This window comes from Triplophysa rosa, linkage group LG20, assembly GCF_024868665.1.
Source record: "Triplophysa rosa linkage group LG20, Trosa_1v2, whole genome shotgun sequence".
Lineage (NCBI taxonomy): Eukaryota > Metazoa > Chordata > Actinopteri > Cypriniformes > Nemacheilidae > Triplophysa > Triplophysa rosa.
This window is the reverse complement of record NC_079909.1, coordinates 19,624,318-19,696,406: the sequence shown is the minus strand read 5'-3', so window position 1 is coordinate 19,696,406 and position 72,089 is coordinate 19,624,318. Positions and strand designations below refer to the sequence as shown.

Sequence of the window (72,089 nt, the reverse complement as noted above, 5' to 3'; positions counted from 1 at the left end):
AGTATACACCAACTTTGGCTTCATACCTAAAACATTGTCAATATCAACCAGTAATCTCTTTTTAAACTGTGAAAGTTTTGAGCGTGTGTGTGATTTTACTTTTGAAGATCTAACACAGAGCAGACCCGGGGCATCATTTATAGAATGTTGCGTAGAAACCGTCCTAAATTTGATTTTACGATCATTTCTCAAAGTGCGTAGGGGGAGAGTGGGGTAAAATGAGCCACTTTTTACTTATGTGGTCCTCAAGATGAATGAGAATGAGGCAATAAAGGTATTTAATCTAATTTCAGGATGTTTCCTATCAATCTAAATTATAAGAACACATCTATGACATAAGGTTTTAAAAATATTTAAAGTGCTCCTGTGGCTCAGTTTGCCCCATGATAGGGTTAAGTTGATCCGAGTTTCAATATCTTTAATCTGCAACATCTTTCGGTTTGCATTTCTGAAATAACTTGTCTTGTGAAACACCAAAGTTGTAACCTTCCAAAAACAGACTAAACAGAGAGTTTGTTGATTAAAAATAAATGAATTTCTGTTTTTGTAGATTCTTGGCATTATACAGTGCTTTTTAATGCCAAACATGTTAGACCATTAGTGACTTAAGTGTCATTGAAATCATACAGGTTTAAAAGATATAAATTGAAGTTAACTTAAGTGTCGACACTGGCTCAATTTAACCCACAGCATTTGGTTCACTTTGCCCCATAGCTGACACTTTGGAAAAAACTAGCTAGATCACAAATTCAGGCTACTATTTAGCCAAATTATTTGCATGGTTTTATATGTTGGTAAATCACCAATAAATATTCATAAATATTTTTAGACCTGAATACATTTGCTTTGATGTACTACCCAGTACAACTGATATGCAAAAATGTTACTTTTACTTTTACAGTTTCAGATTTCCGCCTTTTAATGATGTCTAATTAATGTCATTGATATATGAAAGAGCGCCTGTCAACGTTCAAATCCTCTACGAGCGGCAAGAATGACTTATATTTCCAAAAACCTGCAGCACCCGGACACGTCAAAGACCGTTTTTATAAATATGAACATCGCCGTGAATTTTTGCCGCTTTACGATCAGATCTGTGTGTATGCACATTCATAAATGAGGCCCCTGATTGACTGAATCTGCTGATTATTCTGAACTTAATTTCAAAGTCAAATGCTAAATAACTATGACTTTATCCCGTCTAAGATAAAAACCACGAATGACTTATTAATTGAAACTTTTTGTCTTGCAGCTGTTCCTCAGACCACAGATGATCCTCAGACCACTGATGATGCTGTGACAATTTCTGATGGTTCTTAATCGTTCCGAAACACTTTATTTAGTTAAACGCAAACAAATTTAAATCCTGAGAAATTCACAGTTTTATATACATAGAAAAAATGGGGCAACACTCCCTCTTTCTAGAAAACAAGACGTTATTAGTTACAAGTCGGTTTCATCAGACCTCATGAGAATAACAAGATAACATAATGACTGCATTTTAAAATCAATTTGTTTGTGTTCAACTGAATATGCATCTAGGATGGTAATGGTATGTGGAGTATATTGGAGACTTCAGTAACTATTCCTTTATCATCTCTGTAAAACATGCACGCACACAAGAAAACTAACAAGTGTAAAAACATGTTTCTGCACAATGTCTGTTGCTACTTTCATTTTGATGACTTATTTACAATTTAAGAATTATACTTACTGTAGGAATATACTGTAGCTATATATTGAACTCATAAAGCGTACACATGATGTAAAACATGCTTTTCTTTCGACACAGGCATGTGGATAACACTAGTGTTAGCAGCGGTGTTCTCTGCTTTTGTGCTCACAGGACTCATGTGTTACTGTATGGGTCGATATACATGTAAGTCAAGTTTTCACATTACGGTTGCATAAAAACTGAGCTTCATGTTATTCAACATAGAGTTGAATCGAACAAATAAAGCTCGACATCTTTGTTTTCCAGGCAGAGAAACTAAACGGTAAGTTTTCCAAATGTACAATATGTTTAGAAAAATTCTAATATTTATAATAAATACCCATATAAGCAGAATAGGGTTGCATAACGATTAATCTTGATTAATCGTTTGCAGAATAAAAGTTTTTGTTCAAATAATATATGTTGGTGTACTGTGTATAATATTTATGTATATATACACACACACACATGCATGTATAATTTTAAGAATTTTTTTTTTTTAAATGTTTATTTATATATATAATAGCATAAATTATATATAAATATAAAAATGTATATACACGTCACGTGTAAATATTTCTCAAACATGCATGTGTGTGTATTTATACATAATTATAACATATACAGTATTATGTGAACAAAAACGTTGATTCTGCAAACGATTAGTCACGATTTATCGTTATGCAGCCACAGTAAAGAATATCTGATTAAAAAAAAACAATTACTGTGTAATGTACTTAAATTGCTCTGTATTATTGTCAGTCAAGGAACTGCAGAAGATAAAGTGAGTATCATCCATTTGTTTGATCTCGAAGTAATTTAACATAATTACATTGTTAATACACCAGAAAAAGGAAGGAGATATGATCCTAACACTTTACTGTTATTTAGCGTGCTTCTGGCCCCCCAGAGACTTACTCTCAGAACGCTTCTGAACCAGACACATCTCATCACACAGGTAACAGAACATCACTGACATCATAACACAACCCAAGGCTTAGTGTCAGATATTCTCATGTGAGCGTCACATCATTTAATCATTTACATTTACTCAAGCGACTTTAAATGGAGGGGGCATTCTAAGATTTTGCCATCGAAGTTATAGATTTTACCATAACATTCTCCTTGGCACGATCTGAGCCCTCGGGTAAGAAAATACATGAATTGTAAAATCTGATGTGAAAAAAATGAACTATAGTATATAAATACTAGGAAAACTACATCAGGCAACATCTTTGAAAGAATCTGAGAGCTTTAAAAGCGTTTGTATTGCATTCCAGATGCTTTGGTCAATACACAACACAAGAAGGAACGTACTGAAGAGAAAGAGGTATAAACACAACACATTTAGAGGTGAAGTGTGTCATTTAAAGCGTTTTTCTCCCGTCTCAGCTTAACACCCCAAGAGAGAAAAAGGCCAAACACTGTGGAAAATTGTACAAGTTTTTACTGCTTAGTGAAAACAGGGGAAGAATTGACACACTTCACCATAAAGTGGAACAAAGTGAAAGTTCCATCATTAACAGAGATCTTACTTGTCTTTCACTCTTCTTTCTTCCATCATGAAGAAGAATGTTCATCACGTGTACTGCACCATCCCTGATAAACCAGGAAACACTGTTGCTGAAGATCACATCTACAGTTTGGCTTAATGACTTTCACTCAAGACCTGTTTCATTATCTCAATGTTTCATTTGCATATTTGCTCATGCTCAGATAATAAGGTATCTTTATCTATTGACTAAGACTAACATTGCATATGAAAAACACTTTTTTCATTGATGAGGAGGTTGTTTTGATTCCTCATATCGTTACCTCTTTAAGAACTGTGATCCATCATCATTAAAACCTTGTCAGATGGATTCAAGATGTGATGTAACGTAATGTTGCAGGCAGTATATAAATAGCCATTTCTGTTATTTTTGCACAAGTATAATGTGTGCGATAATGATATTGATCTTATTTGTTAATATCCTAACTGGTTGACTGACTTGTTTATCATCACTCTTGTGTACTTGTGGATGGAAGTGATGGCAGGACCACGTCTGCGGTCCTTCAGAAACGGTTCAGAGAGATATTTCAGAGTTTCATTATGTGGTCAAGGGTCGAGGCTGACGTTTACAAAAATACTTGAGCGTTAAAATGTTCTGTGTTTCTTCACACTTACAGATCTATAAGCTGTCAGTCATTCTATATCTGTTTTATATCTATACGAGTTAACAATGACTAACAAAAAAATTAACATTTAATAATGCATATTTAAATATATCAAATACGTGTGCTACCATTAGTTATTGCACAATTAACAATAAATCCTCCAATGATGTATTGCCTATTGCTTGTTAATAACCTTTAAAGACATCTTATGCAGTATGTAAAAAAAAGTAAAAATGCATCCTTCTTTCTTTGTGAATCATTTCTATGTAAAGCACTTTGAATTACCTTGTGTATGAAATGTGCTATACACTGTAAATAAACCTGCCTTCCCTAATAACTTATAACGTGTCACCATTAGATGCAAAAAACAACACTCGTTTATATCAGGAACCCAAGTGTCATAGATGCAAGTGTAGATTTATATTCAATAAAGTCGGAGGATTCAATAATCACAATCTCGCCTCAATGATCCCATTGCACATGAAAAGCAGGGGGTGCTCACCCTGTGGTCTGTGTGGGTCCTAATGCCCCAGTATAGTGACGGGGACAATACTGTCAAGAAGCACCATCCTTCGGATGAGACGTTAAACCGAGGTCCTGACTCTCTGCGGTCATTAAAAATCCCAGGATGTCCTTCGAATAAGAGTAGGGGTGTAACCCCGGCACCCTGGCCAAAATTCGCCCATTCGCCTCTATACATCATGGCCTCCTAATCATCCCCATGTGAACTAATTGGCTTCATCATTCTGTCTCCTCTCCACCAATAAACTGGTGTGTGGTGGGCGTTCTGGCGCAATATGGCTGCCGTCGCATCATCCAGGTGGATGCTGCACATTGGTGGTGGTTGAGGAGATTCCCCCCTTCCATGTAAAGCGCATTTTATTTGCCTGTGACATTTAATGTAAATTCAGTGTTGATGTGGTTTAGCTATAGTGGCGTAAGTGTCATGGCGCCAATGGTCCAACAAAATGGTCAATAAAATGGAATATTAATTTCGGCGGACGCTTTTATCCAAAGCATTGCATTTTGCTGCACATTTGTTTCGGAGTATGTGCAATCCCTGGGATCAAACCCATGACCTCGGCGTTTCTAGCACCATGCTCTAACCACTGAGCTACAGGAAATCAGAACAGCACATTGATGCATTCTCTATTCACATGGACACAGTTTCCTTGTTTAACTTAAGATTCATTTCCGATTTCTAGTGCCAGTTTGGAGTGTATTTATGACATTCATGAGAGCCACCATCAAGCTGCTGGCCACAAAAATAGAATAGATCTTCATACCTTGGAATCGTATAACCATGCAAAGTCATGTCATCAAAATGCATAAAAATACTAAACTGTAAAAACTTGCAAAATGTTCTCCCTACAAAGATAAATAAGTAACTTGAACATATCATTTTTAGTTAAAGGAGTCAAATGATTGTTTTGCACATACTTCACAAAATGAGTCTAAACATGTTTCAAACAAAGATTATTTTGTTGACTGGACTTAGATTCTCAAATTTTGGGCCAAAATGCTCAGAAAGTTTGCCCAACTTACAAAACTGAGTATTCTGAACAACCAATATTGCAAGAGTTTGAAAGATCCCAAGATGCATTGCAGCATGTTCAATTCTGTGTTTCTTCTGTTTTTCTTTTAAAGATTAGTGTTTTAGTTCTTGCTGGCTTAATATCTGTGTTAATATCGTGGTTACTGTTAGTCATCTGTTGTGTTTAGAGTTTTTTACTGAATGGTGGTTTTTGATTGTTACCATGGTTGAGGTTTGTGTGTTCAATGTTGAGGTGTAAGTGCATGACACAATGGAACAGTTGGTCTAAATGCACTCAACTCAAACTGTTCCACGGTTATTTGGTCAAAGTTTTGGTCTATTTGAGGGAGAAAACATGTACAATTGTAGTAAAAGAGAAAAGACAAATAAATGTGTTTATTTTCAAATAACCAATCTATATTCTCTATTTATGTTCAGCCAAAAAACACATTTTGTTCTGTTGTTCATTAAGTAAACTTGACTGTTGTGACAACTCATTTTTTAAGTTGGGTGGACTTCAGTCTCAGTCTTGCACACACTGCAGATGTGACTTCATGATCTTCTTTAGCATATCTGAGAGGTTTTGGTGCCACCTATTGGTGAGCAGTTGGGCTCTGATTAAATCCACTTTAAACCACGACACAAGAACTTAATAAAATGATATCACTTGATTTAAAATATATATACACTCTTAAACATCTTTGGTTATGAATTGTGATCCATTATCATGGAAACCTAGAGAGATTTTATTCAAATCAGATCTGTTATAACACACACAATACCCGTTTCCATCTGAGACTCAAGAGTTAAGGCTGATGTTTATAAAAATACTTCTATGCTCAAATATTCTGTATTGATTCACATCTACAGATCTGTAAGCAGGCACAGAAGTGTCTTTTTATATCCATTTGAACCGCTTATAAGAAAATATATAAATGTTCCAAATGAGGTTCAACGTGATGGAAGGGGCGGAGCTACAGTCTGAAAACCATCACAAACAGGTTACTACTGGGAATCTCTATTACAATTGTGCCAGATAAGATATAGATCAAATATAGGCCTAGAAGTGATTTGAATACAAATATTAAATACATCTTCAGACCGGGTGATCAGGACATCGACAGTACCTCCTGTTAACATTAGTTTATTCATTCACAATGAGCAAATGTATTCGTATTTACTCACTTAAATATATACAAAGTTTAATAAATGCTGCAAAAATATGTTGCTTATTGTTTGTTTACGTAGCTTATGTAAGTTATGACTAAGTGTCAACATTATGTCATCCTGACTGATGACAGGAACCAAAATGTGATAAATGCGGGAGTGGCTTTATATGACATCAGAGGTATATTCAGACTCTGAGCTATATGAAGTCATTGGATGCAAAACGACCACGGACAAAAACAACTGGCTTCTAAAGAAAGGTGTGAATGATACGAGTGAATTTACAGAAATGTAAATTGATCATCAAAAATGTTTTTAATTCTGTTACAAAACACGAAGTATCTTGTTTCATGACACATACGTTTAATTTATAAAAACTTAATTCACAACTGCCTTTCAGATTATTACTTTTATACTTTTGATGATAATCATTTCTCGTTCGGTTTAATACCTCCGTCTATTAATCTAGCTTCTCTTATTGTTCAATTAATAAGTCAATTGTTATGTCTATAGATGTTCAACTGGTCGTTCAAACTTGACACCACAATGAAAGTTGTTTCCTGTGGGCCGATCGTCTTCTTCCTAATTCAGACACTTTGAGTCTCGCTGCGTCTCATTCTTTTCTTACGTTTGCTCTAATGGAGCTGTTCATAATCATTGTTTTGCAGCTTTTAATGGAGGTTCAGTCATATGGTAAGTGATCTATATTTATCATGTCATTTACATTATTGAGCAGATGCTTTCATCCGAAGCCACTAACGGATAAGAAACATTACAATAAACTAATTTCACATTTTTTATAAGCACCTTATTTTCTGTGAGACTGCATGAAAACATATAATACAACTACTGTATGCCATACATTTGAATAAATGACTGCAGAGAGTAACTGACATGCTACTGTATGTTTGTGCATATAAACATGATCAATGAAAGATTTAATTAGAACAAGGTCTCTGTTTTTTAAGACGTACATTATATAAGTGCAAATAAGAGAGAGTCAAACTCTGTACATCTGATCTGTGAGTCCAGCAGATATTACATTGAGTCTGTGGTCTTTGGTGGTTTATAAACATAACACCATACTTACAATACTAAGTAGTTATTTAATGTCTTTCAATGACTTCAATTGGCTTTCTGTTTTATAAACCTTGAGCTTTTCTAAACATGTATAGATTTTTTGTTACAAATGTTTTACAGATAAACCCATCATGAGTGTTGATGACCGCACTGACCCGCTCACTATATCATGTAGAATCCCAGAGTCAGTCACAACTGATGTCACCTGTAATCTCTACACTGAAGATGGACCTCTCAAAAACATGTCTGGAAAACATATTTGTCAGTTCTTTATAAATCATGGTGAAATATTCCCACACAAGCAAACAGTGAGCAGTCGACAGCTGAGTTGTGATTATTCCATTAAAACAGATCTCAGATCTCCACGCAGTGATGTGTACACTATCAGAGGTGAGTATACGCCGTTTACTTTTTATCATGTTAAAGATTGATCAGGATATTCTGAAGGATAATCTAAATTCACCTGTTGGGTTGGTTGTATAGAATGAAACAACATGATGGATGTTAAATGATGACAAAATTGTCATTTTTGGATGATCCAGTGTTATTTGTAAAACAAACACTACTAAAAAATAAGATACAAAAGAGTTGGATTGACAGACAAATGTTTATCTAAATTGTCTAAACTGCTATTAGATTATTAATGATAATCTTAAAACTATAATTTAACTTATTAGTAAGTTTATTTATTTTTATTTAGCCTTGTTGTGCAAGCACTGTCGAGTTTGTGCAGAGGCAGCAGCTTTTGCCAGAGGGGAACTGGAATCCCCTGGTTGGGCCTGGGTTCTCCTGAGGTTTTTTTTCTCCATTAGAGTTTTGGGTTCCTCGCCACCGTTTGCAAACTGTTTTTTGCACTATTTGCCTGGCCGGGGGGGCTGCTTTAGAATTTTAAAGTTTTACTTAATTAATATTGCATATAGAATATAGCATATAGCGCCGTTTTGACAGTTTTAAACACTTCATGAGGTCTTCGCGAGTTACCAGCTTGCTAAAAATACTCTCATATGCGCAGTCATACACTGAGCATGTATAACCCAGCACACAGCATTGTTTTGGATATCCGGTAAATTCCGTTTTAAAATATAAATCATAAAAGCTGTCCAATCACGTTGCGACTTTACACGTAAGAAGCTGTTAGGTTAAAAATATTTAGGTTCGCTTTTAAAATGCCAGTGTGAACGCTAAGCGAACCAGGACTAAATTAATTTTTTTATTTTTTGGTCCGGACCAAAAGAACCAAACGAACCGAACTCCAAGTATGAACACACCCTAACAGTCGCATTTTATAAACAGTGTAAACTTTATGCAACAACAAGAGACTACAACTATAATATCTGCCGAGTTTTAATTAAATGTACGCTCTAAACATGCTGGGTTGTTATAACCAGTTGTTGGGTCAAATATAAACCATCTGCTATGTTAATTTAACAAAAACTGTTGGGTTTGTTCCTTTTTGACCCAATGCTGGTTTAAAAAATGTTTTTTTTGTTTTCTAATGATTCAGGTCTTCCTCAGGCCGTGTTGAGAGCGTCTTCATCAGTGATCACAGACACAGACACAGTTCAGATGGACTGTATGAACAGAGAGAATCAGAAGATGGACACGTGTTTCTTCACTGTAGATGGAATGGAAAGTAACATGAAAGAGAGCAGATCGTGTCATCTGTCACTCACTGGATATGACATCATTCATTGGTCAGGAGGTCAGAGGTCATCTGTCATCATAACCTGCTTCTACAGTGTGTCACCAGATCTCATGTCATCTCCATATTCTGAACCAGTAACAGTGACAGTCCGGAGTAAGTGATTGTCTCCAGACAGGGTTTTAATTAAGCCAGCACTAAGCCTTACTTTGCTAAACATGCAAAAAAACATTACTGGTGTGTATCTTATGGCACAACAATGTCGCTGATATATTCTGAGACATTAGTTTGAGTTGTTTTCAGTTAAAACAGCTCAAACACACATTTCAGTGCGGGACTAGACTTAAAGGAGCAATACGAGGTTTTTAGGAGGATCTATTGACAGAAATGCAATATAATATACACAACTATTTCTTCAGAGGTGTATAAAGACCTTACGTAATGAAGCGTTGTGTTTGTAATACATTAGAATAAGCGGTTTATATCTGCTGTACATACATTGAATTCACCGCCATGTTTTGTACAGCAGCCCTAAACAGACAAACGACTCAACAACACGCGTTTAACGGATCGCGGATGATCCTGACTTTTATCCTTCTGTTTATACTTAAAATCCACAGACCCTTCATTTTATGTAACAGGGCTCCAGACAAAAAAATCTGTGAAGGAGCCATTGGATCCTATAGGGGAAAAAGCAGACGCCAAGTTACTTTTTTAAGAGCCATATAACATGAAATTACATGTTTTAATCACATACTTTTAATTATCCTGTTGTGTGTAAATCTTCCCTCTCATAGGTTTTGCTCAAATAAAGTTTTTCTTTCAAGTAGTTTTCCCTCATAAGCAGGGTCAGACGGAATCTGCAGACTTTTTTGTAATTCCACCTTAAAATCTGGGAAAAATCTGCAGAATTCCACAGAATAGTTTTAAATGTGTTTCCATTTGTACACAAACATAAACATGTGTAAATGTGCTCAAACAGTCTTCGATGCTCCCTGTCTATGCATTTAAAGGCAGATGAGAGCAGATTTGGTTCTGCTCATTTAAAAAGAGGCAGAGAAGTGTTATTGATTCTTGCTAAAGACTGATTCAACTCTGAATACACCAGACCAGACCTAATTCCTCTGAATTCATTTGAACCAACAGAAAAGGTGCAAGTCAAGACCGTATTTATATATTATACTGTGGCTATATATTTTATTTTATTTTATTATTACGAAAGGGCTTGTTACCTTATAACGCTGATGTTAGTTTGTAATGATGACACTTTTCCACGTAAAGTTAACTTCAAATAAACCTTAACAAGAGAATTCGCCTGAGGTTCATTCTTGCTGTGAAGGGATTTGATACAGCGGTGTCTTAGAACAGGTGCGTTCCCTGAACTTCTCTGCGATTAGTTTCGTTTTAAACGTCTCAAATATCACATAGTTCATCTTCAGGCTCATTAAAATACGCCACAGCGAACAGCGCATACTACTAACACGCTCACATTGTGTGTGTCTACTGTCAATAACAAGAGCTAAATCCACAGTGTTTTCTGCGGAGATCTGCGAGCGCTTATCCCGTGCTGCCTCATCGAGCATCGCTACGCTGAGTGTGGATTTAACGGAGAGCGTTTCAGGCGCAGTCTGGGCCCTGTGTAATAAATAAGACATCGCTCTTCCTACAGTCCTCTCTCCTGTGTCAACATGCGAAGACACGCTGTCACAGCCGACGACATCTTGTACTGTGGTGGCCACCGTCGTGTTTGGACTGAGAGATTCGTTGCAGATCTATAATACAACGCTAGTGGCCGCTGTAAATCACAAACTGCGCCTTTAAGCCCTGTGCAGGAAACAGAGATGAATTATAATCATATTAATATATATTATTATATATCATATTTCTTGTTTCAGGTCTTCCTCAGGCCGTGTTGAGAGCGTCTTCATCAGTGATCACAGACACAGACACAGTTCAGATGGACTGTATGAACAGAGAGAATCAGAAGATGGACACGTGTTTCTTCACTGTAGATGGAATGGAAAGTAACATGAAAGAGAGCAGATCATGTCATCTGTCACTCACTGGATCTGACATCATTCATTGGTCAGGAGGTCAGAGGTCATCTGTCATCATAACCTGCTTCTACAGTGTGTATGAGTCACCAGTTCTCATGTCATCTCCACAGTCTGATCCAGTAACAGTGACAGTTGAGAGTAAGTGATTGTTTCATTATTTATAAGAATTTGACAACATGTGCCTTTAACCCACATACACAAAAGTATGTAAAGATCATGTTTTGAACAGAGATAGAGACAAACGTTATGGATTGCAGCTCTAAAGGAACTGTACTTTTGTGTGTAGTACATTTGACAAATATTGTACTTTCACTCTCTACAGTTTCAACATCAACTACCACTGCACAAACAATAATTGTCATGACAACCTGTGAGTAATCAAGATGCTAAATTAAATCTGAAGACAAAAAGACATTTACATTCTTTCAGTGTCCTCAAACCAACTGAACATTTTGTTACTCATTTCTGTAGTATCTGTTGTGTCCACTACTGTAACCAAAACCAACAAGACATCTGGTAAGTGACACAACAACGTCTCACATTATTCTGAAATAAAACTAAAAAATAGCTTCCTGCTAAAAACTTTTGACAGTTTCAACATCAATCAGTCATTTTACGATTTTAATCATTTTACATTTAAGGCTTTTTCTATCAGTTACAGTAACTCACAATGCACAGTTTATCAAGAAATGTGATATTAAGAAACAAAAAAAATCATTTTTTTATTATTTTATTGTTAAGTATATCACTCTTTATATTCACCAGAAGACAAGATTTGCAATCCACTGTCATATCAATAATTATAGAAATGGATTAAATTCATTATTTTCCTCAACATTCTACAAACAATATAAGCACAATGTGAAAGAAGTTTGTTTGAAATCTTTGCAAAGACTGTTTGTAGATTTTTGAGGAAAATAATGAATACTTCTGTGAATACTCTCCGGATGCACTGCATCATGATGCCATAACAAACTTGTACCTGTGAACAACAACAAAAATGCATTTTCTGTCTTCAGTGATCTCCGTAACAGTTCTGTCATGTCATCATAACATGGTAGTGTCAATCTCTCTCCATAGTCGCAGAAGCAAACTCGTTCTTAAATTCCTAGTTTCTTACATGTAAGTGAGCTTCTTTAAGGTCTGCTATTAATATTAATTGAAGGTCTTTACTATTGCAGATGCTCCACAGACCACTCTCACATCAGCTGAAGGTTCTTAATTCCCACACAACACAAAGCACGACACAGCACAACACTGCTAATCTACATTCTTTCACTTTTTTTAGTAGCAGCATCAATGAAATGTTTTCTGTAATATCTTTATAAAACACAGGATTTTCATGCAAAGAAACGTAACATTCAGTAAATGCATATATTTACCCATGTGGTGATTGTCAAGTATCAGAATCGATATTTTCCTCTGAATCTAACTTGACTTAAAGCATTGGATTTCTTTTGATACAGGTACGGGGCTGACAGCACCGCTGCTTTCTACTGTTATAGGCATATTAATGTCTGTGATTCTTGGAGTCGTCTGTCTGTGCCGATTGAACTGTGAGTAAAACTGGCAAGTGTAGTTGTGTATGAGCTCTAATGCATGCTTCTAACTGTAGAACAGGGCGAGGCAATGTCACCGGGCGAGGTCAGTGATGCTGTTCAGCAGATTTCAGCTCCAGCCCTGATGAAAAACACCTGCAGGTCATTTCCAGAATACTTTCCAGGTGTTTGATTAGAGCTCAAATCTGCAGGACAGCAGCACTCCAGGACTGATGTTGGATACTCTTGCCATGTACAGTCAAACCCACATTTATTCAGGCACCTTCAACATTTCTCACATTATCACAGTTTATTAGTTAGAAAACGATAATAAAATATGACAAGAACTTTGTCAGAACAAATTCATCTCGATAATGTCAGAAAACTTTGAATAATTTCTTATTAACATGCCATCAGACAACTGTTAGTATGACAGTATTACTTTATTTTGCTATCCTCACTTACATAAATGAACTACAGTGTCCTGCACTCAAAAATATCAAAAATTACATCTGAAGTATGTCTGAATAATTTTTGGTTTGACTGTTTATTGTTGCAAGGTGTTCAGGAATCAGAAATGGAATCGATGTGATTGATATTTAATGTACAGTATTCTTCCCGAAATTTGATCATAGAAAAAAAATCCAGCAGGGCACAACCTCACACTTCTTGGTTTTCGCTCAGTTATTCAAAAACAAGTTAGATAAATCACATATTTACACAACATACACATGTTTGCTATATAACAATTCATGTAAAGTTTGCTTCTGTAAAGTTTATACTTCTCTTGTACAATTACAGCATAAGTGCCAGAAATGCGAATGTTACTTACCACATGGGTGGAGTTTATTCAAACAGACTTTTCAGGATTTGTTGTAATTTGCCAGATTATTCTGTTTGAAACAAATGATTTAAAAGGTTATTATAAGTAATTAAAGTTTGTTTATTTGTCTAATCTAACAGATAGATATCCACACATCTATCATCAGCCATCCCTGCACAATGATGTATGTTGTACTGTAGTTTCTTACATTATGATGTGATTTGTCATCTGCACACAGGCACAGAGAAACGTTTCCATTGCTGTTCAATGATGGAAAATACCTCTAAAGATTCAGGTACACTTTTATGTTTCTGTTCGGTTACATTTAGTGTGATGTTTAAAGCGTAATGTTACTTATATGGCATCTTACAGAAGCTGATGATGTTCTCACAGTGGTGATCTACAGCACATCAACCTGACAGCTTCATCTGATGTGACCAAAACATCATACACAGAATACAAACATCTCATCTTCTTTAGAGACAATATTAACCTTGTGGCTTCGTGTATATTGTATAAATACAACAAAGCATTTTTTTTCTTCTTTTTGTAATGATTATATGGATATAATAAAAATAAAGCAAAGGGCAACTAACATGTTTTGCATTATTTGTGTTTTTAAAATGTGTGATGTGTTCTAACCACGTGAAGCTACACACAAAAAACACAAAAGCTAGATGATAACACATTTTCTTTATTCATTTATTTATTTATTGCAGCTAAAATATTCTTTACTGTATAAATATTCTGCAACAAAAGAAGTTTTAGAGCCACCATTTATTTTTTAAGGACTGAAAATGGAAAAAAGTAAATGCATCTCATGCTGAAGATGGAAGGTCTGGCACGCTTACAGATGAATGCTTTACTCATCCACATAGAAGAATCAGACCGCACAAAACATGAGGTGATTTCCTGTGGGCCGATCTTCTACTTCCTAATTTAAACACTTATCTGCCCCAAGTCTCATTCTGCCGTATTCTCACACTTTTGCTGTAATGGAGGTGTTGTTCATCATCTTTACTTTGCAGCTTCTTATAAAAGCTCAGTCGTACGGTAAGTGATCTACACATAAGGAACAATACACACAATTTGTCAAACAAGAATTACAATATTTAGGCTATTAGTAAGCTACAGGTAGAGTCGTAAGTATGCTTTAAGTCATTAAATGAACAAGAACAGTTTTGAAATAAAAAGGAAGTCCTACAACTACTGTAGCCATACATAAGAATATATGACTGCAGAGAGTACCGTGACAAGTGAGAATCTCTGATGTCTCCACAAGAGCGGAGAGAAAGAGAGAGAGAATGTATGCAGTCTTGACACCAGTCTTGTGCCTCATATATAATGTAATAACTTCACATCATGTAATAAGTATTACATTATAACTGTAATGAAATGCTCATAATGTAATAATTCTCAAACCGTAATAAAATCTTGAGCTCATAATGTAATAATAATTATATAATGTAGTAAAAAATGTTCTCATAATGTTATAAGTTATTATGTCATTATGTGAAGTTATTACATTATGAAGACACTGTGGCAACTTACAATGCAATCACAGTTCATAAGGTAATACCAGCCCATAATTTAAAACAATATTTACAATATATTCATTAGTTTTCAATATAATAAACAAATGTTACATCGCGACCATGCTTTTGGATTTATGCCGTTCAAGACCATACATTTAAAGCCATACGCGGCTTTGTGTTCTGTTTTGGTGGTTGGTCACGAATTTCCACAAACTTAATTATACTTATAGTTTCTTTTCCCAAATCTTCACAGTCTCAACTTTTATTTCGCAGTTGTTATCCCAACTGCTCGTGTCCGGCAGCTATGTCAAAGCGCTGTACTATATGAATAAAATATCTGGGGAAATTATAATTAACCATGACTTACGTTACAAAAATTCTATTACTTTCCATGTTGAATGACATGGTATTGTTTCTGTTTCAATGTACTTTTAAAGTTTGGATCATTTCAAAAGTGTATTAAAATTCCTCATATTAAAATTGCTTAATCGACCATTGATAGCTTTAATCGATTACATCTGTGATCAACAGTTAATCGATCATCCTTGCCTGAGGTAGATAACACGATCTATCCCAGAGTAGACTTTGGAAACTTTTATTTGTGTTTTCCAAATTTGTTCATAACAAATGCCTTCAATTCAAGGACATAGAGTTTAGTAGGTGCGCAACTGAATTGTTCCTAGCAATAATTTTGATCAAACAATTAAAATATCTTGACATGTAACCAACCACTGTCGTTGTCATCATACCACTGACATTACCTGAGAAGTTAGCAAACTGCACCTATTCAAGAACATGCATTAAATGCTGATGTCTCAGTAAGAACATTATCTAAGTGTTTAAAACATGTCAAGTAGGATTGTCAACTATTCCTGTATCTAGTATTAGTTTTAAACTGGTTTTAAAAACTTAAATTCCTTTGCTATATCCGAGTTATTTTTACAACATAGGCCATACCAAAGATATTAATATTAACAAGATGTGCCACTGCCGTTACAATGAATGGCGAGGAATGCAACGCTCAATATGGCCGCTCTAGCGAAGGAAGTCCCGCCTTCCAGTAAAACGATGAGATAAGACTGATGACTCTCTGGGGCGGGGCTCTCATGAGGCGCTTGCCAGCTTATGCGCAGGCGCAGTAGATGAGGCGACATCAAAAAAGGAGATTTTAGTGCAATTTAAGCTTAGCTCGCCAAAGTTATGATACAGTTCGTGTCATGTTTAATTATTTATCGGAAATATGCTATTCAATTGTGATTTTTGCTAGCGATTTTAGAAATATCTGCTTTCCCCCATTCAAGTAGATAGGATGTGGACTTGCTATGACTTAAACAGCTGCCCAGAGGTGTTGCAAACATGGCCGCCGAGTTCTGATCTTCCGTAAAAGATGTTTTCTATTCTTAACTGAAGTCTAACTTTCTTTGGCTTATTAACAGTATATAAAAAGTAATGTACCATGATAATAATAATAATATTATGAATATTTACTGTAAGTCTGGTGCATTTCGTAGTTAGTTTTAACCAATGTTTTTATGTTAAAAAGTCTATTACAGATATGACAATATGACACGTTTATAATGTAATACATTTCTCATAATGTAATGATGATTATTACATTATAAGCTCAGGATTTTATTACGTTTTGAGAAACTTATTACATTATGTGCAGTTATTACATTATGAATTGCTACAAGCATGCTAACGTGTGCTAATGCTAACTAGTATTTTTGATTTCTGCATATGAACATGATCAATGAAAGATCTAACTAGAACAAGATCTTTGTTTTTTATCTTGTAAAAGAGTTTCAAACTCTGTACATCTGATCTGTGAGAGACCAGCAGTTATTACATTGAGTCTGTGTCATTTCTATACTGTAAACATAGTCTTCTGTGCTTTGTGAGCATCACACCATACTTACAATACTTAGTCGATATTTCAATAGTGTCTTTGTTTTATAAACCTTGAGTACCGTAAACAGCTTTTCTAAACATGTATAGATTTTTTGTTACAAATGTTTTACAGATAAACCCACCATGAGTGTTGATGACCGCACTGACCCGCTCACTATATCATGTAGAATCCCAGAGTCAGTCACAACTGATGTCACCTGTAATCTCTACACTGAAGATGGACCTCTCAGATACATGTCTGGAAAACATATTTGTCAGTTCTTTATAAATCATGGTGAAATATTCCCACACAAGCAAACAGTGAGCAGTCGACAGCTGAGTTGTGATTATTCCATTAAAACAGATCTCAGATCTCCACGCAGTGATGTGTACACTATCAGAGGTGAGTATACGCCGTTTACTTTTTATCATGTTAAAGATTGATCAGGATATTCTTTATGCTACAACAGAGGCTTAAAACTATAATATCTGCCGAGTTTTAAATGGGTCAAACATACTGCCGAAGGAAAACAGGTTATTGTCCTGAAGAAAGTTTTAACATTGAACAATTTATATTGTGTATCATTAAATGTACGCTCTAAACATGCTGGGTCGTTATAACCAGTTGTTGGGTCAAATATAAACCATCTGCTGTGTTAATTTAACAAAAACTGTTGGGTTTGTTCCTTTTTGACCCAATGCTGGTTTAAAAAATGTTTTTTTGTTTTCTAATGTTTCAGGTCTTCCTCAGGCCGTGTTGAGAGCGTCTTCATCAGTGATCACAGACACAGACACAGTTCAGATGGACTGTATGAACAGAGAGAATCAGAAGATGGACACGTGTTTCTTCACTGTAGATGGAATGGAAAGTAACATGAAAGAGAGCAGATCGTGTCATCTGTCACTCACTGGATCTGACATCATTCATTGGTCAGGAGGTCAGAGGTCATCTGTCATCATAACCTGCTTCTACAGTGTGTATGAGTCACCAGTTCTCATGTCATCTCCACAGTCTGATCCAGTAACAGTGACAGTTGAGAGTAAGATATTCCTTTATAATCTTGAGACTATCATCTCACTGTTGTTATCTGAGGGATATATTTACAAAACCGACATCAACTTAAACATGTTCCACTGGTTCTTTACTTTAAATGTTTTTCCTGAATATAAATCAGCACAGACATTAATACGGTCATATTTTATTAAATAAACACCATCGTTAAAAACTGTCTCTTTACTCCAACTCACAAAAGTAAGCTTATAATGATTTATAATTTGAGTTGTTGGGTAGAAAATGTCAGTTTGATGTCATTTGACTTGACACACCATTTAAAGAGACGTATGGATTATAACTTGTGATGTCATGTCTCAAACAAATATAGCAATGGAGGCAAACGCTACAGATCACAGCTCTACAGGATCTGCACTTGTGTGTAGTAAATTTGACAAATATTGTGCTAACTCTCTGTAATACAGCTACAATCTCTCTACAGGTTCAACATCAACTATCACAGCACAAACTACACCAACAACACTCATGACAACCTGTGAGTAATCACAATGCTAAATCAAACCTGAAGACAACAAAAACATTGTTTTTAATCCTCAATGATCTCAGAGTGTTTTCAGTGTCATCATAACAACTGAACATTTTATTATTCATTTCTGCAGTAGCTGTTGTGTCCACTACTGTGACCTTAAGCTACCATACAGCTGGTAAGTGACGGAACAACACCATCTTACTTTGTCTGCTAAAACACTTTCAACATCAATCAGTAATACTGAAAATGACTGAAATTGTACATTTCATAGACTTACGTGGACCTTTAAATTTTAAGAAAGTTTTAACAGTTTATAAAGAAATCTTTGTCTTGTTTATTTTTAGATCTTTCCTGCACTGTTTTTATAGTTATTGCTATAATGTTTAAAGTTCTACATATTAAGTGAAATCTTCACTTCATTTTGAACAAAAACGTGTGACACTGTTGAATACTCAGGTACAGCTACAACACCAAATCCAACTCACAAGACTACAGAAACAGACACAAAAACATGTGAGTAAAGTTCAGTTTTTAATAAACTGTTCTGTATCCAACAAGCATAGAAAATAACTTCAAAGAGTACTGTACTTAAATGAATGTTTCATTGTAACTCCACATGCATATTACGATGTTTTCAACCTTTGCGTGTATAATTCTATACTTTTGAAGACCTAACATATTACAGACCCGTTTACTGAATCTTCTTATTCTGAACTAGACATGAACTCAAATGCTTTACAACTATGCTTTTTATGCTGTCTAAGACCGTGATGCAGTGACGATTTCTAAAAGTTAATAATAAATCATTTGTTTGCATTCAACTAGTACAATATGAGAGATATTTTCATTACAGTATTTAAAAGCCACTAGCATAGTGTGTAATTTTTTCACATACTTTTCCCAATGTTTACATCCTGAGGAATTCACAATTTTATACTACATAGACAAAAATGTGTAAAACTTTATAAGTTAAAAGTAAGTGACTTTTTCTTACCTTACTTAAGAACCCATTATCAGACCTGATGATGATAACAACATAACGACTGCATTTTAATATAAAACTTTTTGTTTCTGTTCAACTGAATATACATCCGGAATGCTAATGGTATGTGGATGAAGACAGAGAGAGAATTTTCATATTCAGTAAACTATTACCATAAATCTGCAAAAACATTCTTAGGCCAGATTCACATTTCGCGTCTTTTCTGCGCGCATATTTGTTATTTTAAATGTAGATGAGCGGCAGGAGCGCACAAATAGGGGGTTTAGACTCGAAATGTGAATCGAGCCTTATGCATTTATGCATGCATATGTTTGTCTGTTACTACTTCAATTTTTATGACAATTTAAGAAACATACTTCTTCGAAGAATATAGCTAATCCTACTAAACTATCACTAAGCACACATGATATGAAAGATGTTTTTTTTTACACACAGACATGTGGATAACACCACTGTCAGCAGCGGGGTGCTCTGTTCTCACAGGACTCATGTGTTACTGTATGGGTCGATATATATGTAAGTCAACATTTGTGAGTTTACACATGGTTGTATAAAAACTGAGCTTCACGCTGTTCAATATAAAATTTAACATGCGAGTTGAAGTGAACAAATGAAGCTCTGCATCTCTGTTTTCTAGACAAAGAAAGACCTAAACGGTAAGTTTTCAATATGTACAATATGTTTATGCAAAGACACAGTAGACCAAGCATATTTGATTTATTTAAAAAAACAAGTATAACGTACTTAAATTGCTCTGTATTATTGTCAGTCAAGGAACTGCAGGAGAAACAGTGAGTATCATCAGTGTGTTTATGATTTTTTTCATCTCAAAGTATTTACATTTTTAATACAGGAAAGAGATTATGATCTTAATACTTTATTCTGTTATTTAGCGTGCTTCTGGACCCACGGAGACTTACTCTATGATCACTTCTGTGCCAGACACATCTCAACCCACTGGTATGAGAGTATCACAGATGAAACCTACATCAAGCTAAATCTTTGAAACAATCTGGGAATTTTAAAAGCTTTTGTATTGCATTGCAGACGGTTTGGTTAATACACAACACAAGGAACGAACTGAAGAGGATGAGGTATGAACACATGAAGCGTGTCTTTTATGGCATTTCATTCTCCCGTCTCAGCTTAACAACACCCACATAGAGATACAGTATATGCAGCCAATTATAGGCTGATTTCAACAAAAATATCTAAAATTGCATAACTTTTTAATGTTTGGTGAGAACAGCAGAAACAACACTCTTCACCTTAAAGTGAAACAACATGAAATTTCCATCATTAACAGAGACCTAACATGTCTTTTGTCTTTCACTCTTCTTTCTTCCATCATGAAGAATGTTCATCACGTGTACTGCACCATCCCTGATAGTGAACACTGATGCTGAAGATCACTTCTACAGTTTGACTAAATGATAACTCAAGACCTGTTTCATTATCTGCCATGATCCTGCCTCACCTTGTCATGCTTTTCTAGTCTTGTTGCAGGGTCATGACAGCCCCACGTGTTTTGTGTGAGTCACATGTCATTGTTTGTTTTGGCGTGCCATGTGTGCTCTGCCCCCTCTTTCCTCGTTATTGATTAGGTAATTGTTTCATTCCCTGCAGCCGTTCCCTCCTTGATTTCGCTCCCTTTATTATGCCCTTGCGTTTGCCATCTTGTGCGGTTCGTTTGTCTCTTTTCCCTGGCTCGTGACATTACGTCATAAGTTATTCTAGTCCTGCCAGAGAAATATCTTTCTTGTAGAGTTGTTCTAGTCAGTGTTTTGTCAAGTGGTTATTTTTTAGTTAGTCTAGTCAGTGTGGTGTTCTTTGCCTTGTACCCATTATTGTCTTGTTATTTTTTCCCCCTCGTGGGTCTGTTTTGTCTTTTTCCTTATTAAAGTCTTTTGGTTAACCCTTCCACGTCTGCACTTGGGTTCTGTACACAAACCGTGACATTATCTGCATTTTTCATTTGCATCCTTTGACAGCATGTTATTCGCTAATGCAGAGATAATAAGGTATCTTTATCTACTGACAAAGGAGTGCATACACTTATTTAAACCACTTTAAAGGGACAGTTCACCCCAAAATGAAAACTCTGTCATCATTTACTCACCCTCAGATTGTTTCAAACCTGTATAAATGTCTTTGTTCTGATGAACACAAAGGAAGATATTTGGAAGAATGTCAGTAGCCAAACATATCTCATCCCCCAATGACTGCCATAGTATTTATTTTCCCTACTATGGCAGTCAATCGGTTTGGTTACTGACATTCTTCCAAATATCTTTCTCTGTGTTCATCAGGACAAAGAAATGTATCCAGATTTGGAACAACTCGAGGGGGAGTAAATGATGACAGAATTTTCATTTTTGGGTGAACTATCCCTTTAAGACTAACATTGCATATGAAATACACAACATCACAAATGCTTTTTTATTGATGAGGAGGTTGTTTTGAGTTTTACAGGATGTATTAATGATACCACGACCTCTTTTACCATCATCATGAAAACCTTGTCAGATTCAAGTCATTGATTCAAGTTGAAATTTCTGTTATTTTTGCACATGTATACAGTGTTGGGTATTAATATTAATCTTTTTTGTTAATATCGTAACTGGTTGACTGATGTTTATCATACAACTACAACATTCATTAATCTGATTACACAATTTTAACATTTTAAAATGCATACTTCAATATATCAAACATATGTGATACCATAAGTTACTGTAGAATTAACAATAAATCCTGCAATAACATGTTGTTTGTCACTTTTAGAATGCGTTACCATTAGATGTAAAAAAACAACACTAGCTTATATCAGGAACCCAATGCCATTGAAGCAAATGTATATTTATATTTAATGATGTCACTTGGCTCGACGATCTTTGCACGCTAATTTACCTCATAGCAGTTACTTCAGAAAGGTGTGAAAGATAAGCGTTTCATCTATTTGTGTCTGTTTTACAAACACATGCACTAATACATTCAATGTATTGTCAGGTGGTTAATAATGTAACAAATGAAACACAAAAGTCATTAACTAACATACTTCTAAACAAACTATTAATTCGGTTTAATATGACAATATAGCGTATGTAGTCTCATAAAAATATACAAATCAAAATTTCATGACATTTCAAACTTGACATTTTGTATTTCTATATTATAACAAGTGTTACTTTTATTATTAAAGTTTTATTTGTTCTTGTTTACTAAAACAACACTGTTTTAACCTTTCGAGACATTTGATCAAGTACTTTATTTGAGGTGCACGCTAAATATAATAAACTCACATTTTTACAGAGAAAGAAGCAAACATAAAGGACTATTTCTGTTGTGTCTGAGAGAACAGTCCCTCTTGAGAAGTTACAGGAGAGAACACGGCGAGAAACAATATAGTCCGCACAAAGATATTTATTTAACACAGCAGTTAAACACGTGTGTCCATGTTCTAACCACCGGAGCACACACGTGCTCTACCAGCTCCTTTTACTAATTTCCGGTTGTACAGGGGCAGAACATCCCATAGTTGCTCCAATCAGACACCTTAACATAACCTTGAACCAATAACGTTTAAGTCTGATAACTGACATATAATTACTTGTTTACCATATTCTTTTACTCTTGGTGTACAACACCACAATTTCTAACAGGGCGGCAACTAAATGATGCACCGGACATCAGAATCATTACAAATTATTAAAAAATTAACTGGATTTAAAATAAAGAATAAATAATGCAACATGTCTGGTATAAACATACACACATACAATATATGCAAAAACTAGCATATGTTAAGATGCATACATGCAAATAGTACTGTACTTGCGACCAACGGAGCAGCTCTAACGGAGTTATGCCTATGAATATACACAGGTGTATGGCGCCATCTGGTGGTTGAGAGGTGAAAATACACAGTGCACAGCGATAATACAGCGCAGTGAGTTCACTGGGTCTTAACTGGATTTGTAACAAGAGCCAAACATTGGCCATCATGTGATGACCCAACACAATACCAGGTGATCTTTATTCTTGAACATTTTCTTAAATGCTGCACATTTGGATATCCACATATGTCAATGTTTAAAACATGCTTAAAACCAGTTATATTTTTATTGGGCACGAATGTGGTTTGATGATATTCACCCCAACCCAATTAACCAATATTCTAGAAATGAATGAACTAAAGATAGCTGCCTGTGTTGGACTGGTATGTTTGGTTACCTAAATACATTTAAAAATATTGACTCTAATTCAATATTTATATATAAAGTATATCTGCAACTTCAGCTGGAAGTGGTTACAAACAAACACAGTTACATGTACTGAAACACTTGAACCTATGCAAAGATCACATGCACACACACCTGTTTCACCTCTATTTGCACCGCGATCTCTAAAAAAACAACTTCTGGATTTTGTAATATTCGCTGTGCTTTAATCATCTAATATGGTAAATTTGGCATGTCGTCTCAGACTTTTGGAGCGCACAATGATATTTACTTCTTTTTAAGGTATATTTGTTGCAGTCTTTCATTCTAACACACTAAAAAAAACTGTAAATATAGGTACACTGTATTAATATGAAGGAATTTTCCGTATTCATTTTTTACTGTTGTTTTACCTGTATTTTCCATTGTGCACTGCATGAAATTACATTTTAGCATTAACGAAAAATGAGTACGTTATGCTTTTTTTATAAGGGACTGACACTGCCATGTACATAAAGCTGACAGCAAAAAACATGAAGTTGTTTCCTGTGGGCCGATCCTAATTCAACCGCTTACTAGCCACGAGTCTCACTGTGACTCACACTTGCTGTAATGGAGTTGTTCGTCATCATTGCTCTGCAGCTTCTTATGGAGGCTCAGTCATATAGTAAGTGATCGATATTTATTAATGTCTTCATAGATACCATGTTAGTAATAATTATTGAGAATTTCAAAAAGTGACACTTTCTTGAAGACGTATGATTTTATTTGGTTGTGACATTTAATGTAAATTCATTACGAGTGTCATGTAAACTAAAGAACTCAAATGCCAATAGTCTAATAAAATATAATATTAATAATTTTAAAGTTAAGTGGTGCTGTAGGACAGCTGTTGATACACATAGATGGGTTTTAGCACCTCTTGGCGTACATTTTGATAGTGTTCTTGTGCACTGTTACCAGGAAGTTTATCTTTTCATGCATGAACTGTAAAAAATTAGAGCATAAAGAACTTTCCTACAAATATTTTCCACATTTTATTTTCCACTTGAGTGGACATCCGAAGACGTGAGTTCACTGGATGATGTGCAACAATGAAAACTCACGCATACACAAGAAATGGCTTTTGGAATAGCTGTCCACTGAGCTCGTTGTGTGAAAGGGTTCTCCAGTGTTTCCATGAAAGATTAGCAGGAAAAGAACATGTTTGTGCTTGATAATGCAGAAATGAAGAAATCACGGCCCGTCTCATATTATCAATAAAAGAGCTTTGTTGTTTTTTTCAGAAGCCCCTCATATGAAAGTGTCTCCAGATGTTGTAAGAGAGCCAAACTCTGTACATCTGACCTGTGAGAGTCCAGCAGATGTGACAGTAATTCAGTGTTATTTCTATGCAAACGGAAATAAAGAGAAAGATATAAAAATCAGTCCATCATGTCATCTTAGTCTCACTGGGGCTGAAGTTCTCTCATGGACGGGTGTTAAATCACCTGTATCACTGGACATTGGTTGTTACTACACAACAGATGTGAGAGGGATTCATAAACCATCACCTCACTCTCCTCCTGCCACACTGACAATACTGAGTGAGATATTCAACTGATGACTTTATGTTTTATAAACCTTCAATTATACAGTTTTCATGAACTTTTCTTGATGTTTTCAAAAACTTCATACAGATGCTCTTATTAAACCCATCATGAGTGTTGATGACAGCTCTGATCTGCTCAGTATAATGTGTGGAATCCCAGCATCAGTCAGAACTGATTTCATCTGTAATCTCTACACTGAAGATGGACCTCTCACACACAGAAGTCATTCTCAGAGATCACAGTCTGGAGAACATCACTGTGTGTTCTACATAAATTCAAGTGAAATATTCACACATAAGCAAACAGTGAACGGTCGACAGTTGAGTTGTGATTATTCAGTCAAAAGGGATCGTGAGATGAAGCTCACATCACCACGCAGTGATCTGTACACTATCAGAGGTGAGTGCTCATTGTTATCAAGAATGATCAGCATTCTCAATTATTATAAAGACAAACAGACAACAGTTCTGTGTTATTCCTGTTGTTAGGGCATATAGTGGTCTATTTAATATGTTCTAAAAATACATTTAAGTAAACTGTTGTTAGACGTCAATTATCTGAAGGTAAAGTGAAAGGTATAATGTCTTATAATTGTCATGGCTCTGCTTCCTTAGTCAGGTTTTTCTTGGTCCTATAGCAGAGCCATGACAAAGTCTTTGGTTATGTGTGGAGAGAAACGTATTGTTGTCCGTTTGACTATATATACGTTCTCTCCAGTGTCTTGTCATTGGCCCCATTCCTCTCGTTTCCTCGTTATCTTTCCCTGAGTGTTTAATGTCTCACACCTGCCCCATGTCGTTATCCCTCGTTTGTGTTTCCCATAAATGCCCTCTTGTTTCTTTGTCTTGTGCTCGTGGATTGTACTGTGTATTGTATTCTTGCCTGTTGTCTTGATTCCGTGCCTAGTGCTGTGTGTTCCTGTTCCGTGAGTTTAGTGTCTGTTAGTTTATTGTAGTTTTTCCAGTGTGGTCCTTAGTCTTTGTATTTTAGGTTAGTGAGTTTATGTGCCTGTTTTGTTCCTCCGTTTATTATCGTGTTTTGTTCCCCACTGTGGGTTTTTGTTTTGCGTGTTTTGTGTAAATAAATATTTCTTGTTAACCCCTTCACTGCTGCCTGCATTTGGGTTCTCTCTTCCACCACGCTCTGGTCGTGACAATAATATTCAATTCAATTTTATTTATATAGCGCTTTTCACAATGTGCATTGTTCCAAAGCAGCTTTACAGGAGAAAATAAGAAAAACTGAAAAACACAAAAAAGGTCAAACACAGCACAGTGCATGGTGTTTATAGAACAAGCAAGATTATTCTAGTAAATCATATCTAATAAATGCATCCTCCCGGTGGTTTATTTGGCATATTTTGCATTAAGTGAATGCTTTGCTGAAAAGATGTGTCTTTAATCTAGATTTAAATTGGGAGAGTGTGTCTGACCCTCGAATAGTGTCGGGAAGGCTATATCAGAGTTTAGGTGCTACGTATGAGAAAGCTCCGCCCCCTTTGGTGGATTTAGTTATTCTAGGTGTTGAGTTTTGAGATCTTAGAGAGCGTGATGTGTTGTAGTGTGGTAGAAGCTCTGTTATGTAGGTAGGGGCTCAACCGTTTAAGGCTTTATAAGTGAGTAAAAGAACTTTAAAGTCAATACGATACTTAATGGGTAACCAGTGAAGGGTTGATAACATTGGGGTTATGTGATGGTATTTTCTGGACCTGGTTAGAACTCTGGCAGCTGCATTCTGAACTAACTGTAGTTTATTTATTGATGATGCAGGACAACCACAAACTAGTGCATTACAGTAGTCAAGTCTTGAGGTCACAAATGCATGAATAAGCTTCTCTGCGCCAGCAACACAAAATATTTTGTAATTTGGTAACATTTCTAAGGTGGAAGAAGGCTGTTTTTGTGATATTTGAGATGTGATTTTTAAATGACAGGTTGCTGTCTAATATAACGCTGAGGTCTTTAACTGTATTTGTTGGAGTAACAGTGCAGCCTTCAACTTGCAGGTCATAATCCGAAATATTCTGCNACTCGTCAGTCTTGGTCACTGCCAGAGGTTCTATGACTAGTAATGCTCAGATGGCCGTCTCCACCAGCTCTTCCTGAAACATTATTTGATCTAGTCCCCTTAGATTATGACAACTTAATTAAAGTAATGATTATTTCCAACCAGATGTCATGACCCTACATAGAGATAAATAGACCAATCTTACTTCCTCTGACGGTAGCTTTATATAATCATGCCTACTTACCCTATTTACATTGGTCAGACAACATTTGTGTTGTTTTAAATGGAAACGACGTTAGCCCCTACGTTCTAAGTACACTTAAACTAATGCCAAGTAGTTATTCAGAGAATACAAAAACAAAACATCAAATCCTCAGAGATTAGTCTACGAGTCTAAGAAGCATACATGACAGTAGAAAAATATGCGATCGGAAAAAACATAGCACACACAGCACCATGGGGTTCATATCTTAGTAAGAATTCCCCAGAACATTTTGCCAGCTTCCCTTAAATACCCAGACCAAAATACCCTTCCTCCACACAACAACAATTTACACTGTAAAGGACTCTGTCCTGGATCTGATCAGGCCACAAACGGGCATTTACATGAAGACACACCCTCAACAGTGAGCAGAATATCTTTAAACCCTAAAAGCTATGTTATGATCTGCTCTACTGCTGAGACATTTCAAATGATACCAAACATGCATATGAAGATTCTTTGTTCATATAAGATATGGTATTTGTCAAATCCAGTTCATGGGTGAGCTTTCAAGTGCTCTTGAGTTCAGTTGGAGAGAAAGAGGAGAGGGGGAGAAGAGAACAGATGTAAAGGTGTGAGTTGGTAATCATCATTCATTGTTGTATGCTGTCTGAGATGGAGATGCAAACCCTGTGGGGACGTAATTGTATTGGATGAAGTTCTGTGTTTCCCCGGATGTGGTGCCCTTTCGGTGTGGACACCTTGGCACCAGCCTTACAAATCGACATTGGCCCTGAAAAAGGCATATCGGTAGACCTCTAATGCACATAACAAAGTGTACACTTTAAAGATTATGAATAAGGATCTAGATATTATAATCGTTTTAGACTAACATAATACACATGATGACGTGAAACATGCTTTTCTTAACACACAGCCATCTTAACAACACTGTCAACAGCGGTGGGCTCTGTGTTTGTACTCACTGGACTCATATGCCTGTGCCGATATGCATGTACGTAAAATTTACACCTTTAGTTGTACAAAAAACTGAGCTTCACCATGAAAGCTGAACTGAATAAATAATGCAGTAGTGCTTTGTTTTCTAGGCAAGAAAAGAACTAAACGGTAAGTTTTTCCCCATGTGTACAAGAAAATTATTTTACAATAAATACATATGCATGCAAATGCACTAATATTAGAATATTAGATTAAAAAAACAAATGTACTATTGTCTCTGTACTAATTGCTCTGTATTATTGTCAGTCAAGAAACTGCAGGAGATACGGTGAGTATCATTTTTGTGTTTATGATTTTTACTACAGCAAAGCAGCTGAACATAATTTAACACATTAACATACATTTAATAAAATATTAAATGGATAAAATCTTAATTGTTTTTGTTATTTAGAGTGCTTCTGAACCTGCAGAGGCCTACTCTCTGATCACTTCTGTACCAGACACAGGTACTGTATGAGAACATCACTGATTTTCCCATGTAAGTTAAATCATTTGCATTTAATCATTAAGCAGACACTTGCATCCAAAACAAGTTACAAATGAGCATTCTCTGCACTTTACATCACGTACAGGATTATAGCTCTTTAACAAATGCCTTAACATAGAACAAGTGAGTGCACAATACCGGCTATTAGGGACCCTACTGATGGATCTGGTAAAGGCATCATTTTACCCATTTTATACTGTATAAGTACTCAAGATTAATATGAGATTGGCAGAAACTGCGTGTTACCTACCTATACAGTAGTATTGCATACTTCGTATCTTCGAAGAGTATTTAGTTTGATTAAATTTATAAAAGATAGATACAGCTGTACGATTTTTTCTGGAAAAACAGGAGCTGCTGGAGGTGGGCAGGGGGACGGAACTATAGCACGAGCACACAATACATCATCGCATTATCTCTTCATGTTGTTTACATTACGTACACGCCAATTGCCAACAAAACACAGCATATGACTTAGTATGACTTACCGTGTGCGGTTCATGTCCGGCATCTTTTAGCGCTGGGACAGCGCCATCTATTAGTTTCAAACGATCTCCAAATCCAGCATTATATCTATCCACTGTTTATAACATTCATCACCGAAATGCAGTGAGCAAACAAACACAGCTAAACTTCCGTTAGCCTAGTGAAGCGGCATTGATGGGTGTGTTCCTTCTCAAGCTGGCTGGTTGACATGTGGGTGACGTGCTCTTTCGCTCGGTGGATGAAGCGTGGCCGTGCTTTTCCAGGAGAATTGCCAATGAAAGGAATAGGAGCCCTGTTACGAAACAAGGATCCAGACTTCTGAAAAACTTTCCGAAACAAGTTGGAGTGCTCGAGCACAGAAATACTACATCATACGTCCAACAAATTTTTTAACAAGTTGACCATGTTAAGCATGAGAAGCCAGCACGTTAACAGTATAAAGAAGTCAGAATGCATGAAATAGCATGTTACCCCATCTTTAATGCTTTTTACCTTTTTTCAAAGGTCTCAAGCATCCACAGTCACACCAGGACAGCAAACCAGGTCCATCAGAGCCTTACTCGCTCATAACTTCAACCATCCAGCCTTCAGGTAACAGAATTCATTCACAGGTACATGTCTTTGGAAACATAGGCATGTTTAAATAAGAATGTGCTATATATGAAACTTAACAACAGAATTGCAATTCTTTCCTGTGGAAACTAAAATCTCTTAAAAATGTCTTAAAGCAAAAACAGTCACAACACAGGTGACTGTCACAGATCAATCGGAGAGTTTTCAAATCTTTTATATTGCATTGCAGATGTTTTGGTTAATACACAACAGAAGAAGGGACATCCTGAGGAGAATGAGGTATGAACACGTCACAAATTCAAAGACATAGATAGATAGTGTGTAATTTTTCGATGTTAAGAGGGTCATATGACACAGCTAAATCAAATATTATGGTTTGTTTTAGATGTAATGCAATGTGTATACACGATTTAAGGTTAAAAAACGCTGTATTTTCCACGTACCGTGCATGTTTGTATCTCCTCTTTGCCCCGCCTCTCTGAAACGCGCAGATTTTTTACAAAGCTCATTGCTCTGAAAAGCGAGGTGTGCTATGATTGGCCAGTTAACCAGTGCGTAGTGATTGGTCGAATACAAGCGTGTGACGGATATGTAACGCCTCTTACCATCTTACACTCACCTTACTTGCGTATACATTTGGGCAGTCTTAGTCAAATCATACCACGAACTGACATAGATTTGTGGGGGTGTGGTTACACGAGGCGTTTCAGGCAGGTCTGGGTGAGCATTCGCTTTTACATAGAATGCATCTTTTGTTCCGACACTTTAATTTTTGCAATTTTACGTGTCCAATACATGCATGGGCAACTTATAACGCACCAAAGACACAGAAAAAACACGTATTCGCGCCATATGACCCCTTTAATATGCTTGATCCTGTCTCAGCATAATAACGCAGCATATTTGCAGAGCAGGTGCGAAAATTACACAATACTAAACATAAGATTAGAACAAAGTTAAATGTCCATCATTAACAGAAACCTAACATTGCCTTTATCTTTTTGTCTTCTGGTAACAATGTGTCGAACGGTTTCTTTCTTCCATCATGAAGAAGAATGTTTATCACGTGTACTGCACCGTCGCTGACAAACCAGGAAAAAGTGTTGCTGGAGATCAGATCTACAGTTTGGCTAAATGATTTTCACCTGCTGTTTTATTATATTGTACATTCATTATCCGTGTGTATCCATAGACAACATGCTTTTGCTAAATGTTCAGATAATAAAGAGTATTTTTGTTGACAAACTAGTGCTCAGACTTCTTTGAACTTTGATTAAGTAACGTTAGCCAGAACAGTGCGTGCAGTCGACGCGTTCCGTTTACTTGGTCGCGATTAAAAACATTAACAAATTTATACATACCTTGTATTTTCATGATTTCAGTGTTTCTCCTCCACACAACATGCTTTGCATAGGTTTCCCTTATAGAACTTGAGGTGCTTGTATAATTTCCAATTCCTGAGGGAAAATTTGGGATTTGGCTCTCAACGAGCGCCACCAAACCTGTCTTTGTCACAAAATAGCGAAAATATACACGTATCGTTTGAATACCATAACCTAAAGTCATGTACTCCTGTGTAATAACGTGTGCTTTTAATTTTACGAGTCTCTTCGCAGTTTAAGCGGCGTATGACACTAAAGTACCGCGAGAACACATGCTCTCGCGGCAGTTTGATGAGTCTGCGCAGTTGTTGCTAGAAGGGAATAGGGGTGTGGGATACCGCTACGGCCGGAAGTGGTGCAAAATCTCGCCATATACTTACAATAAATTACATTAGCTAACGCCTACACCTGCCCCAACCCTAAACATAACCTTACAATAATAAAACAAATATTAATCAACTGTTTTCAGCGTGACAAAAATTATGCGGTATTGAAGTGCGCATGCCCAGTGGCGGTAGCTGTATCCCTTCTAGTCAAAACCTCTGCGCAGCCGCAGCCGCAGCCACGCATGTAGTCGAACACACCTCACCATGATTGGATACGTGTCTGCGTATTGAACAAGAACCTTATTTGAACCTGACTTTGCATTAGCCTATGGGTAAAGTATATTTAGCCCTGGTTATTGGCAGATGGATTACCTTATGATGGCTTTGCTATAATAAATATCATGGTTATACAAGTTATTGTGATAAGACTATAATAAATGTGGTGGTGGTTGCTTTTTGGTTAAAAAAACTCTTAAAAAAACAAGTAAGCCATAAACACAAACACACAACAGTTATAAGTAGGCTATTCAATACAAAATGTAAAACCACTTATAAATAAAACGCTTACTGCTCTAAAATATCACTAAACTTTTTCGTCTAATTGTCGGGTGCTATCATAACTTGTGTATTTGTCTATTGCAAATCACAGGTCAGAATTAAATGACAGACGGAAACTGATGGAAAATATGCTTTTATTTACATAACATGGCTTTCCTTTGATGTAAAGGGATAAAACAATCAAAAGGCATTTTCCAAATACTTTAAGCAGGCAAAACTTTTTCAAGTTTGTGAAGAACCCACATCTCATCGCTTGATGACGATGTACGCTATTCTTACAAACAGCAATGTGAAATATTCCTATTTTTTCACGTCATGCATCTTCAGAGTTTAATTAAATTCTGAATCGAACTGGGAGGCAGGCAAATAATACCGACACGAATAACACATTTACTCAGCTTTCCTCTGTGCTTAAGACAGTACAGAATAAGACTAACGTCGAGTATATAATTATCTCGAGGCTACACAGCTACATGGACTGCGCTTAGCTGTGACGGCTGGCAGATCTATTCATTTGTCCATACAGTATGTAAGAATAAAACACAACAGATTCTAACAAAGTCTTTGACAGTAATAAATATCATCTATCCTTAGTAATTCAGACATCACAAAGATGATTTTTGTCTCTGTGGGCTGAGTTTTCATGTTTGGCAGAAGCATATGGCTCTCTGATTGGGTGTAAATAAGCCTAACGGTCGAGGCCGGGGTCAGAGGTCACCTGCTGATAAGCAAGGAGAGTACAGAGAATAGAATGGCCACCAACGAAAAATTCAGCGTGTTTGCTGAACCACATTCCACAGCGTTCTCCTGTAGAAAACAAAATACGGTCAGGGTTAGCAGACAGATTTTACGGTAGTTGTTTAGTTCTGCATGTTGAGTCTTGTATAGACAAAAAATGATATGAAGACGGTCACACAGAGTACCTGTGGATGAAAGGGATGGCAGGACTGCGGTCGTCTGCGGTCCTTCTGAAACTTCAGTCTGTCACATTTCAGAGACTCGTTATGTGCTCAATGGTCAAGGCTGATGTGTAAAAAATACTAGTGTGTTCAGATCTACAGATCCATAAACTGAGTCATCATATACAGTATCTGTTTTAACCACTTAAAGGATATAAATGATCTCGATGGGTTCCATGGTAACACGGGGGGCGAAGCTACAGTCACATTTATTCTCAACCACCACCATAAACAGGTTACTGCTGGGAATTTGTTGTATGACAAATGTGCTGAATGAGAGACAGAGAAAAGAGGATGTGAGATTTATTTTTATACAGGACTTGTTTCTGAGAAACAGTATTTCAAAATAGATTGTTGTACCGTAATAAGTATAAACAATGGTTTCATCCGAAATTTAAAACAGACACACACATTCTTTAGAATGCAAAAAGCTGATATAAATATTTTTAATATACTGTTAAGTAGAATATAAACAAATAAAAATACATTACGAAGAATTTAAGAACTTAAATTAGACATAATGCTAAATATAATTGAACAGCTCTAGCAATATAAATACTGTACATACAATATAATATCCTCAAAGAATGCATATACTGTAATATATACTGTATAAGAAAAAAAGATGAATGTTTCAGCAAGAATGTTTAAGGTAGGGTATAAGCATGTGATAGTACAGGGATACTGTGAGCCGTCTTCTTAGTTCTCATAATAATCCATGACATAACTGGGACTACTTTACAATGTTTTAACTACATTAGCTAACAAACTAAGAACAATTCTTCTACACCTATTATTAATCTTAATCTTAAAATTTACTAATAAATATTTAAAATCAAATATAGGTGATAAGTGGGCCGGGGGGGTTGGTGTCATGCTAAATGCTTTTACATTTTATTAGATGAGAGGGTGGGTGTGAGAATTATTTTTGTAAATGTTTCGAACATTTGCGCTGATACATTTAATGAATAATCAGGTGGTGAAAAATATTGAATTTCATACGGCCAAACAAACTATTAGTTCATTTAAATATAAACTATATATAACTATGTATATTCATATACAGTATATGATGTGTATACTGTACTTTATCTATGAAAATGAAAATACGAATCAGTTTTAGGACATTTCAAATGGCACTATGAACATTTTTCATCGTCATAGATTTAATCGTACTCACTTAACAGAACCTAATAACAATATTTACCCATCGGGGTCTTTCAGCTAGTGCGTCTAAATATGAACGCAAATTTTTCACAGAGGAAGTAGCAAACATTTTCTGTGTGTGAGAACATCATTTGCATGAGCTTTGGTGTTACTACACTGGCAACTAAGTGATGCAACTGACATCAGAACCATTTAAAATGAATAAACGATGCAAAAAGTCTACTAAAAAAGGACACAAACACACACAAGACATGCACAAACTTGCTCACCGTATACAGCCATTACAGTCGATATTGCCCGTCGTCTCTTTGATGGTGCGTTCAGACACGAATGCTGGATACTCGGTGTCGCATGGAACCATCATCGTCCTCTGAGATCTCTGAGCTGGACAATTAAAACACACTAAATCATTTAGCTTTATAAGGGTAATTCAACATGGCAAATAGAATTGGGACAATATTAAAAAGTCCAGGTTATATCTCCCCTAAATCAAACGAAAATAATAAGAGCCATTAAGATATTTTGCTGTATTACAATAATGAAAATCGGTTATGTGTGCCTGTGCTGTCTGGTTCCAGTTGTTAAACAGCATGTATAGGATTATTAGTCCATTATACATATCTCCTCCTGATCGTTCACATATAAGTAATGGAAAAATGATCGTGTAGCATATAAAATACCGTTTACTGTAGAGCCACAGTTCCACCAGCTATACAGATTAAACTCCAGCAGAAATCTGTGATAAAGACACGCGTCTCACTCACAGTGACCAAATCCCAAGCCTTCAATAACTATTTTATGGTATAAGTCTTTTAACTCACATGACAAGTTCAGTCAGAAGCCATTTCACGGTGGTGAAGGGCTGTAAAAGAGAGTGAAGTGTGTCAGTAGAAAGTGAAACACTACAGTACACTTGACAGAATACTGTACTCACGTCTAATAGATTGTAAGCGCTGTCACTGCTGCCTGCGTACCCCTTACACAGAGCCTGGTAGTCATATAAAGTGATCCTACAAGAGCAAAAGCAGAAGTATTTTTTACTTTTCATATTTTGGTTAGCCATAGAAAAACAGCTTATTAATTACAAATAGGACAAGTTGACACACTGGAGCTGGACTGGCACACTGGACACTGGACTTTAAAGCATGAAAACCTTTGGATTTTACTTTTAATCTAGTTCATTTGTTTGCTGTGCTCATGTTATGTCTCTATGGTCTATAAGGGCCTACTTGAGAGTTCACTGGCCGATGAAGACCCACAAGGCTTGAAACATAACTTGTGGTGACCATACGCAATAAATATTTGTTCTACTTTCAGAGCTGCGGTGTGCCAACTTTTTCTTTTTTTTTGATTTCCTGCGGTTGAGCACCCTCATTGAGCTTTCTTCCTGCTAGATGTGCACGCTTTTAGTTGGATTTTTGCTTAAGTTTGATCTTTAAAAAATGCAGTATAGATGGGTAAGGAGATCAATTTTAACGTCATTTAAAGGTGAACTGTATTCAGGGGTAGCCTACATCAAAAGAATTACAGTAATGGCAAATATTTTAACTAAAAAATAAATGATTTCATTATTTTTTATTATTTAGTATAATTCAATTGTAATATTTTAACACTTTTTAAAACTGACCTGTGCATAAATGTGCAAATAAGATATGCTGCCATCTATTGGTTAGAAATATGAACAGCGCTAAGCAAGATTGCAATGATAAGATTATGAATTATAGCCAGGGTTAACTGTGTGAAAAGTGTATAAAGCCTGTGTATTTTAACATAAATATGAGACACTTGTGTAGTTCACTAACAATCGAGCATTTGTGAGTATCTTGTTAGTGGCTCACTTTTTAAAAGAGCCCATGAGAAGCAGTTTGTTCATGACGGCTCCCTCTACTTCACCAAAGAACAGATTTGTCTGTAAGAAACACAACATGAACAATTTCAGCTAATCTAATCTCTGACGCTAAAGCTAAATCATTTTACTCTACTTGGTATTTTAAAGTATATCTTACCTGAGAAACTTCTTCAGAGACCAGTATGAAGCCATTGTTGTCTATAAGATAACATTTAATGTCCTAAGAGAGGGTGAGAAGATTCCGAGCTTTATTACTGCATCCAGGAGAACAAATAAAACTGCTACCTCATGACAACATGCACATAAACATAACAAGTGTGATGAGAAAACCGTGATAATAAAAATATCAAAGTTATTCCACGACTGTGTTTTATTGCATTGAGGCGTGTTGCATAATATAATGCCCAGATATTATAGTGAACATTTTATGATTTAATATGTAATGTAATGCATCTGGACAACATGTGTACAATGCTATGAGATCAACCAAACATGTGTCAAAAGTGAAATGTCAAGTTAAAATTCTAATGTCAAATGTGTTATTCCCATTGATTACTGTGCGGTTTAAACAATCAAACCTTATTGTAAATGTAAATCTAATATTCTGCACTCGATGTAAAAGAAAATGACCGAAACTACTTGTGTTCTTCATTAAACACTACAAACCTCCTTCGAACAGGCACTTAGTCTACTCATTCACTCATTAGTCATTTACCTCATTATCACAACTGATGATGCATTTGCCATCCAGAGCATTACACTGTGTGAAAAGATATACAAGTCTTTATACATTAATGCCATTTATGTACAGCACATATTTTTTCTTAAAGAGATACTTCACCCAAAAATGAAATTCTGTCATCATTTACTCACCGTCTTGTCATTTCATACCTGTGCAAAATTCTTTGTTCTGCTAAACACGAAGGAAGATATTTGGAAGAATGTCAGTGATTTTCCCTACTATGGCAGTCAATGGGGGATGAGATCTGTTTGGTTACTGACATTCTTCCAAATATCTTCCTTTGTGTTCAGCAGATCAAAGAAATGTATGCCGGTTCGGAACAACCCGAGGGTGCAAAAATGAATGTTAATTTATGGGTGAAAATCTTTAACTACAGCTGACTGGTTTAATAAACATGTACAATATTTGTATGAGCGAATACGTGTGCTCACCTGTCGACTGGCAGTCCAGAATTTTCTCTGAAAAAATTCCAGCTTCATTTGAATTCCTACGGCTTTGAATGTCATAAAAAACACATTTGGTATAATGGCGTTTAGCAGCGTTCGATGGAATTCAGTTCAACTTTGACCAAGAATATATTTACACTCCATTGGTTCACAATACTTTGCATTAAGAGGATGTGTACCTGCCACTATAGGAGACTTTCTGTCATCCAGTAGCTGGATAGCAGTGCTGGCCAAAACCACACTTTTATTTTCTCCCCCTAAAAAGTAAAAACACAAATGAACCTTCTGACTGTCATTGTCAATCACCTAAATCAAGCACTTGATGCCCAGTATACTAAACATGTGGTTACTGAAGCGAAACCAAGTGACAACCACTAAATGTATTTTTCTTACAACCACCAGATGACGCCATACATCTGCATATTTATAAGCATAAATCCATTAGAGCTGCTCCTTAGTTTGCATTTTCACATCAAAAGCAGCATGGGATTGAAACAAACACTCACTTACATGATAAAACTGAGATAATATACGGCAACACAGGCATATTAGATAAAGTGTCTGATCTGAAAAGAAGGAATATCAATGCTGGAGCCCAAGAGCCAAGAGTGGGTTGTAATGATTCTGATCTGTCTCCACACACGCAGACTCACAGATAGTGTGAATGTAAAAGTAGGGCACATTAATTACAGGCGAAGGAAGAGAGATAAGCAGACAGGGTGCGTGAGAAAAGCAGTACAGTGTAGCTATAGTAACAAACCGCAGGCGCTCGATACACACAGACACACTAGTATTAAATCAACAGCATCCAGCTTTCATCACATCAACGTTTTCTGATGTGCCATAAAACTTCAGGTCTTAAAGGGACAGTTTACACAAAAACGAACATTCTTTAATTAATTAATTATTCTAATGTCATTCCAAACCTGAATGACTTTTATTCTTGTGTAGAACAAAAAAGAAGATATTTTGAAGAATGTTGGTAACCAGACACATTTGAATCGAGAAAAGTCACATCATCAGTGCATTGATTTCCGTATGAACACTAAACCCCTGAGACATTTCTCAAAATATCTTCTTCTGTGTAAACTCATATACAGGTTTTGAACAACAAGAGGATTACAACATACCATTGATTTCCGTATGAACACAAAACCACTGAGACATTTCTCAAAATATCTTCTTTTGTGTTAAGTAATATAGAGGTTTTGAATGACAAGAGGATAACAACATACCCTTTAAGATTCACATCAAAGCTTATCGTAAGTGTTATCACAAGATTTGAGACAGAGCTACTTATTACTGGATGCTGTTAAAAAGAAAAAAAGAACAAAAGCACCAGATTATTGTTGGTTATATTGATGGTTAATGATGCTTGTCAATGCAGACATCACTATTTCAACCGCTCGGCTTAAGTTTTGAGGTTTTGGTGCACTGATGCTGTGACTTTTCTCACCGATGACACTGATGGTTTTCATTCATTCTGCCGTGAACTCATTCAGTTCCAAAAATTAGAAACCAGTCAAACTCGTGTACGTAATGAACATAATCTTGTATAGAAATGCAGTCATAATGAGTCATCACCATGAAATGGGGATTTTATTAAAATCCCATATACACACTCATGAATAACAGACTTCAGAGGATTTTTCTGTATCCCACTGCATGATATCATTAAGATGCTGGATGTAATGTTGCATGGCAGTTCTGTTCATAACAACAATCTCTTCTGGTATTTTCTGTGCTTTAATATCTTACCTGAACCAAAAGGAATAGAATAAACAAAGGTGCCGGGCACCTGCTCTGCCGCTCTCTTATACCACAGAGGAAAATGATCCGCGTTAAAGACGCCCTCTTTATCTTCAGCCGTGAGAAAATCTCTGCGAGGATGAAGGACATTTGACTGATTTATCAAAATACTTCATCAGGTGTGCTGCTTTTTAATTGGAATCTGTCATTGGTTGGTCATTTGTATTGGGACTCACTGATTGGTCAGCTGCTCTGGAGCGACAAACAGGTTGGTTCTAGAGAGCCCAGTGCGGGTACCGAGGAAGGCGATTTCAACCCCTTTATCAGAATTTCTGTACAAATCACAAGTTGACATTACATACAGTATCCACAAAATAGGAGTGTTGATATGGATAAACATGTACCCCTTTAAATAAATCACAACATTGCACTTTCAAATGTCTACTTTAGTAAATATAACCAAGTCAAAGTGATGTCCATACTCACTCAGACTTGTTGAGGGCCAGTCCGGTCCAGTACGCTTCTAAAGGCGCCGTGACCACGGCATCGAAGAGAACCTGCTGTATCAGCTCTCTGTCACCTACCAGAGAGGACATTTACACATTCCTCAATACTCTAGACACTAACTTTAATGGGAACAGGGTTTAAACAACATTAGTCATTCGTAAGCAAGGTTAAAGATCTATGTAAAGGACAATGCAGAACTTGGCAGAAGCACACGCTATACTGCAGTACAATTATTCGATTATTGACTGAAACTAGTTTTAATCGGCTGCAGTGCTGTCTTAAATTATAAAAACTAATACAGAATTTAAACTTCTGTACAAATCTAGTTATATTTTTAATGGATTTAATGAAGTTTCATAAAAGTCAATATTTGTAATATGGTCAAGATGAAAAGGTACTCAGAGTCGTAACTAGAGATGTACCGATACTAAATTTCTCCACCCATAGCCGACTATTCAAAGCGATATCTGCCGATAGTTTGGTGTTATATTAACTTGCATTTACTAAATTCTGAAGATTAAATTAACGTTTATTAACTTTATGAATGTTATTAATTCATATAATGACTATTAATATTGAACGTCAAACTGATAATTTTTCTAAAATTTTCAATAGAGCGCAAATTCGTTGCATTTTCTTGTCCTCTTTTGATTGACAGGATATATCGGCCCTGATCATCGGCTGTTTTTTAACTATCGGCGGATAGCTTGAAAATTATATTTTATCAACCGACACCGATTATCGGCCGATACATCGGTGCATCTCTACTCGTAACCCATTTACTAACTTTTTCAATAAAACACAATTTTCAAACAAACATTAAAAGAGAAAAAAATGGCTTGTTTGGTTAGGGAAAGTGGGAATGAGGGGTTTAAAAATAAGATAAGAAAAGAAGAACAAAGCCACCGTCCCTAAACCGTCATTGCTGATTCAACTTGACTGTGAATTTTAGGTGTCCTGTTCCTTTAAAGGGATACTTCACCCAAAAATGAAAATTCTGTCATCAGTTACTCACCCTCAGGTTGTTCCAAATCTGTATACATTTCTTTGTTCTCTTTATTTATACAGATTTGGAACAATCTGAGGGTGAGTAACTGATGACAGAATTTTCATTTTTTGGCGAACTGTCCCTTGTCTGATGTAGTCTGATGTAGTCTGATGTAGGGGTGCATTTGCAGCTCACATTTAAGGTGAGGTCTACGGCTGGTCATGTAGAGTTTGATGGCCTGAACTTGCGAGAGGTGACGGTGCTCATGGTGCTCATCTGTGTTGCAGTACGTCCTGAAACCAAAACAATGAAAGCACAATATACACTGACGGGTGTGATTTATAATACAGTACAGGGTGTAATATTACTTTCGGTGCTGTATTTTGAGTGTTAATAATGGAATGTTGGATCTTTACCATTCATCAGCTAAGGCAACATCGGGTTGCTCCAAGTCATGCAGACCTAAAACATGTGGATTAAAGAGGATTACAGCAGAACAGCAGGCATCTGGAACGCTTCTGAGCGGTTTAAAGATGTGAATGTGGAGTGTGGTGATAGAGAGAGAGAGAGAGGGAGAGTCTGTCCCTAGCAACATGTTAAGATGTGGGTAAAAGAGGCACTGTGATATTTTAGAAAAGAACAGGATCTTAAGAAATTGATGTGCTCAGACATAGAGGAAAGATCTTAAATCAGCATCACCTAATGCAAATTCTCACCTGCTTCAAGTGAAACATTGCCTTTGAAGAAGTATTTGCCATGTCCACGAGAGAGAGCCACACCTACACTACACACACACACACACACACACACACACACACACACACACACATAACATCAAATCAAAAATTAACCTTCCCATCATTTTAAACAGGTGTTTGTAAGAACAATGGGTCTCATTCCCTAAGCATGCGTACGCACAAAATTATGCTTGAAACTTGCGTACGAATGTTCCACGAACAAATCGTGATTCAAAACTTTCATACTAAAATTTATTCTAAATAAGGATAGGAACAGCTGAAAGCGCACGTACGCAAAAATCACCAGTCTCTTTCTCTCTCTCTCTCTCTCTCTCTCTCTTGCTCTCTCGAACACAAAATGACAAAATGTATGTTTCATCTTTAGGATAATAGTTATATACTTATATGGAGGACAATATATATATATGTATATATATAATTACGCTTAGATGTATATTTAATTTTAAAACTATTTATCATAGCCTATAGACCGTTTCATCGGACGCGCGTGCTCCTGACCCCCAGTTAACTTCCGGTTTATGTGTTAGGCTAGTGTCTGATAATATAACTATTTATATTTTATTTAACTTATGTTAATATTAATTGTATTTTTATTTTACTGTAAAATAATTGTATTAAATAAACAAATTGTTGAATTTTGTTGTATGTTCATTTTATTAAATAAACAATTTGTTGAATGGGTCCTGTAGTTCGGTCGCATTTAAAGAAACCGTATAGTACACTGACCTCTAGTGGTTGAGCTTGGTATCGCAGTCTAAATTCAAAATATTGGAGAGACACATTTAGCCAAGTAACGCTTCTTCTCGGTTTCTTTTGATTGTTGTGAGAAATAATCTACAGGCACTCTATTGTTTGTGAATGTGTACCGGAAGTTCAGTTGGGGTCACAAAAGTGCGCATGTACAGTAACGTTTCTTTATGTTGTTAAGATGAAATATAGTGAAAGGGTAAGAACAGATGTGTTCATTTACTCCAAATTCACTAACATTAGCTCCGAGGTTAAGAACAAATTCCTGTGCGTACGCCCGTGTTGTGAATTCGGCGGAAAGTTTTCGTGAGAAGTTCAAATGTGCGTATAAATATGAAAAATCTACGCGAAAGAGACCCAATGTCTTTCTTACTGTTCTATTGTTTACAGTACAAAGTACCGTTCGTGTGACAGTTGATGTTAAAGGTTCTTTATAGCCCGACAAATAACCTTTTAGGAACGTTTATAGAGGGTGCGTATATTCATAAAATAACATTTGAGTATAACATTATAACGACCATTTCTGTCAGACGTCACATACCTAAATGGAGTTCCTTTAATATCAGTGTAGTAATAATCATTGTGCATCGTCAACACGCGTTTCTGAGGAAACAAATAGAAAATTTAACATGTCAGGTGTTTTTTCAACAATTGATATGATATGTTTTATCTTTATTCTATCTTCATTCATCTTACAGCTGTGAACACTCTTACAAAAAACAAAAGTTACCCCTTTATCCACAGTTTTTTTCACTTCCATTGAGAAAGTTCCAGTCCGTCTGTTCACCATTGCTGTGCGCAACTACAAATAAACACATTTATGATGCAGTGACCAGCATTTTGTTGCTTTATTGCTGTATTTTAAGACCACAATGGGGTATATGCACACGGGGCGATGATACTTCCGCTAAAATCTCAGCCAGCTAAACCACTTCCGCTCTCATAGCGCTGAGGTCATTTTCCACCAAATTAAGAACATTGACCTCAGCGCTAGGCTATATTAGTCAGACCATTGTTAAGTGCCTCTGCGATCAAGCCTCAAGTACAAAATTGTACCTTGTGTTGTTTTTCACATTTGTTTATATAGCTTGAAACACTTCTCCTTTTTGCTTGTCGATGTATGACGTAGTGTTTGGACAGTTAGACTCGTTGACCGTAATCCTCGGTGCATCTTGAGGCAACTGAGTTAAAAACGCCATAGTTCCATTTGGACGCTAAGTGCGCCGGATGTGACAAAGCTGGCTTTGAGATTTTAGAGAAAGTGCATCCTCGCCCCGTGTGTATATACTCCATTGCCCGAAGCATACTTATCGAAACATATGTACATTTTTAGAAAGTGCAATTAATTGCAATTTACAGTGTTGCTATAGTAAATGCAGTAACTGGAAGAACATGTTCCTATCAGTGTCATGAATCTGAACATGCTAATATAATACTAGCTCAAATGTACGCTCCGAATTCAGTGCGAGTTGTTTAAAACAAAAGACAAATGCATAAATATAAATGCAGAAACTGGTCCATACAACATCATCTTTATCCTCCCATTCCACCTCCGACAGGTCCACGCTGCTGTAACTGGGTTTCTTCCTTTTCTGGCCTTCCTGGTACTGCAGGAAGAGAGAAAGACAGGACAGGAAGTGCTTTAGAGAAAGTCAGTAAAGTTACAGTCAAATACTAGGATCATACGGGTAAAACGATGGAGACAGAAACATATGTGCTGATATAGGCCATTAGCCTCTCTGTGTGGGTTTGGTAGACACTGTTTCTCAATCCTGCACTTATTGTTCCTGCCAGCACTGTAAAGTTTTACCGTCTAACTACATTCAGAGCAAATTCAAGAAACGAAGCACCTATTAAAAGTGCTTTTGGTGGAGATTTTATTGAATAGAAACATCCAATGTGCCGCACTGGGGATCCACAAGCAGGTTTGAGAAACTTTAGTCTCGAGTTGTGCCAAATAATTCTGACCTATTTTATCTTTTAGTTAGTTAGATTATAATCATTCTTTCTCAGAATGGTTTAAGATTACTCATTTAATTCTCTGTTACAAAATTTTGTGAGCTATAGTGAGTCTATATAGTCAACTACATTGAGACGGCATGCAAACCAAAGTGGCAACAGTCACCACATAGGCTACCCTGTATACTAGATGCTAGCTGCATACTAGAGTTTATATTACGCTAAAAAAATCGAAAGCCACAGATTTAAAACCAAAAATATATAACACACACAAATGTAGTTTTGTTATGGTAGTTAAAAAATAAACAAATAAAGTGTCCTATGGTGTGACATTGCAAAATTTAGAAAACAAACGATTAATATTACATTGTTTTATATTTTTAATATTAATATTTATCATATAAAATAGCAAGAGAGAGAGGTTTATCTACATTATTTTCTACATTTTTGCTGTCACACCATAGGACAAATTTGCATATTAGTCTGTCAACTACCCATATGCAACTTCAATCATTTTTGATCCTAAAAAATCTCCAACTCCAATATTTTCACAGCACTTTCTGCTATACATTTGGGGAATTGTCTTAAATGGACATGTGATCCATTCATAATAGAGTCAGAGATGAAAACCAGTTTGCAGCATGTCAATCTATAGACCACATTTACTTAAAGTGATAATTCACCCAAAAATGAAAATTCGGTCATCATTTCCTTACCCTCTTGTAATTTCAAACCGTTACGACTTTCTTTCCTCCGCAGAACACAAAAAAAGAAGAAAGTTGGTAACCGAACAGCACTGGACCCCATTCACTTCCATTGTATGGACACAAAACCAATGCATGTGAATGGGTGCCAGTGAACAGCATTCTTCAAAATATCTTCTTTTGTGTTCTGCAGAAGAAAGAAAGTCATACAGGTTTGACATGACAAAAGGGCGAGTAAATGATGACCGAATTGTTATTTTTGGGTGAACAATCCCTTTACAATCTTGGCTAAATAAGGCATCGTGCACAGAGGTGCACCAAAGATGCCTAAAACTGTCCCCTAGATGGTCAGCTCACTGTTGTTTGGAACAGGGCCTAAATATGGCTTTCAATTTACATAAGAAAGTAGGAGATTGTCAAGTACACTTAACGAACAGATCAATCCACCAAATGCTAATCATTGCTTTTATCACATTGAATGACAATAAAGTGTGGTCTGTAAAAACACAAACACTCTTAACACACACTCAGAATGGCCTCGACCGATGCACGCCACGCCACCGCTACGCAAACACAAACTGATACACAGCAGCACTGGAGGCGACAGCAACACGTTCACACGACACACAGAGACACGGTTACGCGAGCGGGGTGAGGGGTGTCCCTGTAAAGGGTGAGTTACCTCGGTGCTCTGATCAGCCCTGGCAGGCACATGAATGGGCTTTTACTCCTGCATGCAATATATCAGAGGAAAAGGGTTGGGATTACAAAAAACTACATCTCCCATGATGCACCACAGCGTCCCACCAGCGCCCTCACAAGCACACGTGTGGGTGGAGATTACCTGAGCCTGCGTTGTTTTTGTTGTTTTTAGGGGGGTGTGGACGTATGTTGACTTGTCAGTTTCTATGTGTATATATTTGAGCTATATTTGGAATTTATAACGCTAATACAATGCTGAATATGTGCTCGGGTCCGGAACAAGATGTCACTTCTTACCAGGGGCCTCAGGTCAGGATGTGTCAGGATATATCCATTATTAGTGATGGCAAAAGCGTATCCGTGTATTCCCAGCTAGAGAGAAGATAAGATCGGAAAAAAATGATAGCATCCTCGACCACTTTTGAGACAAGGAGAGTGTAAAATCGAAGAGATAAACATTGATTTTACATTCCTCACAGTTATCCGGTGATAATAAGGTCCTACCTTGTGTTTCGGTATGGTTTTCATTAACTCTTGAATGGAGATGTCAGTGCCTACGACGCCCAGCAGGATGCCTTGGTTTTTCTGTGGGAAGATCATTTAAAGGGACAGTCACCCAAAAATAAAATTCTGTCTTCATTTATTCGCCCTCATGTCACTCGAAACCTGTATGTGACCCTTTCGTCTGTGGAACACAGAAGAAGATATTTTGAGAAATGTCTCGGTGGTTTCGTGTCCATACAATGGAAGTCAATGATGGTCCATTGTTGTTTGGTACCAACATTCTTCGAAATATCTTCTTTTGTGTTCTGCAGAAGAAAGTGAGTCTACATGTTGAATGACGATGTAAGAATGTAAACGAATGTTCTTGGATGAAAAATCCCTTTAAATAGAAACGGACATCTCACACCGAGACTCACCGTCTCATTCTTGGTGCTAAACACAGGCATGGCCACCGTGGTCATCGGGCTCGGATCCTTATTCTCTCCAAGCTGCTGACAGACAGAAAAATCTTTTTCAGTTTACCTGACAAACACTCACCGCACAGTAAAAACGCACCGATTACAGATGGACATTAAACACCACGGCCGGTTCATACCGCCGTCCTACCGGCCTTTACAATAAGGACGTTTCTGCTAGAGTATATGAAATATTCAAAGAAACGCTTTGATTAATGGCCGTGCGAGGTGTAGACAAGTGAAAGGTGATCTGGTGACGATGGCTCATCTCTGAATCTGAACTGTAAGCTCAGCTGCGGATACGATGAGGGTTGAGATGATTTAACGCATGAGCTTGCAGAACGTGTGTGTGTGCGTGTGTGTATGTGTGTGTGTGCGTGCGTGTGCTTGTGTGTGTGTGTGCATTATGAGTGTGTGTGTGCATTATGAGTGTGTCTGACCACAGCCATGGAGAGGATTCATAAGTGTCTGTTTACTATAGAGGGAAACAAAGAAATAAAGACAAAGTGTAGGTTCCTTATCTATTATTCTGTTTAAAAAAAGTACCAAAAAATCCTTAAAAGATAAATGAATCTAAGCAAAAAATCATTCATTCATTCAAGAATTTGCATGTGTTTTTGCACATGTAAAATATGAAGCCGTGGAAAAAATGAAGACATCATTCTAAATGTTCATTTAATCGGCATTTCTAGATTGTGATCATTCCAGTTCAGTGTCTGTTGAATTTCAATCAAATCCAACCTCAGGAGTGACATAAAGTCATCCAACACCAATGTGAAAAACTGGGATAAGTTTTTTCCCGTAATAAAAATATAATTACAAACTTTTCCTAAATGCATGTACAAATATAACTGTTGTGTTGCTTAAAAGTGAATCTGAACTTGTTTTCTTTGCAATATTTGAGGTGTGTAAAAATACAGAGCATCTTATCTGTCATTGTCACCTGCTTCTCCAGTTTTCATTTTCTGCAAATAAATGCAAATAGAAAGAAAATTTATATTTGAAATATAGGCGAAATATTGTTAGTAGGTCACAGAATTAAACAAAAACGATCACTTAACCAAAACACATGCCTATAGATGTGAAAAAAATGGTGAAAATGGTCTTTGATCTCTTCTTTTTTTCCACAGCAGCATGTTGTCCACATGTGATCATGTGATTAACGTCACATTTTATATTATTTATTTGTGTTTTTTGGGAATGTAAAACTAGAGGAGATTTTCAGTGGACGGAATGGCTTTTTAATTTTGTTTAAAGAGATACTGTAGCTGTCCACTGTAGTGACCTCTATACATAAAAGGGTTAAACATTAAATAAATAGTTCACCAAAAAATGTAAATTGTCATTACATGCCTCCTTTATGACCTTTATATCATTACAGATCTGTAAAAAACACAAAAGCAGATATTCTAACGGTCCTGTGGCTATTTTTCCCCCACATGCCTCGTAAAGTTATAGACATACATATAAATGCACTGTATGTGTGTTTTGTCTCGTTCCATTTGCAGATTTTTGCTTGTTTCTCTAAATTAATTACATGCCAGAATCTCCCTCGGTCCCGCCAAAGAGCATTCTGGTTGTCTGTGTTCACCCTCACATTGGAGCGTTTAAAAGAAAATCCTCAAGCTCAGTTTGAGTTTTGTCCAACATTTGTTCAGTCGGGTTGGCTTTGCGCAGAACGCTGGAGGTGTATCCTGCAGGAGCCAAATTGAAATCTGTGAATTAACCTTGTGCTTCCCTCTTCCTCAGCCCCCACTTCTTTCTCTCTCTCTCTCTCTCTCTCTCTCCCTCGCTCTCTCTATCTCTCTCACCCCCTCTGCTCCAATGTCAGTTTTATTACGGCTTCAGGAGATAAAAGGCAATGATCCACAAAATGATGAATGGGGTGTCTCAGTGGCCAAGATACAGCAACACACTCCGGAGAACAATTCCCAACACCCCACGCCAACGCGTGTGTGTGAGAGAGAGGGTGTCAGAGACATTGCGTGTGTGTGTTTGTGAGTCGGTCTTATCAGCGTTGGAATGGCATAGCACAAACCCAGCAGAGTAAGCCAAACTTGATCTCTGACCACATCTTACCCTCTCTCAAAACCTTCTTTTTATCTCTTTGCTTTTTATACCCCCAGCCTGAGTTTCCAGTAGCATTCTGTACCACACCAACAAATTTGTTTCAGATTCCCGAAACGGAATACTGAAAACAGATCGGCAACACGATGAGAAAATGTTGCAAGACACCAGGTTTTGCGTGAAAGAATGGACACAAACAGGCTCTGTTCCAAACCTTAGTGAGCCGCCTTGCTTTCTACGATCTACATAGGCAGCTGCCTTTTGAGACAGCATCCTAACAGAAATGGAACCTCAAAATGACTAAACTGGCCTTTTTACAGGCGGCAACTTCACATGTCATATACTGCGCACAAGAGGCTTGAAATCAGTTAAAGTGAATTGAATCAATTAAAAAAAAATACAGTGTAGTGTTTGCATTTTTATGCTTAGTAGAGCCTAGCAAAAATGCTAAGCACACAGAAAAATATAAACTCAATAAATACATTTCTAATTGCATTAAACGAAGTCATTTTTTCAGATTTTAAGAATATTTAAAATTACACATGCTTTTGCTTCAGCTGCCATCTTGGATTTGTCATAAAGATTGTCACAGTACATTATGCTTTCGATGGGATACTTTGGGAATTTGGCCCAAAAAAGTAACGTGTCTGTTGTCTTAATGTGATTCTTTTGTAGGCAGCTCACTAGATTTAGGAACGGAGCCACAGAGACACCGGTTACGACTGTTACCTTGTGCGCCTGTGCGAGCTATAAGGACACAGGGAGAAAAATAATACGCGTCATTGACATGTGCTCACGTCAACACACATACAAGAGACACACTGCACGGTGTGGGACCTGTTTCTGTTCTCCTACTGTTCGCTGAATAGAAGAACGTCTTGTGTGCTTCAGTGCATTAACAAAGCTACAGAGTATCACATGGAACGGTTGTAAAAATACACAACCACACAAAACCACAGGAGAGAAAATATTATTCGATTTTAGACAATACAACCCTTTAAAAAAGTCACCATGATAAGGATAGTTTCTGCTTGATTTTGATAGTTACTAATGTAAGAAGTAGTAACATAGCACACTTTTAATTTCGTAACAACAATTTTTAAAGGAAACTAGCGTTACCATGGTAATATTTTTATACACACAATCATAGACAAATGATGAGGTTGATACTTACTGCGCTGTCCACATAAGCTTCAGTCCATACTGTGTCATGTTCATGGTCGATGACTTTCGGTCTGCTCATCACATGCAAATATCTCATGACGTTCTCCTGCACGTCTGTCAGCGTTGAGATCTGACTGAAATAACCTGTGCAAAACACACAATTGACAACATATATAGAAAATATTATATATATCACTGTAAAAAGAACTGTAATTTTACAGGTTTTCCACGTAAAATATATAACCCCTCCCCCGGAATTTTACTGTTTTTTTACAGATTTTTTATGTATTTTTTTAAAATACAATCAAAAACCGTAAAATTACAGAAAAAGACCGCAAATATACTTTTTACAAGATTTCTTTTTTTAAAGTTTCTATTTTAAAATACGGTCAAAAACTATAAAATTACAGAAAAAGACATCACATTTACAAGAAAAATTGAGAAAACAATTTAATATATATCCTTATATTCTATAATTTTAAAGGAAAAAAATATTTTACGGTATATTTCTGTTTTTCCAGTCTACAGAAAATTTTCTTTTTTTTTCTTTCTTTTTACAGTGTACTGTATTTATTATTGTACAGTAGTGGATAAAGGTGATGTCCAGTCCATTATTCAAATATATTATTGAAGATGTTGTATGCGTTCTAGGAAAAGTCAAGGAGGGTTGGCAAAGATTTAAGGAGGCATTACAAACAACGCATGTGCAAACCTTATTGAGTCAAGGCAGAATAACAACAAGAGAGATCAACAAAAAACTGATTAGACTGTAGTCAATGTTTGATTTATTTCCTGTGAGTTTCTTTCTATGCGTTTTTAAATAATATTTATATTATATTTATATTAAATTAATAAATATATATTCACTGATACACTGTTGTTTTCCAAATAAATTTGTCAAATAAATACCTTAAACAATTTGTGGTTACTAATTTTGTACCATACACTTGATATTTTGATGGTTTAATCGGACCTGGGGTGGCATTAAAAGCAAATATTGCACAAATATGCCCTGGCTAAAATCACCTTTGGCCACTATTGTATTAGAGTACATTACAAAAGTTACCAAATCATGTTTACTCGATTAAAGAGTGCATAATGCATAATGAAAATCACATGGAAAGCTGCACCAGCACAACTCGAAAGTCCATCATTTGCAAATTACACATCTTCCATCTTGTGAATTTATTAAATATTTTAGTTATGCTTTCTCTGCTCCATTTACCACATTTAAATCTATTCCTTGTGATTTTGTCTAATCTCTCCCAAAATCTGCATAAAAATGTGTCATAATCAAAAAAGCATTAACTATTAAGTTGAAGTATTATAAATTCATATGATTTAAATGATCATAAGATGCATTAAATGTTTTCAAATTCCCTTTATGAATATATCATGCAAGGAGTCTTCTGTTAACAACATCCATTTTGCAGTGTTGAAAATGTACAAGATTGACTGCAGTGGCTCCAGGTGCAGAACTAGCGCGCGCGTCTGCGAGTTCCTCATTCTGCGTGCAGTCATCCGTGGAAGGTGCACATGGGAGTGATCAGCGCTGAGCAGCCACAGGAGCCCAGATGACAGGAAGAGTGATTTAGGCTAAGCTGAACTTTGACCTCACCATGTCAGCTCTGCGAGCTGAGCCAGTGCCCGTCACACTCCCATCAAGCACTCAACACCCGCCTGATTTCCTCCAGCCGTCAAATCGATAAAACCCACAGCGCTGGCACGCTAAACTGAACCTTTCCTGCTCCAGTAAATCCAGCCACGATAATGAATGAACTAATTAGCAGGAATTAAAATCAAATGAGAATCATAATTTAGAAAACAACTTCAAAAGACACACAAACCTTTATTGGCGCACGCCATCCATTTTAGGTTTTCAGCGAAGGCAGATTCCCGACCAATCAGGTAAGGGAATATTCGAACCTGCAAGAAAATGTTGGATTTTGTCATCCCATATAGCACAGATATGCTTCACCAAGACGGATGCCTTTTGGAACAAAACCTTTCTCTCTTTAGACTGGGCACACATCAGTTTCCCTGAAACCCACAAATCTGTTCATTCCCCACAATGCAATTTCCAAACGTCATATAAAACCTGATTACTTGTTTGCTCATTGGAAAACAACTGCCTCGCCGCATTTACTTAATTACACAACTGGTGTAACAAATAAGCCTGGATAAATGTTTGCCATATGTCGAAAGATTTACTAGGTTCATTCCTTCATTGTTTTATTCATCCTGTTCACAAACGCAACGAATTTTCAATCTGATCTTTTCATTTGTCCCCTCGCCGTTCCCCTTTTCGCTCTCCATCCCTCCATTTCTCAGTAGGCTACATTGCTTCTGTCGCCCATGTATAAATGGTTTTCCAACCAATACTGCGCGGTTACACCGCAGTGGGCCAGCGACAAATCACGCACACTTCTGCAAGGCTGTGAAAACGTATTTCACCCCCCACCGATTAGAACATGAGACGCAGACTTACAGACGCAGAATGCAGGCGCGCGCTTAGCGCGAGTCTTCTGGGAACGCGTCTGCTACTGTAAACTGTGGCGCGCGCCGCGGGTTCACGGGGTGAATCAGGTGACTGATTCAGCATTGCCACGGGCAGGTACATGTGTGAACTATCTGAATCCGTTTTTTCAACATTTTTACCCTTGCATGTGTGAAGTGTGTCAAACACACCGGCGCTCTCAGCAACTCAGGGAATTTACGTCTTGGGGCGACTATATGAAAGTCACACACACGCTGAATATAACGTGTGTATATGAAATAAAACGTATGGAATGTACAATAGGGTTTAAAAGTCTAATACTGAAAAATGAAAATACTTCAGGTTTGCATAGTTTTCTAAATTAAAACAATACAAATAGTCTTCATCTTTAAAAATGATTCACATTATAAAATGTCAAACAAACACAAAAAGTTTTTAGTTATTCTTAAAAATGTCTTTATTACCATTTTTAGCTTTACCTTTCGGTCGGGTAAGTTATACTTGGCGAAAACATCGTCATACATTTTAGTAGCTCCATCTGTGACCAGCATGATCGCCTGGCTACACAAACTTCCACGACCGGTCTGATTAATCTGAACAGAGAGAGAGAGAGAGAGAGAGGGAGAGAGATTAAAGAGAGGGAGAGACTATTACAAGAATTCATAACAGCAAAACAAATTTGCTACAAAAACAAGGATTTAGCATTTAGAATGAATGAATATCCCATATTAAACCAATATCAAATAGCTATCGTAAATTTAATCACACACTTCCATTTAAGAAAAGAATCGATATCGGTGGGGAAAAATTGTAAATAAGAGACATGAACAAGATAATAATAATCTGAGTGATGCTTTCAACTATCATCAGCGTTAAAGAGGCTTTAACAGATGCTCGTTAGCTGATGCCTGTGAGAAAGCTCTATGTTGTCTCTATTCTGCATTAGCAAATCAAATCCTGGACACAATAGCCTACATACCGGTCAGAACAGTTTTTCCAGCCGTCCTTTTTATCACAGCATCTTTTTTGTCACAGAATCTTTTTTATCACAGCATCTTTTTTGTCAAAGCATATTTTGTGCTTCAATGTGCGTGAGTTATCAGTGTCAAAATTTGCTTTTAAATGGCGTCAAGGTATTTGTGCATAAATATCATATAATAATTTATAATAGAAAATGTAAAATTCCGTTCTGTATGGAATTTTACATTTTCTATTATAAATCAGTTTTTAAAATCCTACAAGAAGATTTGCCGATAGACCAGACCATAATCAAGGTTTAGATTCGCTTTACAAACTTTACCGCGATGCAGTGCATGGCGTCATTCAAAAAGTTTAAAGACTGCAGCAGCCCCCCTTTTTTTCTTTTACCCTCACTTTCAACCAATCAGAAACAAACACTGCATGCGGACATTTAAAGGGGCCGGACGCTTGGTTTTTACGATTACCATATTAATGGTCTGACTCTAATGAATGTGACAAATACAGATATAACCTCGTACTCCTTTCTACCTCCTGTTTTCTCCCCTCCTCCCTGTTTCTGCGAGAGAAGCGTCCTGAGAAAAGAGAGATAAAGGGTGCGACTGGACTGACTTTGAGCGCTATCTCGTTCGCAATTGCCTTTTTTCATCAGCTTATTAATCAGCGCTGCCAATTACCGCAATTAATCACGAGGAGAGATAGAGGCGTCTCAGCGAGGGGCGGTACAGAGAGATCGGTGCATCAAAATGCACATTTATTCACACGCGCACGCACGCACACACGCACGCACACACTTCTGTGAGGTGTAAACCAAAGAGCTGTCGTGACACTGGACCTCTACAATCTCATGGCTTCTGTAATCTTCACTCACCTCATTTAAGATAGTAAACGCCTCACTCAACGCATTGCCCAGGAGTCCGATTCCTTTAGCGAATAACTTGTTCAGGTGCTCTTTAAAGTGCTGATAAATAAGAACATGAGAAATGCCTTTCAGATATGTTTCACTGGCCCTAATTTCATTTCAAATGAGGTAATTACTGAAAGAGCGCGAACGATTATTTAAGAAAAGAAAGACATACATCCTTATTAGTGCTGTCAGCTTGAACCAGGGTTCCGTTCAGACAGGGTTCCACATAATGGACGTCCTGATTGTACTGAGAACACACAATAATGTATTAGACATTAATGTATAATGTATCAACAGAATTTCAAGTTTATAAAGTTAGTTAAGCTTATATTTTGCAATAACGTTTTTTTTATAGAGTTGTAAAATGTTAATGTACATCTGTGCATTTTAAAACAGAAACGTTTCTTTACAAAAAAAAACCATTTCTGACATGAAAAGAAACTTGTCTTAAAGTCACAGTAACCAAAAACTGTGCTTTCTATAGACAGTTTAATCGGACGCGCGCGCCTAACCCCCAGTTAACTTCCGGTTTGTGTTTGGCTAGTGTCTAATAATAACTATTTATATTTAATTTAATTTATGTTCATATTAATTTATATTATTATGTTACTGTATAATAATTGTATTAAATAAACGATTTGTTGAATTTTGTTGTATGTTCATTTTATAAAAAAACAATTTGTTGAATGGGTCCTCTAGTTCCGCGGTTCCGATTTAAAGAAACCGTATGGTACACTGACATCTAGCGGTTGAGCTTGGTATAAATTCAAAATATTGGAGAGACAAGTTTAACCGGTTTCTTTTGATTGTTATCATAAATAATCTACAGACACTCTATTGTTTGTGAATGCGTATACCGGAAGTTTAGCTGGGGGGGTCACAAAAGTGCGCATGCGCAGTAACGTTGTTGTTAAGATGAAACCGTCTATAGACCATTTCAAAAGATGTTAACGACACTACACAAACGCTTGAACAAAATTCAACCAACAGAACATTCATAACCGAATCAAAATGTTAAAAATATCTTTAAGATTTAATTAGACATGTGAGATTTTAAAAAATGAGACCAGAAGTGCTTTTAAACCAGTGTTTACATATTGCGAAGGGGTCTATAACTGGCCAAAAGGTCAAAACTAAATTACTTTTTTTTAAACAATTACTTTCTCTTTTTGAAGGTTTTTTTAGTACACACTAGGGAAACCAATTAATGACTAAAAAGATATGACTACTTCACAACATGGGGGTTGCTACTATGGGGGTGCTAAGCACCCGTAAATGAGAACACATTATAGATACACTACAATGTCTTTTTTGTTTTATGGAATTTTAACATAAATAAATGAAAGGGACAACACAAGGTTGAGGTAAAAGTAACACAAAATGTGTTGTCCTTAACTACAGAGAAACAGTTTTTAGAGTGTAGATATTAGTGAGCATCCTCTTTTGTAGCCTGGCCTGTATCACACCAATCATCTGCTGTACAGCTTCCCCTTGGTTCAGCTCACCGCGATAATATTGAAGTAGTCATCGTCCCCCAGCGTGTCCAGTATGGATGCGACGGTCTGTCGAGCTATAGTGAGTCTTAGACCCTTCATACTGCCACTGACGTCCACCAGAATCACAACATCTTTTGGAGACGTGGCCGCCTGGATATACCTGAGGTTACAAAAACCTGGAATGAGGAACTACTGGAACTACAAACTCTCAATAATTTCATTCTTTTTGGCAAATGGAAATGTTCAACTTAACAAATGACAATATATAACGATAACTGTATGTTTCATACCATTTTCGATTTCTGCAGTCAAAAGAGATGACACCATGTTCATCTGGATGCCACTTCACACCTTGGGACACAAGCAGAAAGATTGTTATTCACTGCTCAAAAGTCCACTAAGATAACATATGTATATATATACTGTACGTATATACATTTCACAGATGTACAAATGTTTCACCTAAATAAACTTACAAACAAACAAACAAATCACATCTACAGGTAATCTTACTAAAATAAAACTGTGATATATTAGCCATCACTGTCATCAAATGAGAAGATCAATTATTCCATATTCCTGAGGATCCCATAATAATTTCTAATGGTTTATAATAGTGACTGTGGTTGGCACAAACGGTTGTTACCGAGCTAAAGTCATCGAAGCCATTTAATGTATTATCCTTCGCAGACTCTTTAGTTAGAAATCAAATCTCTGCACATCCTTGCAGTCGAGTTCTCGCCCTCTGTTTAGCCCAAATAGCTAATATATGTAAATTCAGCATAATGCTACACCATGTAAATGCGCTGGCGTTTTGGAGCTCCAGCCGAAGCTTTGATTAATGGAACGAATTTCCTTCATATGCTCTCTGGTGGTCTGTAAAATTAAAACATTAGCAAAATCACACGGTTTGATCCCCATCCGTTTTTGGCCTGACGCGGTGTACACATTACGCACCTGGGTATTGTCTGAAGAAACCTTTGGCGCTTCCGAAGTACTGCCAAATGAGCGACGGGTCTCTTTTAAAGTTATCTACGAAAACTTTGTTCAGAGCTTCAGACCAGTAGACTCCATTAACAATGTCAGGGTCTGAAAAGACAAAAATAAGGAGAGATAAATGTATTTGATCATTTGCAATCACTGCTGAAACTATTTAACATTTAGCCTTTCGTTTCATTGCATTTCAAGCTCAAAGCGACGCACTTAAATCCACCCATCCTGGTCCCCCCTCCTTCTGCTCGGAGTCCCGACTCCATAAAAAACCTCTCGCCTTTGTCCTTCTCTCACAAAGCGATGCCATTGAAAGGCCATTATGGGCTCGCACAAAGGGACGAGGTGCATCTAGCCTTCATGAGGTTTTCTATATCGCAGAGGTACAGCCACTTTAAGAGTGATTACTCTCTTGTCAGCGTGCTTGTCGTTGGGACATTGAGCCCTTGGCTTTGTTCGCTGCGGCGTCCCCAGGTACTTATTGACCCACAGGAGTGCACTGACACTGAGGAGTCTGTTCTCGGATCAGAAACTTCAGAATGACCTGAGGTGCTTGACTATTATCACTGATCTGTAACACACATACTGTACTTTCTCTACCTTTCATTCGACAACGCAAGTCACTTTCCAGCACAATTTTTTCCCCGGTTGTGTTTTCGCTCTCTCTCTCTCTCTCTCAGTTAATCCACACAAATGACAAAAACCATAGAAACAGAAGCCATAAAGACATAGCAAGTATGTTTAACCAGACCCCTTCTCTTTTGGATAACATATCAGGACGTCATTGTCCTGCTGCTCATGAGAGATCAGTCGCATGGCACACATGGGTGATTTCTGTGCCCACCCGAGTGCCCAGGTGCAAAGATGGCACCATGCAGTTGGTGTATTTCCAAACCACTGCCATTGAGATGAATGACAATCCAAACAGATCGTTCACTACACAACCGGGGAGAATCGCAACACATATTCTGTATGCCCAGGTAAAAGGATGCATCACCTTTATTGTACATGTTGGTTGGCACCTGCACCACGCTGAGGCTGAGGTTGACCGACAGGTTATTAAAGTGATCGTTAGGCTCCAGGATAAACTCTCCTCCGAGCTCCACGCTGTTCCCATCTTCATCCACCTCGTTTATCAGCACTGCGTTGAAATACTCGTACTGTACGGAAAAAAAGCACAAGACTTTGGTATCTCACCAAATCAGAGTTGGAGACATTGTTGAGATCTGTTCTGAAACTCTAGAGGAGATTATGTGAGATTATTACAGTTTTAGGAAAAAAATAATCATTTTTATAATTGATTTTTGGGTCATTCTATAAATGTGGATACATCTGGCATATGAAAGTTTTTTTTCCTCCAAAAACAAGTGCGACCTTACAAAAAATCCTTACTTTAATCCTTGTTCTGTTAAACAATTTTAGGGTTACCTGGTTTTGAATGTGTTTACATTTGCCTTATATTTTTTGCCTTACTGACTAACAGAGTGGACAGTAACATAGCTTACATTTTTTAAACATTTTGGGCCTATACTCAACACGGAACTGCAGAGCACATGGTACGTTTAGAGATGCATTTTCTTAACCAAATAAAATGTTTAATTTGCAACAATAATATTTGGGTAACAGTGTTGACAGTTAATTAATCCACTCTTGAAACGTTTGCTATTTCAACCAATATTTGGGAAAAGAAAGAGGACATACCTCCTATAGTCTTTTATTCACAAACTTCTATGACAACACGATATGCAAATATTGTGAGATTGGGACAATCCATTACTTTCTGGGAGAGATTTACCTAGTGGGTAACAGAGTTGACAGGCGTTTCTCGGACATGCATGAAATTAGAAATATCACAATGAAAACTATTGTATTTTTGAAAAACACACCCGAATGTCTTGTTTATCTAATCTAACTGAATGCAAAACTAGGAAACACAATTATATTTGAGGTTATTTTTCTGTTTAAATACAGAGTAGAATGAGCAACTTTACAAAATTGGACAGCTAAAAAACAGAGTTGTACTGTATGTTATATAAACACTCGTTTAGAACGAAACATATGACTTTTTCACCATGTAATGTCTGTTTTGGGTAAAAACATTTTTTTTACTTAGTACTGATGAAGTACTTTTGATTTATATTGATGACTATGTATTAAAAATACATCCCATGGACATGAGATGTACCTGCAATTATAGAATGAGCCATTTGCATAAAGATACATAAGAGATGTATGATGCATACTATACACATAATAAGAGATTTGCATAAAGGTTTGATATTATTTGATGACGATCCATTAAAATGTAACTTTGTTTGTTCTAAAAATAGCATACAAATGAATGCATAGAATTGTTACGTCATACAAACAATTTGTTTATAAAAAAGTTCAGGATCTAAGATTTAAACATTCAAATAAATGTTATTAATAAATACATAAAATCATGATGTTGATAAAAACCTCTATATCTACAGTATATAAAAAAACTGGACTAAACCATCAGAGCTGTTAAAAATGTTAGTTCACAGATATATAGCAAGTACCTAATACACCGTGTGCTGGCACCAACCTCTAAGTTTGAACTATAAGGATAACTTGTAAAAAAACATTTGGTGTATGTCCAGAGGCGCCGCGTGATTAAATGGCCACTCACTGTCCTGGACCAGAGGTCATTCTCTGAAATCAGGCGATCTGTAAAGGGAATGTATAGTAACACCTTTGTGTTTACCATTAAACAGTGTGTGTGCGTGCACTGGACTGCTAGGGGAAAATTCTCCTATTGGGAAAATGGGGAGGGGGGCATCACTACAAAGCCCAGCAATGACAGCTCATACCACGGCTGGGCGCTCCGGTGATACACCCCTAGGGGGGTGGGGTGGGGTTTGTGAAGTGGAGAGGAGAGAAGCGATGGAGAAACGCTCCACACTCAGCATTTCTGACAGCAATGCGACAAGCGTTTGAGGGTTATCAACAAACAACAGCATGTGCGGCGGACCCCTGGTCTCAGTGCGTTCTATGACACGGTCAGAAGGTTTCATTGAGACTTTTATAACATTCACTCTCTGCTGAAGCATGAAGTGAAAAGTGATGAGGGTTTTTTAAAAACCCCAGTCAATGTCACATCCCATTCCTTCTATATTGGCAATATAGTTTCATTTTTGTATTTTTTCAAAAAATGTCATCGTCGCTGTGAAAAGTTGACAAAACATTATTTTGATCAATTAAACTTACAAGTACCTGCAATAAAAAGTCAAATATAAGTACATAAAGAAATGATAGTTTTACAATTGTAATCCAGTATTACAACAAACAATAAATGTAACAGTAGATTACATATAACTTTAATCAAACTCTGAAATAAGCATATTTAAAAAAAACATCCTTGGTTTAATGTACTGTTTAGTACCATGATCACTTTTTGACATTCAGAGATTGCCAGTGTTTTCTTGTTATGTAAAAACTACATGAAGCAAGACAGAGGCTGCAAACAGACTCTCGCTATAATTAATTTGGGTGTTTTATGAATCGTTGTAAAAGCATTCCAGTAAATATGAGAATCATTGCATGAATTCATTATTGAGGGGGATACCATTATTTTTAACGTATTTTGCTTCAGTGAATTTTCCATTTGTCCCCGAATAGCGCCAATGGCCAACGTGGAGTCATTTATCTTAGTCGGAGTGCGGAGTCCGGAGGGGAGGGGGCTTTCCAACACATAAATATATATTTAAATATAATTCAATTCAAGAACCATGCTGGAGGTCACGTACAGAATATCTGCACGAAGCTTATATCAGTGAGTACTATACTTTAAAACTCTATTCTATTCTATCAAATAAAATGTTTCACTCTATTAAATTTCATATTGTGTGTGTGGAGTGTTTTGTATGTGGGTATGTCTGTCTTCTGTGTTTTCACCTTTTTCTTGTTTTTACAGGTACAACTTTAATTGTTTTGCTTATAATATGATATGTCTTATGTACAGCTGCTTTGTAACAATGAAAATTGTAAAAAGCGCTATATAAATAAAGTTGAGTTGAGTTGAGTATTATAATTACATTCAAAGTATCCCACTATCAGTTTTGTGTCTTTATTTTCGACATGTAAAAGTATCAGAGCATTAGAAAGGTTGGTGCTTTTCTGCAGTTTCTGAAGAGAGATCTGTCCATGGTCCTGAAATCTTTCTTCATTCTGTAACACTGCAAATACAGACAGTATATGTATACATACTCTCTTACCTGTAGGTCAGGGTTCTCCTCATGCTGTAAATGAGCCTCCTCTGCTGCTTCCACAAGCCTCTAAACATGATTGACATGACAGTAAAAAACTCAGAAGAAATGATTGACAACATACACATACAGTACACACATCCTGATGGGATACATTGGCGTAGAGCCTCAGATTTTAGTGCGATATACCTTCTAGCTAAATGCAAAACATTCCATTTTCATGCATTTTTTTAGTATGTGCATACAAACGTAAAAATGGTGCATTTTAACAGAGCATGAGTTACAGTTAAATAGCTCATATTTAAATGTGCATGGACTGTATATGTTAATATTATAGCCTACACTGTTATAAAGCTAAATGTTTACATACTGTATATATTTTAGGGTAGACGTATTGTAGCGCTTTCTTTTTTTTTAGACGATGAGACTTGCAAACAGGTTATATTATGTCACTGGCGCCTTGTCCCCTTGCGCGTGACACGTGAAAGGACATTTTCTTGTCGTCATTGAAAAGTGCTGGCTTGCATTCTTGGCTACACGGCGGTATAATTGCTTCCATTCCGCAAAACGCTTTAGGAAAAATAATTAATATCTGTCGCATTTCGAGGAAATTATAGCAACATGCAGTAAACAACAACAACAAGGCTTTGTGCCAACTTCACAAACACCCTCCAGTGATGTATATAAATATTTACTCGGTGAACATTTCAAAATTACGTTCTATATCTGAAAAAAATAGCTTATATACAGAAATAAAATATAAAAACAAGCTTTTTCTTTGATCGAAAACCGAATGTGTTAAAATACCTTTTGCGCATTTCGACAATAAAATGTTAGCTATTAAAATGAATTCGTAGATTTTTTTTGTATATTGCCAACTTCAAAAATAAAAAAAGCAGAACAGATTTTATGATTTTGCATACACTTTGCAGCACAACGTTTGTGTTCAACTTAAACATACAAAATAAAAACCGAGACGTCTAAAATTATGCACTGCATTTACAGAATATTTTAAAATTAAATGAATTAAAATTTTGCAATATACTTTGATGTAGGCCTATCTGGTAAAAATGGCATCACTCCTTCAAATCCGATAAACGTTTATTTTGCACAAATATACGTGCATAGCCTATTTTCTAACATCAGTGTGTAGTAAACTACACATGCATGAGGTGTAATTCATGGGTTTTACCTTTCATGCAAAACCGACTCAGTTGCATCATAAACTTAAAGGGAGAATGGCAGTATGTATCTGCAGCAGTTAGATAACACTATCTCACCAACACACTCCACACACGGACAATTACTGTCCCTCTCTCGCTCTCTCTCTGAAGAATAACGACACGGCAGGTTGTAACGGGAAAATCTATAAGGTCTTCTATATTGAAGCAAGAAGCTTTAATCGAGATGCGTTTTATACGTCAGTAACAAATAACGTTGCGGTTGCATCAAAGAAAATAAATGGAAATGAGGGATTAAACTGTTTTTAGGAATGCACTGTTTTATTTGCATGTAGTATGTAGATGTGTTGTAAATAAAGCCCATTTTGGGTCCGTTATTAATATTTTGCAATTGCATGTTATTCATTTATTAATAAAATCAAACTAGAACCATGCAGAATTCGTATTGTTTTTTTTCTTTTTTTCAAATTAAAAAGTGCCTTGTACATAAGTGAAGACTTACTCGTGTGGCCTCTGCTTTCTTCCGAAACATTTCTTCCATATTTTGAGCCAAATTTTTCACCAGTTTTGCGCCGTCGATCTCCTCTGTTCGCACCGACTTCTCATGCTCCTTATATTTCTAAAGAGAACCAAGTACAGTTTCAGTAAAATTGTGATTGTGTTTTCAAGGCTGGATTTACACAAATACCTATAATAGGCTATACCTTTGAAAAAATAAAGGCACACAATCTTATAAAAACAGAAAGGTAAGCAATGACAAAAAATCGTGGATTAACGCAACACCAAGTAAAAAGTAAATGCATTCTGCTCATTAAAAACAAAGAATCACCTTGTAAATTGGATGTAAAACAATGTTGAAAAGTATAAAAAAATATATATATATTCTTTTCAATGTGAGGGGTTGTTAAATGAAGGCTATTACGCGATGTGTTTATTCTGAAAGTTAATGAAAACGCCGTATAGTTTGACGGTTTTTAAATAAGATCAAAGGCAATATTTTGTTGCTATTATTATCAAATCCTTTTGCATATCAATATTTAAAGAAATTCAAAGAACAAACGTCACGTTTCTTCAAACATTTGAACATATCCTTGATGTAACAAATAAAAAAACATATTATACAACCCATCAAACCAACTCATTTAATACCAGATGATCTCCAAAGGGCTTACGAGATAAAGGTAGTTAACTCGTAATGATCTTTTCTTTTTGTCTAATGGCTAATGTGATACACTGCAAACAGACACGAGTTTAAAAGATCAATACCCAGTATGACAGCAGCATTCGTCTAAGATCAGTAAACAGTGAACAGGAGTGCCAGACATTTATGCAAATCTGAAAGAAGCAGTCGTGTGTGGCAGTGGAGACGGACAATGTGGAGAGAAAAGATTTGCATTGTCTCTGCGTTAATACAGCTGTCGAGGGGGTGCCACAAGTCTCCAGATAAGCTTGAGGTCATGTGGTCCTCTCTGACAGACTCCTCTGATGGCTGATAAAACAAATCCTCTCTTGATAACGAGTTCAGGCTTGTCCCTGTAATTGGTGGAAATGCTGCTGCAATGTCTATTATTGGTGGGGGGGAGCATTGTGGGTGGGCCGGTGTAGGGAAGGGGGCGTGGCTTCTTGAAAGGGCCATGCATTGTTGGAGGGTAATTGAAATGGAGTCAGAATTCAGGAGGGAGATAATAAGTTGTCAAGGCTGGGTGCGTCAGGATAATGAAGTACACTTTAGACAACGCTGAGTCTGCAGTTTGAGATGCACCTGAAGCAACAACACGCACTGGCCATTGTGATGTTGGACTGTTCACACAAACTCGCAGGTATCAACCCCTGCAGTCCTTTTAACATAAAAAATAAGCTCCTTGTATGCAAAAGTGTTATACACATTCAGCTTTTCCCCAGGATAGTCATGGCATGAAATGCACACAAACAATTAAAAAGCATGCAGATAAAAACGTGTTTCTAGAAAGCAAAACAAATATGCATGCATCATGTCTCACTCAGCTCAGAACATAGAATTGAATGGAAACACACCCTCACACATGTCAGACCCCAAAACACCCCCAACACACACAGATCACAGCGCCACACAGCAAATTACCCTTTAAGAGAGAGACTATGGAGAGTTATCGAGGCGGAACAGTTCATTTCACGCCTGTCCTGTCTCCCCACCCCTTACCCGGCAGCCTCCCCAGACCCGAAAAGCCATAATCAGAGCCGTTAATACTGCATTCATCAACCATCGTCCAAAACGTACAAACAAAATACTCCTGAGGACTCCTGCTAGTTCCTGTTTTTACCAAACACAGCCTTCTCGTGTAAACCCTTACAGGGCACTTTGGGATTTAATATTCGCAAGATGCAGCAAAACGATTCGCTGTAAAGATGCTTCATGGTATTGCAGTTGTACAATCTGTTATTTTGTTGATGTGGACATTTCAGAAAAGAGCAACAAAGGGTGACGTACGGTTGTTTTTTCTCTTTGTATAAAAATCTGGTAATTTTGCATAACAAGCTTAATGATCGTTCATAATGAAGCGGCCTGGTGCCTCATCCCTGATGTTCTGCTGCTGAAAGACCGTTTATTGGCCTCGTGCCCCAACCATCGGTCACGCCCATTGAGCAGGATGATGGGAAATAGTGCAAACATACGCAGAAAAGGCAATGAAGAGAACACAACAGGTATTGGACATATTATGATGTGGACATGAAGAAGCATGTTGCGAGATAAACCAAGTTTATTATTGACACTTAGGTTTGAGGGAGAAATGTTTTTCAGATTTAAACGCTTAACCCTGAATTAAAAACGCACTGTTTTGTCTTTTTTCCTAAGAACATTATAAATGCACAATACAAATACAGTGTTCTTGGTGGTAGATGGCTGCGTCTAACCCCAAATCTCTTTTTTAGTCAAATGATACATATTTGAACACAATTCATATTACTGCTGCCTCTTTCCTGCAAAAAAAAACAAAAAAACCCGCCAGAGGCAGTGACTTTAATCTTAAAGGGACACTTCACCCAAAAATAAAAATTCTGTCATCATTTACTCACCTTCGAGTTGTTTCTAAATCTGTATACATGTCTTTGTTCTGATGAACACAGAGAAAGATATTTGGAAGAATGCTTATAACCAGACAGATTTTGCCCCCCATTGACTCCCATAGTTGGAAAAAATACAATGTTAGTCAAAAGGGCCCCAGAACTGTTTGCTAGTATAAAGTAATTTTTCCTACTATGGTTAAAAGCATTCTTCCAAATATCTTTCTCTGTGTTCATCAGAACAAAGACATATATACAGATTTGGAACAACTCGAAGGTGAGTAAATGATGACAAAATTTTCATTTTTGGGTGAAGTATCCCTTTAACACCTTGAAATCTCATACAAGGAAACTGCTTAGGTCTCAGCTGTAATGCTCAAAGAACATGTTCTCAACCGTTTCATTCATTTCCTCTATTTTATAAACCTAGTTCAGTTAAAGAGTCACGTACACACATTCTGTGAGAAGGTAATTACAACGATAATATGTGCACTGATGGTGAGAGCTCTGCTCTTATCTCACACCAACAGTGAGAGGCTTATTAATACTTCAGACAGAGAGAGAGAGAGAGAGAGAGAGAGAGAGAGAGGTTTATCTCAAAACATTCATCACTGTTTTGCCTTCAATGGAAAGAGAGAGGAAATGAAGTGTGTTCTGTGTGTAATGCCTTTGCATGCATTCAGACAGCAGACGTACTGTAGCTACAACACGCTATACTGTTTAATGAACAAAGAACCAGAAGAGATCTTTATCTGCAACATCAGCCGTCATGTCCCACAAGCAATCAATAGATATGAACTTTAATATTACATTATTATTATTTGTGTGCCTGGATTATCTCTCTCTCACTCTCTGTTATGTGTGATCCGTAGTCAATGATTAACATGTTAAAAAATTGAAAAAGAAATGAAAAGTTAGAAACATCAAAAGACACGACAGTGTACATAAAAATCAAAATAGCATCTTTTATTCCCTAAATATGGTTAAAATATTAATGAATGAGGCACTCAGTTCTTGATATCAACTGCCATCGTGTGGCCAAAGTGTAGTACTGCACCTTACGACGTATTACACATTTACACCAACGCGTGTTCAGTTATTCTGTTTGCCTCTTCCATCTGGTTATATACAAGTGTTTAGATGTGAAAAGGTGCAAAATACAGATCGGGGGGAGAGAAACTGTGTGTAATGAGCCTTATCCAAAAAACACACCCCTCATTCACACTCACAGCAGGCAGTCTCTGATCATCATCATACACCTGAATGTTGTACAGCAAACCATCTGTACTCGCGTGAGCCACGCAGAGATGTGTGTGCGTGCGTGCGTGCGTGCGTGCGTGTGTGTGTGTGTGTGAGAGAGAGAGAGAGAGAGAGAGAGAGAGAGAGGGGGGGAGAGAGTACCTTTTGCAAGAGCTGAGATCCAGAGTATTTTGATGCTATTGATTTTATTTCACCACCAAACGCTGAAGCCCAGAGTTTAACCCTGTTGGAGGAGAGATCCGTCAATCACAGAAATTACAACTCATTATGCCGACAGGGTTTGAGCAATACATGTATTAACATTAACATACAAAAGCTTAAGTTGACAAAAGCCAATTTAATGAATTATTATTGCATCTTACATGAATGAACACATATGGGTCACTAAGTTAAATTCGCAAGCTTCATGTGATCCTTACGATTGTGTGCAGTATGACAACTTACTGCTACAAATGAAACACCTCAAAACAAAAAAGCCTTATATTTTTGCACGTTAGTTAAAGCGGGACCTTTCAAATTCCACAAAAAAATCTTCGTGAATGAGTTTTAAATGTTCTCCTTTAATATATATATAAATTTAAACTGAACATTTGTATGTGAATAAACATTCAGTACATATACTTAGGCTATAAATAAAACGTGCATGCATTTTCATGTTTGCGTTCATATTTGCACTATTATGCACAGACCCATTATATTCAATTGAAGCTATCAAAAATAGTTTTAACACCTCTTTCTCTCTCTCTAAATATACATAAAAACATGCCGATTAAATGCATTCATTAGAGCTTTATTTGTAGTTTGCGTGTCACAAAATGTGCACTGTACAGTAAAAGACCCAACATTCTAAGATCACCGGACCCTTAAAATGTCACCAAAGCAACCATTAAGGATACTTTGAACCCCATCTCTCTCTTTCTTTGTATAGACCAATGGATCAAATGCAATTCCTAGGGCCTTTTTTCAATACATTTGCATCATATTCTACTCACACTGATAAGGGGATCTCCGATTGGGACCCCCGCATCTCCGCCGCTGTCCAGCACGCGCTCATCAGCCACAGTAGGAGGCAGCTCGCGCAGCGCGCGTGCATGCTCCGGTTCCGCTGCATCCTCTCGTCAAAATTTCTCACGCTGCAACGGAACCGCCGGCTCTCTCTCTCTCTCTCTCTCTCTGTCTCTCTCGCTCAGTCTCTCCCTTCGGTGAAAACACAGCACTGAGCACCGATTTACCCGAACATCTGCCCTCCTCTACCCCAGTGCGCGTGCTGCCTCCGGAGTTTCAGTCTCTCCGCCCAGCTGTCACACACCCCACGACCTCGTGCTCCTCGACATCGATCCTTGCTTTCTTTCAGCCGCGCTTTGAGGGCAAACAGCGCAGAAAACGTTGATTTAAATGCCTCTATACTGCACGCGCCCTTCTCTCAGAGGTGATGGGGGATCTTATGGCCAAAGTATTTCTTGCACTATTAGAGCTGGTATGATGATAAACGACACTTTCGGGTCAGCGCATGCACTAAAGGCAGAAGTTTTCGTGTGAGGACAAGTGAGTAGAAAGTAATGGAGACAGTGAGTGAATCTGGGGATGGAGACTCGGTGCGGTTTCCCTCGTGTCTGATGCGAGCGCGCGCACGAGACAAGCTGAATGCGAAACTTTATACCCGGCCGCGCGCCTTCCTCCGTTTTGCTTCGACGTTGTTTCGAGCAATAATCGTGGCATATGGACGTCGCAGGATTTTATATTTGACTTTTATAGCAGAGATACTTTTCTAAAACACAATGCTCGGCTTTAAAGTTGCAGTTTGCAGCAAATTAGCAACACTACAGAAAGAAGTGACTGATGTAGGCTACTCAATGTGTAAAAATGTTGCAATAATTTGATCACTGTTAAACTTAGGGGTGTCAATATACCGGTATTGTCAATAACCGTGATTAATTTAAAACCATATGTGATATAAACGCAAATAATTAAGCAGTCATTTAAAGTTTTGCCTTAAAAGCCGCCATGGTTATTGTTTTACTGAAACCATTATAAAACCCCATTTAAATAGATCGTGATATTACATATTTATGTAAATTCTTTTGGCACAACAACCGTTAACTGAGAATTATTTTATTTGTTTTATTTGTCATAACATCTCAAATAAATGTTATGTAATTTCTAAATATATTTTTCATAGTATATATTAATATCTTATCTTCTTAATATATACTTAAAAATATAGAAGATTCATTAATCCTATTTCTACTGCAAATAATCATAGTAACATTTAAAATATCACACAAGTGTGAGGCATATCCTCACAAAGCCAGACTTTGATCCGAGTCCTGTCCCTGTTACTTTTCATATCCGTCAACAAAACATGATTCTGCATATTTGTGTTTATTGATGTATGGGACCTTCAAGTCAACCAGACGGAGCATGGTTGCTCTCTCGACTGTTCTTCAAGAGGCCATAAAAGAGAAGAAAGGACTCAAAGCATGTTCAGTAGGAATTATGGCCAGCCACTTGTACAGCGTTGACCTCCTGAGCCCGAAAGCTTAACAATAGCATCCAGGAGTTAATCAGCACTCCCTCGTTCTCTTTCTCTGCTCCTGTAATTACTCCATAAGCACATACATGATGAGGTGCATCTGTGTGTGGTAAGGATCTGATGGATCTGTCTTGAGCTGCCTGCGTCTGTGCAGTCATGATTGGCTGGAAAACGCATCATACATCACACAGACGCAGCTGGAAACAGCAACTACTGAAGATGATAAACAGCGCTCTCTGTACTGTACCGCTGCCGAGGTACTTAAAACATTCACCCCTCTAACTAAGCTTCTCAAGTTTAATAAGTCAAGATGCTTGATAAGAATTTGGTACAACAGCCTTCTCACAGCCTTGAGATTTCTGCCTACACTGTAAAACTTTGCTGTAGTTTTGCAGCAGGTTTGCCAGTAAGCTACTGTAGATTTAATTACTTTCAGTACTGTTTTCAATTTGAGTTCAACTTTACTTCACTCAAAATTAAAACACTTTGACTTTTGAGATTCAAAATGAGCAAGAAGAGACTGGGATTAGCACCGCAACACTGCAAAAAATGACATTCTTTCTAAGCATTTTTCTCTTGTTCTTTCTTAAATTACGATACATTTACATAACAAGAAAAGTGACCTAAGATATTTAGACTAATTTCATTTTATGTTTAAAACCAAATCGTAAATTAGATCTACAGTAAGTTACTGGCAAACCTGCTGCAAAACTACAGCAACGTGTATCGTGGAGGTAAAGCTATACAGTACAGAACATCCATAAATAGACATCTTTGTTAATTGGTGCACGGCTGCGTCTTTAACCAGAATACCAGTCAACAACAAGATTAAAGAGTTATGAGTCCTTCGGGTACAAAAGCAATAGTTTTAACAGCTCCTGAAACAAAGCCGGTTAATCTGTGCTGGAGTTCTCACATGTTAACACAGGCCACCAAACACACGATAATCTCTCTGTCTTGTCTTAATGGACGGTAAAACTCTTAGCAGGTCATGTATAGTGCAGGGTAAAGTGGTGCTGAGAAGTTAGACTTTACAACTGATCAAACAATCCCACAAAACCTGTTACACATAACAGACAGTTTCATCGGACGCATGCGCCTGGCCCGAAGTTCACTTCTGCTCTGAGTTTGGTTATCGGTCTGGCTAGTGGCTAGGGATATAACAATTTATTTGATGTTAATATTCATTTAAATTCACATTTTATTGTATGTTAACTGTATTAAATTAAATGAACACTACTCGACAGTTATTGATTCTTTGCAGAGGTTTATTGTTGCCGCTGAAACGTCTATATACACAGATGCACATTTTTCATGAAGAGTAAAATATGTAAAAATAGGGCACAATGTAGTGTATTAATATGAATTATTTTACAGATTTTCACCTGTACCTTTAATTTTTTGCACCACACTGCGCTACGTTTTAGGGTCAACGGAATTAAATTACTGGAGAATGTCATGGAAGAAAATGACCAGTATATTTTCCATAGTTTTTTAACACGGTTCCTCCATTAGAGAGTGAACACTGGAAACCAACAGAAAACAACCTCTTCAATTACCTAAAAACGGAATTCAAGTTTGTTAAAGATCCATATTTATGATATTTTTTTAAATGATTTATCATGGCCGTTTATATTAAGATATACACATGGAAGCAACAAAAGACTTTGGTCGAGCATTGAGGCCAGTAAAGAAAAACACTCAAATGTCATCTACTGACAGAAAGTAGATGTGATGCCCAAAATGACTTTAAAAAGGTTCATCTGAAAAAAGACGAAACTATTGTGTTGACTCACCCTCATGTTGTTTAAAACCCAAATTACTTTTCTTTTGTGAAACACAAAAGAAGTTTGTGACCGACAGCACCCGTGTCAACATTCTTCCAAATGTAATCCCCTCTTGCATTGTTCTACAGAAAGAAAGTGAGTCAATGACAACATCGTTTCATTTATAAATGACAAATGTTTCCAGAAATGAAACAATTGTAACACTTCACAGTTGATCCCTACAGATACAAGACAGATTCCACATTACTAACACTAACAAACGCTCGGTTATTGAAAAAACACTACTCAGGGGTTTTCTGCTCAACGGTGAATGATGAATAAGAAAATGTGTACGTACTGTACAGAGAAAAAGATATTTGATCAATTTCCCTAAAAAGAAGATCGTTCAAATGTTGAAAGCCCAAGCTAAGTTACTTAGATCTGAGATGATGTCTAGCGAGACGTGTTGTGTCTCAAATCCTGATCTGCAGGACTTTTCGTTTTACAGCACCTAATCTGAATAAGAACCTTTTTTGGAGTCTGTCGACCACAGACAGCAGACGCACTTGCACAATGCGAGGGTGCACTAGCAAGACACATAAACTACAGCTAGAAAGGGACACAATCTTTGTTGAAGATTTGGAAGGATGGCCTCTTTTCCAGAAGTCTCGAATGGATCTTCCGTCTACGGCCTCGGTGCAAAGACGCCCCTGCCACGGGCAGGATTCATCACGCTATCTGTCCTCATGGTGCTGGCCTCTGTCACATCTGTCGTTCTGAACGCAACGGTTATCGCTGTGACCCTCCGGCACAAACAGCTGCGGCAGCCGCTGAATTTCGCCTTGGTCAATCTCGCCGTGGCCGACCTTGGTACCACGTTTAACGGGCGGTCTGCGATCCGTGGTGACCAATGCCGTGGGTTACTACATCATGGGACGGGTCGGCTGTGTGTTGGAGGGGTTCTGCGTTGCTTTATTTGGCGAGCATGTGTTGGGTTCATTCCAACACAACAGAATAATTTTAGAAGGTATTATGTCATCATCTCCACTGGGAGTATCTCGCTGGGCTTCCAGAACACACAATATGGCGTTACTCGATTTTAATAATCTATTTCACTTTATTAGTCCCACTGGAAAACGCTATAAATACCTGAAGAGCATCATTCTAGCAGATGCCGCCTCAGGCAACCACGACTATCACTATCGTGAC

The 72,089-nt window shown here is 37.0% G+C and overlaps 3 protein-coding genes and 1 long non-coding RNA gene across 4 annotated transcripts in view; 3 read left to right on the top strand and 1 right to left on the bottom strand.

Annotated features, from left to right (window-relative positions):
- The window catches only part of LOC130570978 (uncharacterized), a 1,612-nt gene extending 260 nt beyond the window's left edge, over positions 1-1,352 (top strand). The window contains exon 3 of the long non-coding RNA XR_008965037.1: positions 1,253-1,352. This is a non-coding gene — a long non-coding RNA (uncharacterized LOC130570978). The remainder of the gene's footprint in view (positions 1-1,252) is intronic.
- A 24,461-nt stretch (positions 1,353-25,813) lies between these two features.
- LOC130571434 (uncharacterized) lies at positions 25,814-31,557 on the top strand. Its single transcript, XM_057362391.1, has 8 exons — positions 25,814-25,892; positions 28,640-28,717; positions 28,812-28,830; positions 28,969-28,990; positions 29,114-29,168; positions 30,200-30,286; positions 30,498-30,547; positions 31,320-31,557. The coding sequence occupies exons 1-8, from the start codon at positions 25,850-25,852 to the stop codon at positions 31,404-31,406; spliced, it is 441 nt and encodes a 146-aa protein (XP_057218374.1). The 5' UTR covers positions 25,814-25,849; the 3' UTR covers positions 31,407-31,557.
- Positions 31,558-32,660: 1,103 nt separating this feature from the next.
- On the bottom strand, positions 32,661-68,177 carry cacna2d3 (calcium channel, voltage dependent, alpha2/delta subunit 3). The gene is made up of 38 exons (XM_057362764.1): positions 67,574-68,177; positions 66,723-66,804; positions 62,782-62,898; positions 61,108-61,167; positions 57,867-58,029; positions 56,837-56,968; positions 56,170-56,230; positions 55,889-56,039; positions 54,556-54,630; positions 54,348-54,437; positions 52,978-53,091; positions 51,849-51,927; positions 50,012-50,145; positions 49,567-49,584; positions 46,732-46,806; positions 46,316-46,396; positions 46,109-46,183; positions 43,970-44,053; positions 43,177-43,248; positions 42,988-43,049; positions 41,658-41,725; positions 41,358-41,403; positions 41,137-41,234; positions 39,933-40,026; positions 39,683-39,778; positions 39,456-39,577; positions 37,877-37,954; positions 37,683-37,744; positions 37,225-37,269; positions 36,667-36,729; positions 36,499-36,569; positions 35,595-35,670; positions 35,482-35,522; positions 35,341-35,396; positions 34,930-35,044; positions 33,650-33,762; positions 33,458-33,540; positions 32,661-33,341 (listed from the first exon to the last, which is right to left on the bottom strand). Exons 1-38 carry the CDS (start codon positions 67,690-67,692, stop codon positions 33,249-33,251), a joined length of 3,264 nt encoding a protein of 1,087 aa, XP_057218747.1. The 5' UTR covers positions 67,693-68,177; the 3' UTR covers positions 32,661-33,248.
- A 3,350-nt stretch (positions 68,178-71,527) lies between these two features.
- The window catches only part of parapinopsinb (parapinopsin b), a 3,781-nt gene continuing 3,219 nt past the window's right edge, over positions 71,528-72,089 (top strand). Inside the window, 2 exon segments of the mRNA XM_057362839.1 lie at positions 71,528-71,758; positions 71,760-71,859. Of these exon segments, the coding sequence (XP_057218822.1) occupies positions 71,528-71,758; positions 71,760-71,859 (331 nt within the window).

Bases quoted from the DNA above. Each gene is read 5' to 3' on its own strand.
- LOC130571434 (XM_057362391.1), top strand. From the start codon at position 25,850: ATGAAGCTCACATCACCACGCAGTGATCTGTACACTATCAGAG. The intron at 28,991-29,113 runs GTGAGTATCATT...TTTGTTATTTAG, and splicing joins AAGAAACTGCAGGAGATACG to AGTGCTTCTGAACCTGCAGA. The intron at 30,287-30,497 runs GTAACAGAATTC...ATTGCATTGCAG, and splicing joins TTCAACCATCCAGCCTTCAG to ATGTTTTGGTTAATACACAA.
- cacna2d3 (XM_057362764.1), bottom strand. From the start codon at position 67,692: ATGCAGCGGAACCGGAGCATGCACGCGCGCTGCGCGAGCTGCCTCCTA. The intron at 40,027-41,136 runs GTGAGCTGCAAA...CCTCTCTGGTAG, and splicing joins CCGTAGACCTCACCTTAAAT to GTGACAGAGAGCTGATACAG. The intron at 37,745-37,876 runs GTACACATCCTC...TGACATTCAAAG, and splicing joins AAAGTCTCCTATAGTGGCAG to CCGTAGGAATTCAAATGAAG.